The following is a 72,089-nucleotide window of genomic DNA, read 5'->3' as shown; positions in this document are numbered from 1 at the left end:
ACGCTAATTGCACAATATGGTGGCTATACATGACTCCTTAAAAGTGCTTATGCGAGATGATCGCTATACATAGTTTCTTATGAGACACCCTTGGGATGCTTGCGCAAGATGGCGGTTATACAAGGCTCCTTATGCGACACCCTCGGGATGCTTGCGCAAGATGGTGGTTGCTCTTATGGGGCGGCTTAAGGATCCTTGCACAAGATGGCTAGAGACGCCCCCCATCCCTAAGGATGCTTGCGCAAGATGGCGGACGGAAGATGGCGGTTATACATAGCTCCTTATGAGACAGCCAATACTCGATACAACATGTGAACAGAACATTGATTGATGTGTTCAGATCACTAAACAAGTAGAACCGAACACTGTACAACATGTTAGGGGATACCTTTGTTCTAAGAAAATTAGATTGAAACATAACAAGACTAGAATCGAACACTGCACTCGATGTCGTTAACCTTAACATGTGATCAGAACATTGATAGATGTGTTCAGATCACTAAACAAGTAGAACCGAACACTGTACAACATGTTAGGGGATACCTTTGTTCTAAGAAGATCAGATTGAAACATAACAAGACTAGAATTGAACACAGCACTCGATACAACAAGTGATCAGAACATTGATTGATGTGTTCAGATCACTAAACAAGTAGAACCGAACACTGTACAACATGTTAGGGGATACCTTTGTTCTAAGAAGATCAGATTGAAACATAACAAGACTAGAATTGAACACTGCACTCGATGCAACATGTGATCAGAACATTCATTGATGTGTTCAGATCACTAAACAAGTAGAACTGAACACTGTACAACATGTTAGGGGATACCTTTTTTCTAAGAAAATTAGATTGAAACATAACAAGACTAGAATCGAACACTGCACTCGATGTCGTTAACCTTAACATGTGATCCGATACAACATGTTAGGGGATACCTTTGTTCTAAGAAAATTTGATTGAAGCATAGCAAGACTAGAATCGAACACTGTAAGAACATTGCTTGATGTGTTCAGAGCAAAAGTACAACTTCAATGATTTACCTAGTGTAAAACACACACTGTGCACATATCGCATAGCTATCTCGCCTATCGCTTGCCTAGTATGAAAATCAAAAACACACTGTGCACATATCGCATAGCTAACTCGGCAACACTTCAAATGATTTGCTTAGTACGAAAACAAAAAATCAAAACCGCGTAGCTAACTCGTTCATCGCACTGCTAAGACGCTTAGTAATTGCAAATAGACTGATATATGTCATACGAAAATCAAGAAAGCACACTGCGTAGCCAACTCGCTCGGGTCACTCGCTTAGTAATTGCAACACGACTAGAACACTGAACACACGGATAAGAATGTTGCGAGATACTACATACTTACATGTTAAAAAAATATTGGGGGTGAAAGATCATAAATTATATGTACACATGTTGTCTCCTCCAAGTTGTAAGACGAAATAGACGCAGTACTGCGAGTTTCCGCTATAGCTGGCGAACGGAAGTAGCATGATATCTCAGCAAAAAAAAAAAATACTTTGAGCTTGCATACATGCAAGTCAGACACAATGATGGATACCGCGATTCAAATCCTGGCAACTTATGCCGTCGGGAAGGGCATCCGGCGAGCATCTAGCTGTAAATCTCCGATTCTCATGTTAGAAGGAGCAACTTGTTGTAAAACATTCTTAATCCCAGTTCTTTGACGTCAGGAAGGGCAACCGGTCGAAAACAATAGTGTATGATGTAAGAGGCTAGATACTGCTAGTTTTGCGTCAGGAAGGGCATCCGGCTGTAAAAAATAGGTCGTGATACAGTGATTTAAAATCTAAGAAGAGCATCTAGCTGTAAATCCCCGATTCTCGTGTTAGAAGTTGTAAAACAGATTCTTAATCCGAGTTCTTTGACGTCAGGAAGGGCAACCGGTCGAAAACAATAGTGTATGATGTAAGAGGCTAGATACTGCCAGTTTTGCGTCAGGAACGGCAACTAGCCTTAAAACAAATTCTTGCGATTTAAAATCTTAGTTTTGCGTCAGGAAGGGCATCCGGCTGTAAAACAATAGTTCGTGATACAGCGATTTAAAATCTAAGAAGAGCATCTAGCTGTAAATCACCGATTCTCGTGTTAGAAGTTGTAAAACGGATTCTTAATCCGTGTTCTTTGACGTCAGGAAGGGCAACCGGTCGAAAACAATAGTGTATGATGTAAGAGGCTAGATACTGCTAGTTTTGCGTCAGGAAGGGCAACTAGTCTTAAAACAAATTCTTGCGATTTATAATCTTAGTTTTGCGTCAGGAAGGGCATCCGGCTGTAAAACAATAGTTCATGATACAGCGATTTAAAATCTAAGAAGAGCATCTAGCTGTAAATCCCCGATTCTCGTGTTAGAAGTTGTAAAACAGATTCTTAATCCGAGTTCTTTGACGTCAGGAAGGGCAACTGGTCGAAAACAATAGTGTATGATGTAAGAGGCTAGATACTGCCAGTTTTGCGTCAGGAAGGGCAACTAGTCTTAAAACAAATTCTTGCGATTTAAAATCTTAGTTTTGCGTCAGGAAGGGCATCCGGCTGAAAAACAATAGTTCACTATACAGCGATTTAAAATCTAAGAATTGCATCTAGCTGTAAAACCCCGATTCTCGTGTTAGAAGTTGTAAAAGAGATTCTTAATCCACTTCTTTGACGTCAGGAAAGGCAACCGGTCGAAAACCATAGCGTATGATGTAAGAGGCTAGATACTGCTTTTTAAAATCCTAGAAGGGCATCCTGTTGTAAAACGTATTCTTGTGATTTAAAATCTCGCGTCAGGAAGGGCAACCGGTCGTAAAACAAATTCTTGCGATTTAAACTCCTGCGTCAGGAGGAGGCACTCGGCTTTAAAACATATTTTTAATCTCGGCCCTGCTACGTTAGGAACCACATCTAGCTGTAAAACAGGAGCTTCAAACATTTACAGTTTTAAGTTTTAGGAACGGGTTATGGGTTACATTTTTTGTTCTACTGCATAGAACACTATCTTTGAAGTTGTATCGGCGCAGTCATTCAGAGCGAGGTATGGAATTCATGTGTTGGCTGAAATTGTACACGTATCTTCCGGCTGTAGTAATCTTGAACGAAGACACTGCATGCTGATGAGCGACTTGTAACTCACCGTGTAAGCTCCTAACATAAATTATCATGATTGTACGGAGAGGTTAAAACACACAGTGCTAGCATATAACCCCCCCTCCTATTGAAAGAGCCTGCACGGCGCCGGCATGTAGGCTACTCCTGTTGAAGGAACCTGTACAAGGTTTAACACCCCTCTATCAACAGCCCTTACTTAATACTAGCTTTTTTTTGCTCACCCTCGAAACTGCCAAAGAATGTAATATACTACCGTAGGGAGAGGGTAAAACTCGGTGCCAGCACATAGCCTACTCCTACCGAAGAAGCCTGCACACAGCTTAACGCCTCGATCCGACAAATGAATCACCCTCAACACTCTTGTACTCACAATCAGTTTCGGGGAAGCCTGCACAAGGTTTAACACCCCCATCAACAGACCTTACTTAATGCTGGCTATTTGCACGCCCTCAGCCTGCACACAGTTTATCACATCCATCCGACAGATGAATCACTATCAAGATCTTGTACTCACAATCATTTTCGAAGGAGTCTGCACAAGGTTTAACGCCCCCATTAACAGCCCTTACTTAATGCTGGCTCTTTGCACGCCCTCGAAACTACCTGAGAATGTAATATGCAACAGTAGGATCACCCCCATCCGACAAAAGAATCAGCCTCAACACGGGTTTTACAGCTCGATGCACTTCTCAGATTTTAAATCGCTGTATCATGAACTATTGTTTTACAGCCGGATGCCCTTCCTGACGAAAAAATAAGATTTTAAATCGCAAGAATTTGTTTTAAGACTAGTTACACTTCCTGATGCAAAACTGGCAGTATCTAGCCTCATACATCATACGCTATTGTTTTCGACCGGTTGCCCTTCCTGACGTCAAAGAACTTGGATTAAGAATTTCTTTTACAACTAGATGCTCTTTTTTAACACGAGAATCGGGGATTTACAGCTAGATGCTCTTCTTAGATATTAAATCGCTGTATCGTGAACTATTGTTTTACAACCGGATGCCCTTCCTGACGCAAAACTAAGATTTTAAATCGCAAGAATTTGTTTTAAGACTAGTTGCCCTTCCTGACGCAAAACTGGCAGTATCTAGACTCTTACATCATACACTATTGTTTTCGACCGGTTGCCCTTCCTGACGTCAAAGAACTCGGATTAAGAATCTGTTTTACAACTTCTAACACGAGAATCGGGGATTTACAGCTAGATGCTCTTCTTAGATTTTAATTCGCTGTATCGTGAACTATTGTTTTACAGCCGGATGCCCTTCCTGACGCAAAACTAAGATTTTAAATCGCATGAGTTTGTTTTAAGACTAATTACCCTTCCTGACGCAAAACTGGCAGTATCTAGCCTCTTACATCATACACTATTGTTTTCGACCAGTTGCCCTTCCTAACGTCAAAGAACTTGGATTAAGAATCTCTTTTACAACTAGATGCTCTTTTTTAACACGAGAATCGGGGTTTTACAGCTAGATGCACTTCTTAGATTTTAAATCGCTGTATCGTGAACTATTGTTTTAGAGCCGGATGCCCTTCCTGACGCAAAACTAAGATTTTAAATCGCAAGAATTTGTTTTAAGACTAGTTGCCCTTCCTGACGCAAAACTGGCAGTATCTAGCCTCTTACATCATACACTATTGTTTTCGACCGGTTGCCCTTCCTGACGTCAAAGAACTCGGATTAAGAATCTGTTTTACAAGTTCCAACACGAGAATCGGGGATTTACAGCTAGATGCTCTTCTTAGATTTTAAATCGCTGTATCACGAACTATTGTTTTACAGCCGGATGCCCATCCTGACGCAAAACTAAGATTTTAAATCGCAAGAATTTGTTTTAAGGCTAGTTGTCGTTCCTGACGCAAAACTGGCAGTATCTAGCCTCTTACATCATACACTATTGTTTTCGAACGGTTGCCCTTCCGGACGTCAAAGAACTCGGATTAAGTATCTGTTTTACAACTTCTAACACGAGAATCGGGGTTTTACAGCTAGATGCTCTTGTTAGATTTTAAATCACTGTATCACGAACAATTGTTTTACAGCCGGATGCCCTTCCTGACGCAAAACTAAGATTTTAAATCGCAAGAATTTGTTTTAAGACTAGTTGCCCTTCCTGACGCAAAACTGGCAGTATCTAGCCTCTTACATCATACACTATTGTTTTCGACCGGTTGCCCTTCCTGACGTCAAAGAACTCAGATTAAGAATCTGTTTTTCAATTTCTAACACGAGAATCGGGGATTTACAGCTAGATGCTCTTCTTAGATTTTAAATCGCTGTATCATGAACTATTGTTTTACAGCCGGATGCCCTTCCTGACGCAAAACTAAGATTTTAAATCAGAAGAATTTGTTTTAAGACTAGTTGCCCTTCCTGACGCAAAACTAGCAGTATCTAGACTCTTACATCATACACTATTGTTTCCTGACGTCAAAGAACTGGGATTAAGAATGTTTTACAACAAGTTGCTCCTTCTAACATGAGAATCGGGGATTTACAGCTAGATGCTCGCCGGATGCCCTTCCCGACGGCATAAGTTGCCAGGATTTGAATCGCGGTATCCATCATTGTGTCTGACTTGCATGTATGCAAGCTCACGCGTATTTTTTTTTTTTTTTTTTTTTTTTTTGCTGAGATATCATGCTACTTCCGTTCGCCAGCTATAGCGGAAACTCGCAGTACTGCGTCTATTTCGTCTTACAACTTGGAGGAGACAACATGTGTACATATAATTTATGATCTTTCACCCCCAATATTTTTTTAACATGTAAGTATGTAGTATCTCGCAACATTCTTATCCGTGTGTTCAGTGTTCTAGTCGTGTTGCAATTACTAAGCGAGTGACCCGAGCGAGTTGGCTACGCAGTGTGCTTTCTTGATTTTCGTATGACATATATCAGTGTATTTGCAATTACTAAACATCTTAGCAGTGCGATGAACGAGTTAGCTACGCGGTTTTGATTTTTTATTTTCGTACTAAGCAAATCATTTGAAGTGTTGCCGAGTTAGCTATGCGATATGTGCACAGTGTGTTTTTGATTTTCATACTAGGCTAGTGATAGGGGAGATAGCTATGCGATATGTGCACAGTGTGTGTTTTACACTAGGTAAATCATTGAAGTTGTACTTTTGCTCTGAACACATCAAACAATGTTCTTACAGTGTTCGATTCTAGTCTTGCTATGCTTCAATCTAATTTTCTTAGAACAAAGGTATCCCCTAACATGTTGTATCGGATCACATGTTAAGGTTAACGACATCGAGTGCAGTGTTCGATTCTAGTCTTGTTATGTTTCAATCTAATTTTCTTAGAACAAAGGTATCGCCTAACATGTTGTACAGTGTTCGGTTCTACTTGTTTAGTGATCTGAACACATCAATGAATGTTCTGATCACATGTTGCATCGAGTGCAGTGTTCAATTCTAGTCTTGTTATGTTTCAATCTGATCTTCTTAGAACAAAGGTATCCCCTAACATGTTGTACAGTGTTCGGTTCTACTTGTTTAGTGATCTGAACACATCAATCAATGTTCTGATCACTTGTTGTATCGAGTGCTGTGTTCAATTCTAGTCTTGTTATGTTTCAATCTGATCTTCTTAGAACAAAGGTATCCCCTAACATGTTGTACAGTGTTCGGTTCTACTTGTTTAGTGATCTGAACACATCTATCAATGTTCTGATCACATGTTAAGGTTAACGACATCGACTGCAGTGTTCGATTCTAGTCTTGTTATGTTTCAATCTAATTTTCTTAGAACAAAGGTATCCCCTAACATGTTGTACAGTGTTCGGTTCTACTTGTTTAGTGATCTGAACACATCAATCAATGTTCTGTTCACATGTTAAGGTTAACGACATCGAGTGTAGTGTTCAATTCTAGTCTTGTAATGTTTCAATCTGACCTTCTTAGAACAAAGGTATCCCCTAACATGTTGTACAGCGTTCGATTCTACTGATGTAGTGTTCTGAACAATCCGAACAATGTTTTAATCACATGTTGAAGTTAACGACATCGAGTACTGTGTTCGATTCTAGCCTTGATCACTTATTTTGTGTTCTGAACACATCAATCAATGTTCTGATCACATGTTGTATCGAGTACTGGCTGTCTCATAAGGAGCTATGTATAACCGCCATCTTCCGTCCGCCATCTTGCGCAAGCATCCTTAGGGATGGGGGGCGTCTCTAGCCATCTTGTGCAAGGATCCTTAAGCCGCCCCATAAGAGCAACCACCATCTTGCGCAAGCATCCCTAGGGTGTCGCATAAGGAGCCTTGTATTACCGCCATCTTGCGCAAGCATCCCAAGGGTGTCTCATAAGGAACTATGTATAGCGATCATCTCGCATAAACACCTTTAAGGAGTCATGTATAGCCACCATCTTGTGCAATTAGCGTCGAGAGATAGCTGCTGTAGAATTTTTCTTTTAAAATTATCGGCCACCATTTTTCAACTAAAGAGTGTAGCACTGAGGTTTGCTATGTAAGATGGCGGATGACAGCTGACAAAAAGCGCGTGAGTTTGTTTACTAAACAAGAGCACGTGGAATTTGCCGCCACCACAGTTCAACTAAAGATGGCAGCACGGTGCTCTCTTGATTAAAGATGGCGGATGACAGCTAACAGAACTTTTCAAATTACCCGCTACTACAGAGAGCAGCACGGTGCTCTGTGGATTAAAGATGGCGGATGACAGCTGACGAAATTACCCGCAGCACAGTGCTCTATTGATTAAAGATGGCGGACGACAGCTGTCAAAAAAGAACGTGGGTTTGTTTACTAAACAAGAACACGTGGAATTTGCCGCCACCACATTTCAAAGGTATCTAGCTAAAGAGTACAGCAGTGAGGTTTGTGATGCAAGATGGCGGATGACAGCTGTCAAAAGGCACGTGGAATTTGTCACCGGCACAAAGAGTGCAGCACGGTGCTCTCTGGCGGTTGACAGCTGTCAGAAAGGCACATAGGTTTGTAAAGCGTGTAGAATTTACCACCACCACATAGAGGGCAGCACGGTGCTCTCTAGATTAAAGATGGTGGATGATAGCTGCACGTGGCTTTGTTTCCAAACAGGAGCATAAAGAATTTTTCAAATTGCCGTCACTACATTTCAAAGGTATCTAGTTAAAGAGTGCAGCACTGAGATTTGCGATGCAAGATGGCGGATGACAGCTGTGACGTACCACATTTCAAAGGTAAGTAGCTAAAGAGGGCAGCACGGTGCTCTCTGGATTAAAGATGGTGGTTGACAGCTGCACGTTGCTTTGTTTCCAAACAAGAGCACGTGGAATTTTCCGCCACCACATTTCAAACTAAAGAGTGCAGCACTGAGGTTTGCGATGCAAGATGGCGGATGACAGCTTTGACGTACCACATTTCAAAGGTAAGTAGCTAAAGAGGGCAGCACTGTGCTCTATGGATTAAAGATGGCGGAGGACAGCTGCACGTGGATTTGTTTATCTCACGCTAGTGAGGTTATGTTGGTAGCACTAAGGTTTAGGCCCGCCAAGATGGCAGCACTGCCGATGACAGGTGACGAATTTTACATCTACTACGATAAAGAGGGCAGCACAGTGCTCTGTGGTTTAAAGATGGCGGATGACAGCTGTCAAAAAGCACGTGGCTTTGTTTATTACACGCTAGTTAGGTTAAGTTGGTAACACTAAGGTTTAGGCCCGTCAAGATGGCAGTACTGAGGTTAGCGATGCGTTGTTGTCTGTCAAAAAGCACGTGGCTGTCAAAAAACACGTGGCTTTGTTTACCTCGCGCTAGTTAGGTTAAGTTGGCACTACTGAGGTTTAGGCCCGTCAAGATGGCAGTACTAAGGTTAGCGATGCGTTGTTGTCGATGACAGCTGTCAAAAAGCACGTGGCTGTCAAAAAACACGTGGCTTTGTTTACCTCGCCCTAGTTAGGTTAAGTTGGCACTACTGAGGTTTAGGCCCGTCAAGATGGCAGCAGTGAGGTTAGCGATGCGTTGTTGTCGATGACAGCTGTCAAAAAGCACGTGGCTTTGTTTATAAATTCAAATATCCCGCCAAAAATTCAAATTTCCCGCCAAAATTCTAATTTCCCGCCAGAATTCAAATTTCCCGCGGGAGGGGGCGGCCGAACCCGCTTATTATACTACTCGTATGGCCTCATCTACCGTGTTCAGACATTTCGATTTGACGCCATCTGGCTGTCTGCTCGTCAATTTCGACGTTCCGTTTTACTCTAGGTGCGCTAGATGGCAGGGAGACTAAACCGGATCTCTCCTGGGCGTCTATGGCTTAGATTTAATTAACTTTGTCGGGTAAATACCAAATGTATCACCAGAGATCTTTTACATGCCGTCATCGTACGACATGGATTGTCGAATGGACTTTTTCCGTCCTTCAAAATTCCGACTACCTCTGCCGGGTTTGAACCCGCTATCTTGGATTCGGAGGCCGACACTCTACCACGGACCCACAGAGGCAATAATTAATTACGTTTGATGGTGATGGATGTATGATTTTTATTTCGTGACGTGTGTGCCATTATGTTGGGAGTTATTGGCTCTTAATTCTTCCCCTTTATTGAATTTTTACTTGAAACCGTGAACTTTTCCTACTGGTTTGAGCTGCACTGCCCTTCACGGCAATTTGATTTTATGTGTGCACGCACTGTTTTACCTCGTCCTGTTGCTCTGATAATTTATGTCCGTATTGTGATTTTGGCTGGGCATCCTGTTATCCATTGAGTCTTCGTTCTTTCCTTTTCAACGCGTGGTGTAATTTTGTGGGCATTTGATGATTTGCTTCGTGTACCTCTTCGGTTTTGGAAAAAGCGTTCTATGCATGTTATTTAATTGCTCGTTGTGGCTATTGGTTCCCGGTTCAGGGAAACATCTCGCAGTCTCTCATTAACCTACTGTCACGTCGGTACCAAGATTTCTGTAGATAGATCTTGGGTTTGATTTACTGATAAACAAGCAAATTCTTGTAAAGTTTGGGTAATCACTCTAGCCCTCTGTTGGGCAGTAAAATTGGTCCATGGACATTAACACCATTAATTATTGTAATTGATCTGTTTTCAAATTACCTTTTAATTTTCTTATTTAGCGGGCGTCCCTCGTTTCAAGGTACGGTTGATTATAACCTAGTTCAATTTCGTAAATCAATTTATCAGATATTAATTTATTTTAATGTATATCTGGTTAACCAATTTATCACTTAAGTAACTAATTAATTTCCGGATTTTTATCAGGTGCACCATTTAATCTTTACTCATTGATTTTCTTAATTATCGAATGTAAGTTTTGTCGCATTAATTAAACTACTTATCTCCCTTGAGAAAATTACAGAGTTTTCTTTCATGCTTTCCACTATTTAATACCGTGTATTTCTTTTGGTTCTCGCTCTGGTCACCTCTTTTTTCGGGCCAGTTTTCTGAACGTGGGTAAGTATTTCGCCGCTTCCATTTAAGTTTTCTTCGGTTTCTTGCTATGTGTTATTCTTGTTTACTTGTACCAGTAAATGCCAGTACGACTGGTACACAGTGCAGCGCTCACAGCTGTAGCGTGTGCAGACTGGTGAGTATGAACCTATACTCGGTATTCAAACTTAGTACGGTAGGCGAAGGATCGTCGAAACAGACTTGTGAATTCAGTGAATGATGTGGCACTTAGAAAATGTTCCATCGCGTACGGACTTGTAACTTGGCGAGTGCTACAACACTTAGAAACTTCTCGACAACACAGTGATTTATGAAGGTTTTAGTTACCGATTTCGTGCTTCTAACTACAGTATAGAACGTCAGTGACAAGAAATTACTTGAAGCTTTTCAATACTAATTATTGAGTGTGAATCAAGAACACTTCTTAGGGTATTATAGAATGTTAACTCACTAAAGTACAATGCTAATAATCGTACTTTGAAGGGTACGTTTAAAGACTGTGGAATGGTAACATATTCATGGAAAGTGTGCAACATTGAATTACATTCTCTCCTCTTCTTCTTCCACATCCGAAATCTGAATTTTTTAGACTATTTTCATCATGAAAGGACGATGTTTTAATGTTAATACTATGAAGCCTTACGAAACTTACAAACATTCTTCATGAATGGACCTTAGCATCGCCTATAGACACTCATAAAATTGCGTGAAGTGTAATTTGATTTTTGCAACGACATTAGTGTAATATAATTTCGTTAACAAACTCTGTTCCAAATGACAATACTCTTTAATTTATTTTGAAGTAAGAACATTCCTATTTATTCTTAGTGAATTATACTTTCAATAGACTATAATTTCGAGTGACACAATTTAGGAATAATTGAACTGTGCTAGAAATACACCCTGAGATCTGAGTAATACTTATTACAGACGACAGAACTAGGTGTATTACAGACTATGATTTCTAGTGCAGAAATCTCGAAATATTGTACCAGTAATAAGATACTCCATCCGTGTGCATTTATTAGAACTGTGTTGTATTAAAATAGGACACTCCAGAATTTAAGGATAGTCAGTTGGAGTTTTTCGTGTTCTACCAATATATTTTGAATACGACAATTCCTGACAAGTACCTATTACGCTTATCTACAAGTGTCGGCGAGGGAAAAGAAGGTCCTGGTTCGACGAGGGACATCATATCGTGGTTCGACGAGGGATTCAAATGTGGTACCATGGTGGACATCACGACATCCAACAACAGGTATTTCAGCGTGTGGTTCGCTCAACTTCATGTTCTTCAATCCAGTCCAGTGTTGCAGTAATACAGGTGATGTAAGTGCTTTACAAACCTTGTAGTTCCACCATACTAAGTTTTCATTAGTGGAACAGTAAACTCAGTAATTTTTGGAGTGGGTAGCATAACGAACATTATGAACTAGAATCATTTGGGTCTAGAGCAATTATTTAAGCGTCAAGATTGAACTTTGCAGGACGCACGTTATTTTTCACTTTAATAATTTTGTGAATCTCAGTATTAAATTTAGGTAAAATAAAGCATAACTTTGCGTCTCGAGAGCTATAAACTTACAAACAGAATGTATGCTACGAGTGATAAAAATATTTTTTTATTTCGGTTCACTAAATGAATTTAATCTCAAAACAGACCATATCAGAAGATAGGTTTATACTTGAATAAAAATAAATTATATCTTAAAGTTTAAATCTAAAGATTTAGAGAAAAATTTCGTCATTTTGATAAGCCTATGTGCAGGTTAAATGCTTTACTTTCAATAGCTTCAACTAAAGCTAGCCAGTTTCTCTATATAAATCGCCATCAAAGGGGATGATAAGGAATCTTCCTTTAGAGTTCAATAAAAGAATAAATGTTATTAAATAATAATACACCATCTTTTTCCACACCCTCTCTGTACTGCTCCATAAGAAACCGAAACCCCTTTGATAAACCTCATGTCTTATTCTTCTCACTACAGAGGGAGGATAGTGTAACGTGGCGACCAACGTAAGGGCCTGGAATGGAGTCACTCCAAGTAAGAAAGTACAGCGATGCCGAACGTGCATAGACCTCGAATGGCATGTAGTAAAATTCAATTTCTATAACTACACTTTGAACCGACTGCGATTCGTTGTCTCCCTTCGTATAACCTGGGGAAATTATCATTCCAAACATGGATGACTTAATCGCAGCAATTTAAGTCTTAGATAGCATTAAAGACCAAAATGGTAAAATCGATCGACAGAATGCTATGATGGATCCATCAAACGCTCAATTAAACACTGCGATCGATCAATTTAATACTCCGTCAAATGTTAAGATTACTTAATCTAATACACAGTTAAACACGCAACTGAATGCTCAAATGGCTCATTTAAATAGGAATATTGAACAATTAAATGAACAAATAGCATCTACTAATACTAATATAGAAGAATTTACTGCTCAAGTCAAGAGTACACTTGAATCTAGATTTGCTGAAGCACAATTTGCATTAGGGCGTAAATTTGCTGAGGCAGATAAGGTCACTAACAATCGATTAATGGAATCGAGTGCCTATTTAGAACAGAATTTTCTTAAGACAGGCCCTAAAATGTAGAAAAGATTTCAGGATTCCAGTAATAAAGTAGAAGCTAAGTTAGGTGAAATGAAGAATCATTTCGTTGAAAACTTTGAAGCCTTCAAGGACGACATAAAAGCCTAAGTTATAAATTCTGTTGACCAAGGTATTCTAAAATTCTCCAGTCCGTTCAAACATTTGCTACCGAGTTGAGGGAACGCCATGCTGAATTTCAAGTATCTCCTAGCCACATATCACACGCTCAAATTGAAATGGCTCAGATTCAAAAGAGTTTAAGGGATTCATTTAAGTCCGATGTCGGTGAAATTAATATAGAAATAGGACTTCTTAAATCCAAGCAAGGAGAGTTTGATAAGCGTTTCACACGGCCAATGGTAAATACTCACGCGCAACTAGCAGCACTTTCCTAGGACGTTAAAGATTTTAAAGCAGATTTACCATCCGAAATTAAGACTTTAGTTAATACATTTCAGCCCAAGGTAGAAAGTTTGTCAGAGGAAGTTACCTGTCGTTCATATTAAGTCCAAGTATTTCGAGGGACATATCAAATACTGCCACACTTATAAAATTTCAGGATGATAAACCGACCAAGTTCTCCGGCAGAGCTGAATGCAACGCTAGAGAATTTTCTCATAACGTAGAAGATTTACTACAAGAAAATCGAATAAATCAAGATAGGCAACTCCGCACTGTTTCCAAGTTTATCATGGTTTATTGCTTTCAAAAATAATTTCCTCACATATGAGGACTTTATGAAAGTACTTTTAAATAGATTCTGGGCCACAGAAACACAACATGTCGTAAAAATGCATCTGTACTCAAGGAAATATAATGCACCTGTAAATACACCCCGACATTCAGATTACTGTCTTATGCCACTAAAGAAGATGCAATATTTGGATCCTCCTTTACCAGATCAAGAGCTCTTCCAAATAATGATTTTACAGTTTCTTTCCCACGTACAAGAAATACTTGTAGCTGCCAACATTCAGACATCAGAGCATTTAGATGCACCTTTAAGGAGGTTAGACACAGCTAACACACAGCTAACTTCCAAAGGCGCTAAACCCAAAGATGTTTCCACTAATCTCACCGAAGTCAAGATCCCAAGCCAAGAAAGCACGACAACTAGAGAAGAGAGGCGATCTATGATACTGCTCCTATCAGACTTCGTGGTTTGCAGAGAAGAACATATAGGAATGAAGTTCCTTACAAGACTTGATCTTCATGGAGAAGACCCGAAGAAACTGCAGAAGATGCTATGAATGCCAGCAGAAAAGAACTAGAGAACGGGTGGAAAGAAACAAAGGACTACGCCAGGGAGAAACATAGACCAAATGAAGACCCAGGAGCAACATCTTTGGAATATCAGCAGCATGCTACGTAAGTTGCACGAAAAGTCTAGTCATGATACCAACATGACAAGTCCAAAAGAAACAATTCAATAGAAAGGACATTACCTAATTTTCGAAGAGAGGACGACCACTACATCATATGTACGAATTAAGTTCATTATTGGAATATCAATTATTCCTAACTTCTATACGAGGATGCACATCAGACTAGGCCTACTATCTTACGTTCATTACCAGTTATTTCTATTCGTATAGCAAACCTGAACGTCATGGCCTTGAGAGATTCAGGAGCACAAGCTTCACTTATATCAGCCAAATTAGTCGAATCTTTGGGGAATGATAATTCCATCTTGTTAATGCCGGTTGCACAATTGAAAGTACGAGGAATAGTTCCCGACAAAAATGTTAAGTGCAAAATGCAAGCTTTTGTGGAATCCACATAACCGGGAAATCCTTTGATTATTTTTTCCTAAAAATAGCTCATCTCAACTAAAATTTTATCATAGGATCGGGTTTCATGATCAAGTATAAAGGAACCATTGACTATAATACCAATCTTGTTAGTCTGAGTAATTCCGAGTCTATAGAATTGCAGCTGATGATACAGAAATTAGAGAAGTTGAAACCCAAATCAAAGAAACCGGTAGTGACAATGAGATTCCCTCTGAATGCGAGGATGCGTTAGTCGAAGTAATGGTGGACAAAATGGGTAACCTTGGAGAGAACGATGAAGCGTAACCAGGATACTTGAAGAACCAGAAATCGTTGCACGACTAGATGCAGCAAGACAGGAGGTCTTTGATAGTTATCCTGGTGTTTTTTACGATAAACCCGGGGAAATCTAGGGATTTGAGTATCACCTCAATGTGAATAATCGTGACTCTTACAGGAAGAAATCTTATCCAGTTCCAGAGAAATTTAAAGATGAAGCTAGAGCCCGGATTATTCAAATGAAGGAAGATAGTATCATTACATTGTAGGTCACCCCATATATTAATCATATGGCAGTAGTACAAGGCTATGTCTAGATGCTCGTGTTCTCAATGAGCGTCTTATTCTCGAACTTGATCGTTCTCCTCTTCGGAAAGACATTATTCCACGTTTTCATGCGAAGAATTTTTTGTTGCTGGAATGGATTTTTATTATGCCACAAACCTCAAGAAGTATGTTCCATGGGAGAAATGAAGAGAATACAAAGGAAAATACTTCGAATTTTCTTTCACCAGCCCGGGAGGAATATCTACCAGGAAATGCTGGTCAACGGGAATATGCAATTTTAAAGTCCGAAATTTGTAACGGGACGGCAAGAATTTAGGTTCCCAACGGCACGGAACGGCCCAGCACTCAGCTTGCAGTCCACTTCACCTGTCCACGTCACGGATGATGCAACAGCGCGTGAACAAGGCGTGACAGTCTGGAAGTTCCTAGATCATTATCTAAAATCCAAAACTATCGGAATTTTTATTTTAAATATACACCACCTTGTAGCCCAAGGTATATGTGTACACATATGCAAATTTGACAAAAATCGACCCGTGGAATTGGGAGATATTCGAGGAAAAATAAATGCAATTTTCACTTAATTTTTACTTTCATAATTTTGTGAACCTCAGTGTGTAAAATTTCTGTAAACTGAAGCATAAATTTGCGCCTCGATTGCTATAAACATAAAAACAGAATTTATGTTACGAGTGATAAAAATATGTTATTCATTTCTGTTCACTAAATGAATTTATTCTGAAGAGAGACAATATCAGAAGAGTTCGTTACTTCAAGAGAAAATTTATTTTCATTCAAGAAAAAATATGAAGACTTAGAGAAAAAAGCATCATTTTAACAAGCCTATGTGCAGGATAAATGCTTGACTTTCAATAGCTTCAACTAAAGCTAGCCAGTAACTGTATACAAATCGTCAACAAAGAAAATTATAAGGAATCTACCTTTTGAGTTCAATGAAAGAATAAATGTTATTAAGGAATAAAACATTATAATTTCGCATACCATCTCTCTACCACTCAATGTGACCCCGAAACCCCTTTCATAAACATCATGCATTATATTTCCCGGTACAATATATATATAGTACAATGTATACAGATCGCCCCAAACTGACCTCCATTTGTTAATATGGATTATATTTCACCAGTTTCCCTAGTGGTTTTAGCGGCGTCATACTCTCACAGTATATTTTCCAGGTAGTAAGTCATACTTATAAGAGTAGGTACCATTTGCCGGTTCACTACCAAAATCAACTTTTAACCATTCACACACAATTTTCGCGAATTTTTCTCAAAATTTAATACTTTCTCCCCAAATCATCCATTTTATGGAATAATATCAAAAGTTAATATTTCTATAAAAATTTTAGTATAAAAGCTATAAATTACCGGTTTCAGTATAAATTCACAAAAGTTCAGACATACATTTTTACCATGTGCCCGGGACTTTGGTCTTTTTGAGAAAAGCGAGGCAAATATCTTATATTTATGTTCCTGATCTATTGGATGGAGCTAGGTAAGAAAACTAGTGTTAAAAAACCTTCCAGTGCTGTCAAAATGACAACTGGTATGTTTATCCCTGCAAAATTTCTCCTTGATAAAGTTCAGATAAAAAAAAGTGTTAGAATCTTGTCAAAAGATATTGCTGAGCAAGATTTCTTGTTTGAAAGCAACTAAAAATCAGCCTTTAAAAAACCTTGTTTCAAGTATAGCTATGCTGAAATTTAGAATTATGATTCTGTGGACATTAGAACGAAAACAAAATTACCTGCTAGACCTTCACTTACTTGTGAAACACATCCCCGCAAATATCGTGGTCCAAGAAATATAAATCCTGCAATGCTGAAATATTTACAGGAACTGATGGAATATATTCTACCAGTTTATCACGAATAGAACCAAAATATTAAATCTGTTGCAGAATCTGAGACTATTCCTGATGAACAATTTTGTTTTACCATAGCACTGATTACTGTTAAATAGCACCTTTAACATAAATTTCCGGGACAAGATACAGTGATACAATTTTTAAATGCAATAGACAAAGTATAACATGTTAAAAGAGGGTAAGTGAAAGAGGTAATGAATACTTCTGAGATATTAAAAAATGTTTTCATTACCATCTGTGATAGGTGTGTAAAGGATTGAAGAAGTTTAATGTAAAGTTTCTCTTCGTTTATTGATAATGTCTTCTTTTGGGCAATAAAATATGAACAAGTATACTGTCTGCTTGGACCTTATGTTTACGAATGTGAATGAAGCCCGTAGTATTTAAGTATAACCTAGAGTCCGCCAAACCTTTCGATGGCGTCTACAAACTCCTTCCTGCTTTCGATATGTGGCACATTCCCAGTCACAGAAGCACCATGCTCTAGAAGAATTCCTACTAAACGCCAGCATTCAGCTTCGGCTGCACAATACAGAGGTGTAAGACCGAACAGACTATCGGTTACTTCTAAATTAGGTTTATATTTTAGTAGCTTCAGCAGCAATTCTTCGGCACCTCTGTCTCGGATCTGGACTGCTAAATGCAGCGGTGTTCTTCCTAAAGCATCTGTCTCGTTCAAGTGATCCTTCACTCTTTCCAGGGCATTGGTATCTCCATTCAGTACAGCAAGATGTGCTGGCAATTCCCTGGCCAATTCCTGAGAGAAGGTTTTGTAAACAATTTCTAACCAAGAAGCGGAAACACTTAACCGAATAAGCGGTTCGTTCCCTCTCCAATGTTTGGCAAGCCACTTACCAGCAAAATGCTCCGCAAATGTCCGATGAAGGAAATGTGGCTTACCATCAACAACGCAATCCATAATCCCTAAGTACTCTCTTCCCTCCTCAATATTTTGGCATATTCTCAGTACCTTCTCAATTATCAAATACTGAAAAGTCCCATTGAGATTGTCTAAGATATCCAACGCAACCAATGAACAAATCATATGACGCTTCATGAAAGTCTCACGCAGATCCCCTTTAATTATATCGATTTGAGATGAAGGGCCACGTAAACGAAGCTTGTTCCTGATATAGATATCTAATTTCATCTCTATAAATGTATCGTATAAGTTAGCAATGTTTAATAACATTGATTCGTCTGACAAGACTCTGGCATCATAAACTTCACACATCATTTTTAGGAGCAAAGGGGAGCTGCTAAGGCGAACACCATCCCAAACTGGTATTTTGTAAAGAAATGCCCTTCGGAACTCCTTAGCCTTCTTGTCATCCCACAACTTAGAGAGAAAATTGAACTGTTCTTGGTCAGAGAGCGGTTCTATGTCAAATGCTTTACTTCTTAGTTCCATTTCTAGTTTTCCTTTAACATTATACCTTGATGCAACGCATAAAGTTGCTCGTCTTAAATTTCTCCAAATGAATGTCAAAATATCAATAACTGTATCAATGTATGATGGCGCTATTTCATCAAAAGCATCAAATAGAATGCACAAATCATCTCCTTTTTCCAACAAGTTGTAGTTCAGTAATTTCTTTCCTAGTTCACAACCATCTAGATTAGCAGGTTTGCTTAAAAGGTCAAGAACATTTGTAGTATTTACGGAAGTTCTTTTCATCATCTCAAGGGTTGCTGAATGTTTGTTAAGGTCTATATAAATAGTCCAGCGATGAGGATAGATTTCTTTCCTCCTCCTGGCCAGCTCATGCAAAAGAGCAGTTTTACCGCTACCAGGTTCACCTGCCACAATGACTGTCCCAAACCGTTTCCTCACGAGGTCTTCTTCCTCTGACCTCCAAAATCTAATACATTCGGTAAAAGTAAGGAAATCATATTTTACCAATGCGTCTCCCTCGAGGTTGTTGAGGACGTTCTCAGTATTCCCATGAGAATGCACCCACTGAAGTGAATAGTCTATGCCAAACGCTTTTAAGAAATGAAGAGGATCTTCTGATGAATATTCGGCACAACATTTGAATCCGCGTATTGCTTCTTCAAATTCTTGACGGCTCTTCACATTAAATCTGTGTTCGTTCTCACTAAACCATCTTTCATCTATGCTCTCCACTCCTTTTGCTTTTGCTAATAACAACTTGAGGACGTGCATGTTCATGTCACAGAGAAAAAAATTGTCATTTGAAAGCAAAACTTTTTCGTTGACAACAAACTTCTTAGACAATGTTCGTGGTATGTATATCCCAGTAGATTCAGGCATAGCTTCCCCAATCTTTACCTTTGTAGAAGTTAAAACATCTTGAAGAATACCTCCTTCTAGAACTTTTTCAACCCATATACTACCAAGTGTGATTGTTTTTCCCTGGAAATCGACAGGTAGCTCTTTCAATCGGGCTTGTGACTTGTCATCTAACTGGTTTAAACTAGATTTAATAATTTCTGTACCAATTTCATCTAAAAAATCTTGCGAGATCCCTAATGTTTTGGCATCCCTGCTAGAGATGATGACAAGCTTTTCCTTATTCCGTTTCTGAGGGTTATCAATATACCTCACGATATTGCCTCCTAAGTTCTGGCAACAGTTCGTAACATCAGTAACGACCAGCACGTCACACACACCATTCGACCAGAGACTGAAAAGCGTATCCTGACTCCTCTGAGGTTCAGAGATGTCAGTAAAAATTACTGGAAGTTTCTCCTTTTTGATAAAGGTTTGATATACTTTTAGACACGCTATTTGGGCTTCATTGCTCTCACATTTAAAGAGTATTATATCATACTCAGAACCCAGCACCCTATTTTCGAGATCTGAAAGAACATCCTCACGAAATTGTATCTCTTTCAGCAGTGTATTCTGACCAAGGAGTTCATTTTGCAGCTCAGTCCATTCTTCCCACTTGTCATCAAGTGCTGTTTTCTTCTTCTTTTCCCACCAGGCTGCAATTTTTTCAACGAAGTTCTTCTGAATGACGTGACACTGAAATACAAAGCCATTGCACATTTTGATTAGTTCCTGCTTTATAATTTCATCCACATCTTTTGGACCAAATTGATATCTAAATATTAAAAGCCTGTCCACAAAATCTTTAGCTCCAGTTTCATTCTTAAAGTCTTTACAGATGTTATCAGTAATATTGACCTTAAATACATCTTCAGGTTTCCATGTTGTACACAACAAATTCTTTGCAGGAGAGTCAAGACATTCGACTCTATTTGTTAATTCCACATTTGCGTTTGTAAAGAAAGCATATGTACAGTTCTTAAAATGAGCTGACGTGTTTGATTTTTCCAGACTTTCAAAATAATTCTTCAACGACTTTTTTCCCGTAAGACTTATTGGGTGTTCACTAGTTTTTAACTGCACCAGGATACTTTGTTCATTGCCAGGACTCCCGTAGGAAAACACTATGTCATCAAAGCCACCTGCACGTTTGTCGTTCGATGTCATTTTGAAGTTTGTGAAGCTGCTGTTGGACTGCACAGCTCGTAAGAAGACCAGGGCACACATCTTAATCTCGAAGTTAGTCCCATCTTGATTAGCAGCTCCCGGTCTCGTAATGTATTCCCTGAAACAAGAAAGTGAGGAAACTATTACCAGTCAGATTTTGTGTGACTGTTTGTAGCGTGGTGCAGTCCTTGTAGGCAGACCCTGTCGTGTATGTTGTTGTGGAAGAGGATAGTTGTGTATGAGATGCTGGATTGTTAGGGACAGCACAAACAACCAGCCTATTTAATATTAAAGTCACTGACCCCGCCGGAAATGAAGCCCGTCCCCTCTAAATCCTACCAGAAGAACTGACGGTACGTTCAGTTTGTGCCACTGTGTAGCGACCATCATGTGCTGAGATGCGTGAAAGATAACACTGGGTAGCGGCAGAGTGCCTCATTCTGAACTGCGAGAGTGTCATGCACGGGATGTGAACTGAGGTCTACGATAGCGACAACGAGTGTAACTGTGAAAATGTTAGTAAACGAACACCGAGTGTCAATTAATGAGAATAAATTTTGTGTCCCGTGCTGTGACAGTAAGTTGTGATCTTGGCAATGTTAATGTGTAGATTAATTAGTTAGAGTTAGGCGCTGCCAGACTCTGTGTTCCTTTGTCTGACACGCCAGATTGTTACAGTATGTATTATTATCGTATATAGAGAAACAAGACACAAGCATTTATTTATTTATTTATTTATTTATTTATTTATTTATTTATTTATTTATTTATTTATTTATTTATTTATTTATTTATTTATTTATTTATTTATTTATTTATTTATTTATTTATTAAACTAATGTTGTGAACATTACAGATTTCCCCAACTACACTGTTCACTACTTTCCTTATTTTGCCAGCAAGTAATACAGTAAATTAACTGCCTGAACAATGAGATTGAGGAAGAAGAAATTGGATACATTCAACTACATCAAGACACTATCACAGTATGTAGCAAACTGGTCAATATGAAGATTATACAGAGCCATAATTCTCTATAAAGAAGAGTTTTTGTGAGTCTGTGTTAGATTTCGGCGTGAAGAATATATTCCGCAATCTACAGGGAGTTACATTTGGAATATATATGTCAATTCTTTCTCTGATTTTACTGTCGTCAATTTAGTCATGTATTACTTTATGAAGGATATACATCCCAGAAAATTTATTCCGTGAGATAGTTTCCTACCATCAACAGCTTTGAGAATTAAGGCGTACAATTCGTATTAGGGACAATAACCAAACTTCTTGTAATAAACATATCCAAGAAATTATCTTCCGACTTACTCAATTAGATCGACATATTTCTCTATGAAGGGGTTCCAAATAATCGAGGCATATTCTAGTTTTCATCTTACAAGAGCATTATACAATATTATCAAGGTCCCATAAGAAAACTTAAGGAATTCCTTATAACAAATCACATGCATTTGTAAGCTTTACTAACGATATTTTCGATATGAGTTTTAAAATTTAGGTCGCAGATAAATGTACCACATAAATTACATACTACATTAACTACGCCTATAAGGAAGTAATCAGGAAATAAATGCGAGAATCTCGACAGGAGTACACAGTACTTCGCCAGGTGGAAAAATTTTTCAATCCGAATATTAACAGATAAGTCATGCGTCTGTTCAAAGGATTGTTGTGGGAAAAAAACTACCTTTATTCTCGCTACCAAACACTCTTTAATATTTACAATAACAATATGTATTTATTTTTACTTAGCAGTGTACAACGATTCGTAGTTTTTCTATGTAAAACAACAAAAGATCCCAGTCTGCTCTCTTGAAGTGTGTTTCTTTGCTTATTTCAAAGCCCTTGAAAACAAATCTAAGAAGTAACAAGAATCAAAGAGGTTACACTAACTGATCTCACACAACATCCTCCCACCTAAGTCAAATGAATGTTAACATGAACTGACTTACACCTTAGTCCTGAAATATAGTCCTGAAACAATTACAAAATCTTAAAATTCAATAACATAGACACAAAGAAATACGTTAATTGTCACATATCACAAATTTAACCTTTCTGGCTTGTGAATAAATCGTGCTAGACGAGTTATTTTCACTGCCTTCTTTGAAATTTGAGGACCATCTTCAGGAGGAGTAGAAGAGTCACATGCTCCGGCCTCGTGATTATCCTGTATATTTTCTTCACTCGGAACAAAGTCTTTCCTTAGGTGGTTTCCGATGTCCTGAGTATCCTCAGGTCGTTGAAACTCGATTTCCAGTGGATATATACTTTGAACTGGCCTTATAAGTTCGCCTGAAGCAGTGACAACACGAACTACTCTAACATTGCCCTTAAGAAGCTCAACAACTCGTCCCAATGGCCAATCCATTCTTCTAGTGTCATAATTGCCAACCAAAACAATTTCTCCCATTTTGAGATCATGTGGCTTATCCTTGCTGGTAAATAACTTCAACTGACCTAAATACTCATAACGAAATCAAGTTTCTCTTTCAGCTGATGGCGATACTGCAGCCTTTTCCGAAGATGAGTGGCTTCAAGCAGATCATACTCAGGTACTCCTACTTCTTCTATGTCGTGTAGAAACATGTTTGGAGTTGAGCAGCCAGATCTGATGGGTTGTCAGACAAATAGGTTAATGGCCAAGAATTTATGACGGTTTCGCAGTCACAGAGGATTGTCTGCATCTCTTCATAGTTGACAGATGATTGACCAAGCACTCGACGGAGAAGAGTTTTGAGCATTCCTACTAGTCGTTCCGACCAACCTCCCCACCATGGCGAAGCTGGAGGATTAAAACACCAACCTATCTTCCGCGCTGAATTGTACTGTGAGATTGCATTCCAGTCCAGTTTCTGACAGTTCTTAAACCCAACAAAATTTGTTCCCTGGTCACTGTAGACAATGACAGGTCTTCCTTGTTTGCTACAGAAACGTCTGAAAGCTTGTAGAAAGCTGTCTGTGGATAACAAAGACACCAGTTCCAATCGAACTGCACGGTAAACTCCGCAAGTGAATAATCAAACCCATGCCTTCTTGGAGGTCCCATCATCGGCTTTGATGTAGAGAGGACCAGCAAAACCAGGATGAGCGGACAACCTCTTTGAACTGTGACGTTTACAAATCATGCAGGAGTTAATAACAGCTCTAATTGTTTGTCTACCTCCTAGAATCCAATACTGTTGCCTCAGAATTGACAAGAGCGTCTGCGTACCAGAATGACAGTTGCTAAGATGTGCGTCCATAATCAGTCGCTGAACGACTGGGTGATCAGCTTTTCTTATTTCTCACTCACCGTCGCCCCCACCGCAAATGAGTTTTAACTATCATATATAAAATGTCCGGAATGTCACTGTTCACCTCAGCGACTCATTATAAAGAAACTACCCACCGTACTTCGTTCAAACCAGTTCCTAAACCCATGCAGGAATAATGGGAACAAATTGCGAAATTTTCACCCTAATCGGTCCAGTAGTTTTTGAGTCCATTCGAGGCAAACATGCATTCATTTTAATGAATGTAGATTGATTTTATTGTTTCTTTTAGGTAATTCACATTCCGGTTTGTTTAAAGTTAGTTTCATTTCTGCACCTGACGCCATCTGTTGGATTATTGTGAGACGTTGTTTTTGCTTGCTTATAAGATGACATCTTCTTGAATGCTGTATTGTTGCCATCGGCCGTGATGGTGCTGATCACTCAATGTTGCGAAATATGCTTTGTATCGGTGTATTGTATGTCCTAAACCTGGTCACGATATTGCATTTAACTTCTTTTGATGGATATTAATATCTTATTTCTCGTCTCTTGGTGTAAACTACATTTTTCTCCTGTTCACTTTGCTTTTTATGTTTATCTGGATTTGTTTATTGTCTCTATTGATTTATTTACGTTAGCTTTTCTCGTTGCGTGAATAATGTTTTGCTGTTTTTTTATATACGGTACGCTACAGTATTCACTGAGGTCTCACTTTAAAATCAAGATGTAATAATTTGTGGTCGGTTCAGCCTGCTGGTTATGTTGATGAAAATGTAGACTGGTAAAAACGAGAGATGTGGAAAGGTCATGATCTGTTAAGATTAATAACTACTATTTGGTAATTTGATAATACCTAGGATGGCCGTACCATTAATTGTACACATGGAGTGTTCTCACAAATTTACAAGTTCAATACCGAGATCGGAAGATACCATAATGCCAGAAAACGAAATTCAGCCTACATGGGGCATATTACGAGAAATGGAATGCACAACCGACCGCTACCATCCTGCGAGATCACGTATCCTAAATACTTGAAATGGCCAGCTGTTCCAGCTTTGTATTCCCAAACTGACGTTCAGTTCTCTTAGTTTACCTAGCTAGGCACATCATCTTGTATTGGAAAGTCTAATTTTCATATCGCATTTGTTGCACCTAATTTCAAGTTCTAAGTTATTCCACTGCAAACTTCAAGGACAATCTGCCGTTTGGACCAATTCGTATGCATTGAAGAAACTGCTTACTGCATATCTACCTAGCTAATCCCGTCCAGCCACTTTATACATGTAAACTATGAACAACAAAGGTGAAATATTACTTCCTGTTGTAAGTACATTGAACCAAGAACTCACTTTACCATCAGTGCTCACTGAAACCCAGTTGTCAACATAAATACCTTGTTTTTAATAATCTACTTTTAACCCCTCTGTCTCCCATTTCGGCGAACGTCTTTTCCTTCGGTACTCGGACATATGCCTTCTCTAGATCTACGAAATATTAACATAACTGTCTGTTCGTATTCTAGCAGCTGACTTACTGAAGATCTTTTCCTAACGGCCCCTTTGTAGTTTTCATCCAACTTACTCCCCCCTCCGCCCCCCTCCCCATATTAATCGCACCGTCCTTTCCAGATTGCATTGAACACATCGCCTCGTGTATAGATGAATGAGATACGTCGATAGTCGTTGCAATCTTTCCAGTACCCAAGGGGAGAGGTTGCAACTCAATGCCATTTATTTTAATTCTCGCATTGTTCGAGCGTATTATTATCATCCACCTCCGTAATGTAACGGTTAGACTATTATCTGTCGTCCTCGGTAGTAAGGGTTCTATTTCTGATACTGACTTGGCAGGAGAGTAGTTACGTACCACCCCGGGACACGAATATATTCCTGCTCCTTCGCTCAATGCTCTATGATTTCAGGATCGCTCTGCGAATTTAATGTTTGAAAGTAATTCATGCAACACACACAACACCATCCTCCACCACAATAACACGCAGGTTATTGCACACTGCAGATGCTGCCCACCCTCGTCGGAGGGTCTGCCTTGCAAAGACTAGCAATAGCCTCAGGAAATTATTATCTTATTATTATTATTACTATTAGTAATACTGCGCTTACCCTGCCGGAGTGCTGGAGCCGGGTCCTCCATCCTGAAATAAAAAGAAGAAGAACTTTAGCTGTAGTCTTCAGGTGTGTTCTCTGGCAACGAGGTCGTGTAACCATGCAGGGTTATTAGAAATGTAGCCAGTCGAGGGGCTGTGAAAGGACAAGCTTGTGACTGAAAGGGACGACGTTGATGGGTTCAAGAAGATCAAGGTACCGCTACAACACTTGTTGGTAGAAAACGTTTCTTGTGCTACTCAAATAAATACAGCAGAGACGTTCTGCTGACCAGGGAGCTGCAGCCCGAGGGTGTCCTTGAGGTCTGTTGATATTCCTCTGGGAGAAGCTGACGCTTACCGGAAACTGCGGGCGTTTAATTACAAAAGAGTAAATGTAACACTGTCGGACAGTCCGGGAGAGCAATAAACTTCAAGGTTCAGCTCTACACTTCCGTCGTTTGGCTGACCTTCAAACTCACTTAAGAATTTAAGGGTTTCATTCGCAACCCTGTCGATTGAATGCAAAATAAGGTATAGACATTCATTTAGTTTGAATACGATCACACTTCGCCTAAGCGTTGGACGAGCTAAATAACTTAAATTTCTTTCAAGTGGTGGTGGTGGTCGTGATTATTGTTCTACGATAAAGTACAATTGGGAAACTAATATCTACTAAAACCAATCCGGAGGAAAATCAGTCCAGCCGTTAGAAAAATGAAGGTCTTCGCAAAGGAAAGGGAAGATCAAGAATTGTGCGGATATTTCGGGACAGGCAACAATCTTATCTGCAATGAACTAAGTATCTCTACGACAGAGGAAGTGATATTTGTCTGCGGAAGAATAAGGGTAGACAATCTCCAGGACGAGGCAATTAGAGAGGTATTGAAATCTCCTCACGTTCCTGAAGTAACGTAACGAACGCATCGATTTTGCATCCTCAAAAGTTTGATGTTCTAAATTAGAGATGAATCGTAACTGAACAGGAACATGATGAAATGAGAACAGGCTTGTGATGAGAAATATGAGACGTTCTATTTTCCAGGCTGAACTGTGGGTGTTTAAGTCTGCGATCGAATGGTGCAAATCTAACAATAAGAAATCTCGGTTATTAAGTGATTCGCAAGCTGCGCTGAATGCGATAAGTAATAAATATAATCTGAATCCAATAGTTGTAGGTATTAGAACCACAGCTCAACAAAGTCCGCACATCTGTTTTGACTGGATTCACGGCCATTGTGGAATACCTGGAAACGAGAAAGCTGATCTTCTGGCGAAAGCAGCGACTATGACAAAACGTCATCTAGCTACACTAAAAAATCATAAAGAAGTACGTAATCCATCAATGGAACAACATTTGTACTTCTTCCACTGGAGGCCAAGTCATTAGAGAAATATTCTTCCCTGAGGTTTTCAACCGCCTGCAAAGTAACGTGTTGGTGCCAAGCTTTGAAATTACTCAATTTTTGACTGGTCATGGGAAATTTGGTTATTATTTTCATCGATTCGGAATCAATCGTCCTGATGGCTACGTGTGTGTTTGCGGATCCTCACACCTACTGTTTGAATGTGCTGCATTTGAACTCTCATTTGAATTATTGCAACATTGCATTATCAAAACCCCTGTATCATTTGTTTAAGAAGCCGTGCTGTTACAAATATTTTATTAACTTCATCCACTTCATTTTTCGTCGATTAGATACATGAATTCATTTTCATTGTAAAAGTGAATATGTATTTTAACTTCAACCCTAGTATACTATGTAAAATAGGGTTCGAAACTGCTTTGGATATTCAATAATAATAATAATAATAACAGGTGAGTGACGAGGATCCGCAAGAGGCAAATGGGAGGAACCGATAAGCGAACATAGATGAACGAAGAGGTACGAGAAAATAAATTCAGAAATGTGATATGGAACATGAAATAGAAACATTTGATGGATATTGTGGAGATGCACTCATTGCCATTGTGACGGCCACCCACTGAAAGGAAAGTATACAGGGCCCATAAGTGGCTCGAGTAGCTACAGCCGATCGAGAGTTGAGTGACAACGGTACCCTCTGATTTGGTAATTCCATCCCTGAGATTCCTGGAGAGTATCATTAACCACGTTCAACAGTGAGTGATCTAGTGGTGAAGTGAAAATTCCACCTCGATCAGAGAAGCCAAACACAATTTACAACTCCAAATTGTTCATGCCTGTGACGTGTGATGAAGACAAACCGGTGAGCTTTGTTAGAAATCGTATCATTGGCGAATCGAGGCACAGCAGCGTCCGATAACAGAAGGTTCGCCACGGATTACATTGGAGCAAAACATGTCGGCTGTGGATTCCAGAACAATGGAAAAGCTACACGCAGTAGCATTCTAACGAACGTGTATGGACCTTACAAAGGCTTAGTCAGTGTTCATTAGTGGAGTTCATTTTTCGCTCAGTGAAATTTAGTGGCGGAGGCATTTTGGTGTGGTTTGGTCTTGGACCACTGGCCTTTTTACTCGAACCACGAATCACCAGAAATCATTGGACGATTCTACGCCACCAACCCTGCGTCAACAATCTTTTACCGGCCATTTTCGTTTTTAACATGACAGTGCACCCTCTCATAAAGCAACGGCGAGAACCGGGTGGTCGGTCCAAATAGGAGTGAATATAATCCAGTGGTTGGCCCAAAGTTCTCATGGTCACCCAACTGAGAATCTCTGAGGTGAGTTAAATTGCCGTTTGAAACCCGGTCCAGCGCTCCGGAACGGTTACAGGAATATTTTCCTTATGGAATGAAGAATTTAAAAAAGTATCCTTCTGAACCTAATTAACAACGTGTTGTCTAACGGTATCCTTTCGTAGAGAACTTCACGCGGGACTATCAAGCTGGCTTCAGAGTAAATCGATCAACCCCAAACGGCACTTCTACTTTAGGGAAACTGCCTAATAAACGCTACGATTATGACAGAATATTTATAACATTCTCATTTTCTTTCAACGCTCATACGACAATGTTCACAGAGAAGGAGACTCTAAAACGCACTACGTGAATTGAAGATAATCGTTGCAAATATCTGCCGAATGTTTGGCTGGAAACGCAGATACTGCAACTATAACATCAAGTTAAGCCAGTACCTACGGGTGTCCAGTCATTAATGGCAATATAGTGTACACCACAAATGTAGATGAAGACGAATGTTGGAACTTACCTGAGGACTGTTGCTCATGATGACCAGAACTGACGAAACCTCTCTGCACCGGCACGGCTGAAAAAAAGGATAATTATTAGTGATTTATCCAACATTAATTCTGTCGAGGAAAGAAAATCTTTTGTGAAAGGTTCTTTACGCACTACAAATGAAGGGAATTTAAAGGACGCTGATTGTGACTGTACCGGGAGGTACACCTCAACACAGCGCCTTAAGGAACACTATCTATCCAACAAACGTGAAACTGCTACTGCATGAAGTTGGGACATTAATCAGAAGATGTCACTACTGCATTATTGAGAAGTTTGTCATTTCTAAGTTTCCTAAACTGATTGGATTTATTTGTTTTTGTTTTTGATTACATCAAGAATTTTGGACATTTCTCCCTAGATGTCATTACTAAAAAACTGTGGTCATGCACTCTGATGCAACGTAAAAAAAGTTGTTATTGAAAGAAATTTTGTGTTTGTGGTTTTTCTCAAGTAAATTAACATTCATTTGTTTTTTGTATATACTTCAAAGTTTGCACCACTTCTTTATCAATCCGCCAGTTTTGAATCTGGCCAATAAGAATTTTCTGTAATTATTTTTCAGCCTATCATAGGCTTCTTGTTCGTAACTTTTGAATTTGCCAATCGAGAGGGTGTGTCCTTAGTCCAGAACCCTTTAGAACCGTCCCCTCGTGTGTACAAGCTGCGGCTTTTCTGGCTACCTTGTCTCATTGATCGTCGTCTTTCTGAGTGTGTGTGTGTGTTATGACAGGAGGCGGGGCGCCTCATTCTTCGGCAGGCAGAACAACAGCCAGGTAATGACCACCAATATTCTATCTTTCTAGCTGTCTCCGCAGACTTATCCGAGGGGATGGTTCGAATTTCTAGATATGTAACGAAACTTTTCTAAAATGTAAATTTTCGTTCGGCTAATGTAACTTTTCATAAAGTATTTAACGGCAATTCGGGGATGGAGAGTGCGTTACCCTCTCGAGTTCCCCTTCAACTTGGTTTGAGGTGTTTACGATTTTGTAACTGTTTTTCTTCTTTCCTGTAATGCATTAAATTAACTTTCATTCGAGTCACCTCAGTAGCTTGGGATTTGCCCCTGTATCACCGGGCGTAGAGACCAATTAGGGTTTTATATTAAAGTTTCTTGGAGTGAAAGTAGACCCCTCCAATCATGTTGTGATCGGGCCAGTAAACTGACCTGTTCTTGTTACCACAAAGGCCCTGTAGTTTGGGTAAATTATACCCCTGTGTAAATATTGTAAAGGTGTAAGACGGGACTGGAGAGGTCAGAAATTATATGATTTTTTATGTAATGTTGCCTTGAATAGGCTCTACGAAATTGGTTAAAGTGGGAGAGCACGTAAGCTCTTTTCTGTGATTCTAAATTCTCCTGTTATATTGATGTGCATTTGGAAGACCGTAAACTGTTAAAGTTGGAGCCTAGTGCTCGTGAACACTGTGTATTGGGAGATATCTCTCCTTATCTGATTAATGCAACATTTGCGAAAGTTATAAATTTGGAGCCTGAAGCTCAAAACTTGTAAATCTGGAGCCTGAAGCACAAAAAATTGTAAGTTACCGATTGTTGGATTTTCCTATTGTTGTTTCAAGATTGCTATTTGTACCTGCCATGTTGTTATCTTCACTCAGTGAAAAATTTTGTCAAGTTTGAAATTCTAAAATAAATATAACATTTGTTTCAAGTTTTAATTCAATTTTTGATATCGTTGTTAGACGCATTCAAGGCCACACCTTATTTCACCTCTATGCGTTCCACAGGTATCCCGGAACAGAGACAGTTGGTAACATATTCCCCAGTAAAGGAACACCACACTAGGTAGAGTTTCCGCCCTTGCTGAATGTCTCCAGCATGCTCTGCACTAACTTAGTTTGGCAGGTTACGAATATTTTTGGAAGTGTTCTTACGTATTACTTTAAAACGCGCCTTGCTTTACAATTTGAATTCGCTCCCGAAAGTGTGAAAGGAGTTATTGATACGTAAAATCTAGAGAATGTCCCAGAATAAAGTGTACAGGAATACTGTATTGCTCTCTACACAGCAGCTATCCGTGAGAACACAACACAATACCTTAAAACCCTTTATGGGTTACTGGTGCATATATGTAAAACTAGATTTTACAGCTCAAAACTTGCCTGAAAGACTCATAATGACGCTCTCAATGGGAGACTTAATACTCTGAAGATGCCTTCTTCACTAATTATTGCAATTCCTGCAAGAACGCATCTGCAATATTCATCAGTTCAAAATGTGGTACGTATGTGTAACAGAGAGCATTACTTGGTAGGAAAGTTGTGCATTGCCAACATTGGTGGTAAAAACACACTTAACTCAGTTTACGCTCAACTCATACCTAAGTTACTTTTTCATTACTGTAGGCATTTATAAGTTTATTAATTGCATAACTATCTAGTGATTTATTACTGAAGAATGCAGATAAATGAAGATATTATTATGAGTTTGCTACAATATTTGGAATTATAGTGGCTCTTACCTTACATTTGTTCGACATTGTTGCATTGAGTGTTGGTTTTATTTGATATTACTAATTTGATATAAGTGTATTGAATGCTTATGATTTAAGTGGTCATGTACTTTCCTGCAGGATATTTTTCGCTAACTTGATATAATGTGAACATGCAACAAGAATTGAGGTCAAGTTGTGTCCGAATCTTGCAAATGAGTGAACGGACCTGCAGTTTGTAAGACATTCCCTCTCGTCCATGGTAAAACAACCCCAAAGGGCCATGGCCTACCAAGAGACTGCTGCTCAGTCCAAACGCCTGCAGTTTGAGAGGTATTATGTGGTCAGCACGACGACTCCTATCGGTTTTTATTCTTTGCCTTTTAGACCGCAGCCACCATAATATCGTCAGATAGATCCTCAATTGTAAACACGAAGATTGAGTAGACCTTGAACCAGCCCTAAAAACTATGTAAAAGTCCCTGACCTGGCCGGCAATCGAACTCGGGCCGCGAGGACGGCAACTATGAGTACTCTGCTTTAGTAACAGAGGTGTACCATTGTCCATTCACTATGTATTTTAAGCCCTTTCGAATGGTTCATGGTGCGGGTTACTGTAGTCGCGTCCTAGTTCGTGAACCATGGGCTACGGCTGAGTGGCCTAGTAAGTGGTCCTGAGAGTCGGCGGATACCAGTTGCTATGGAATGGGAGTGGGCATCTCGGACATATTCTGAGTCATGGCCCTCCTTGTGCTCAGGCGGCTAGGACTATACAATCCACCGGTGGTCCATAACCCGTTAGAGGAGAGATCCTCACTTGGACAATGTGTAAGTAGGGTAGCATCCTGCTTTATGAATTTACCCGGACCTATGGGAGTAACGGTGTCCCACTCCCGTTTGTCAGGCGAGGGACTCCATGGAAAGAACTTGGCGAACGAAATGGAATTCGATGGGGAGCTATCAATATTAATGGGGCTTATGGAAGGAAGAAAGTAGAACTGGCTGAGTCAGCAAAGAGGATGCATCTAGATGTGCTAGGAGTAAGTAATATTCGGGTAAGGGGAGATAACCAGGAAGAGATAGGAGATTATGAAGTGTACTTGACGGGTGTTAGAAAGGGAAGGGCAGAGTCTGGGGTACGGCTCTTTATCAGGAATACCACTGTACGCAACATACTTTCGGTTAGGCACGTAAATGAGCGAATGATGTGGGTAGATTTGTCAGTTGGAGGAATTAGGACTAGAATTGGCTCCGTGTATTCACCATGTGAGGGTGCAGATGAGGATGAAGTTGACAAGTTGTATGAAGCATTGAGTGACATCGTGGTCAGGGTCAACAGCAAGGATAGAATAGTGCTAATGGGCGATTTTCAATGCGAGATTTGGGAATAGAACTGAAAGATAGGATAGGGTGATTGGTAAATGTGGGGAAGATATGGAAGCTAATGGGAATGGGAAGCGTTTGTTGGACTTCAGTGTTAGTTTGGGTTTAGCAGTTACAGATATATTCTTCAAGCATAAGGCTATTCACCGCTACACATGGTAGGCTAGGGGTACCAAATCCATAATAGACTATATCTTAACCGACTTCGAATTCAGGATATCTGTTAGGAATGTAGGAGTTTTCCAGGGATTTTCGATGATACAGTCCACTATCTGATCTGTAGTGAACTAAGTATATCTAGGCCTAGGGTAGAGAAAGTGAAATCTGTCTGCAAACGAATAAGGGTAGAAAATCTCAAGGACGAGGACATTAGACAGAAGTAAATGGATACGATGAGTGAGAAGTTTCGAACAGTAGACTGTGAGCAGTTTCAGGATATAGAAAGAGAATGGGTGGCATACAGGGATGCTGTAGTAGAAACAGCAAGGGAATGCCTAGGAACAACTGTGTGTAAAGATGGGAAAAGGTGAACATCTTGGTGGAATGCTGAAGTGAGAGCAGCTTGTAAACGTAAAAAGAAGGCTTATCAGAACTGGCTCCAAACAAGGGCCTAGGCAGACAGGGATCTGTACGTAGATGGAAAAAACAAAGCCAAACAAATAGTTTTTGAATCCAAAAAGAAGTCGTGGGAAGATTTTGGTAATAACCTGGTAAGGCTAGGTCAGTCAAAGGGAAAACCTTTTCGGAGAGTAATAAAGAATCTTAGGAAGGGGGAGAAAAGGAAATGAACAGTGTTTTGAGTAATTCAGGTGAACTCATAATAGATCGCAGGGAATGACTGGAGAGATGGAGGAAGTATTTTGAACATCTTCTCAACATAATAGGTAATCCTGCTGGTGGTGTTGCGAACAGCTAAGCTCATGGGGACGGGAGGAAAATGATGATGGTGAAATTACGCTTGAGGAAGTGGAAAGGATGGTAAATAAATTCCATTGTCATAAAGCAGCAGGATGTAGATGAAATTAGACCAGAAATGATGAAGTATAGTGGGAAGGCAGGGATGAAATGGCTTCATAGAATAGTAAGATTAGGATGGAGTGTTGGTAAGAAACTTTCAGATTGGACAAAAGAAGTAATTGCATCTATCTATAAGCAGGGGAACAGGAAGTATCGCAACAACTATCGAGGTACCTCATTGATTTGTATACCAGGCAATGTATTCACTGGCATCTTGGAAGGAAGGCGGCGATCAGTTGTTGAGAGGAAGCTGGATGAAAACCAGTGTGGTTTCAGACCACAGAGAGGCTGTCAGGATCAGATTTTCAGTATGCGCCAGGTAATTGATAAATGCTACGAGAGGAATAGGCAGTTGTGTTTATGTTCCGTAGATCTAGAGAAAACATATGACAGTGTACCGAGGGAAAAGATGTTCACTATACTGGGGGACTATGGAATTAACGGTAGATTATTAAAATCAATCAAAGGCATTTATGTTGACAATTGGGCTTCAGTGAGAATTGATTTTAGAATGAGTTCTTGGTTCAGGGTACTTACAGGGGTTAGACAAGGCTGTTATCCTTCACCTTTGCTGTTCGTAGTTTACATGGATCATCTGCTGAAAGGTATAAATTGTGGAAATCTATTAATTACCTTGGACTTACGAAGAACAAAAACAAAGACGATATTACAGTTCCTCTCGATGCTCTTAACGAGTACTTTATTGCTAGTTCCTCTGCAGTACGAACTGCCAACAAACAAAAACTTATGAACCATTAGGATACACACCCCACCCCTGACAGAGATAAATTGTATTTCAGTCACGTGACATCCCTCCAAGTCGGAAAAGCCGTCCTAAGGATAAGCACAAAAGCGAAAGGAATTGGTGACATTGAGTTTGATATGGTCAAACTAATTCTTGATTTTTATTACCAACCTTAACCCATATAATCAATTTCTCCCTTCTACATTCCACATATCCAACTGTCTGGAAGAAGGCCGGTGTGCTAACTCCTCCAAAAAGTAAAACGCCTTCGAACGAGAGAGACTATAGTCCAATATGTATTTTATCAGCTTTACCTAACATCTTATAATACATAGTCTATACACAAATGTCACAGTACCTTCAAAAGAACAATCTCCTCAATTCTTTCCAATCCGCTTTTCTACATGGACATGGTACAACTACAGCCCTACTCAAGTGACTGAAGACGTTCAACAAGCAATAGACAGAGGACGAGCCACTGTTCTAGTACTACTAGATTACAGTAAAGATTTTGACAGTGTAGACGGACGTCAACACTGTGTGAAAGGTAATAACAGAATCGTTTCCTCGTGAAACCACATGAATAGAGGAGTCCCCCAAGGCTCTGTACTTGGACCCCTCCTTTTCGCACTCTTTATGAATGACGTATCATGGGATTTAAGACATTACAATACCATATTTACGCTGACGACCTTCAACTCTACACTGACTATACAGCACGAGACCTTCAGGAAAATACAGTATATACTTACTAAATATTGACTTAGAGGTTGTTAGTGACTGATATGCTGCTACGGCCTGCAATTGAACTGAAGAAAGTCAAAAGTAATCCTTCTTGGCCATCAAAATTGTACCGGGAGGTTCATCTCATCCCCGTTCATTTAAATGAAACGCCTTAAGGAATGCTGCTTATCCTATTAAACTTGAAACAGCTAGTGCATGAAGTTGGAACATCGTTCAGAAGATGTCACAACTAAATAACAGAGGAATATGTTACTTTTAAGTTTCCTAGACTGACTGAATTTCTTTACTTTGTTTTGTTTTGTTTTGTTGTACATCAAGATGTAGATCATAGACGTCTCTACTAAAAAACTCTGGTGCAAGGTGGAATAATTGGAGATGTAAAGAAGTTTTGTGTTTATAGGTTTTCTCGACTGAACTGACTTACATTTCGATACTTCAAGGCTTGCAACACTTCCTTCCCATCCCGCCAGAGTTGGTTTGTAAACAATCATAAACTTTCTATATTTAGTTTTCGGCCAATCATAGGCTTCTTGTAACTTTTTGATTATCCAACAAGATGAGAGGGTGTGTCCGGATTTAGTCCAGAGCCTTCTCGAATCCTCCTCTCGGGTATAAAAGCTGCGGCTCATTCAAGTTAACTTGTCTTATAGACCGTCGAATTACTGAGTGTGTGTGTGTTGAGGCAGGAGGCGGGGGCCTCATTCTTCGGCAGGCAGAACATCAGCTAAGGTTATCTAAGCAGTTATCCCCGCAAACTGACAAGAGGGGAAGGTTCCAACCTTTAACTATGTAACCGTCAATTTTCTAAAAATGTAAATTTTCTTCCTTCTTTTGTAAAATTTCATGTAAGTCCTAGAGGCTTAAACTGTAAATCGGGGATAGAGAGTGCGTTACCCTCTCGAATTCCCCTTCAATTTATCTTGAGGTGACTACGATTTTGTAACTGTTTTCTCCTCTAAATCACTAATTAACCTTTCTTTCTAGCCACCTCAGTAGTGTGGGATTTGTCTCTGCATCATCGGGCCGTCAGCCCAAGTAGGGTTTTAAACTTGGTTGTCAAGGAGCGCAAGTGTACGCCTCCATGCATATTTTTGAGTTTAGGCCAGTAATTTAACCTGTTCTTCTTTTTCACGAAGACCCAGTAGGATGGGTACTAGGTACCCCTGTGTAAAATAAATTGTAAAACGTAGGTTGTGCCTAGAGAGGCTAGAGAGTGTAAGGTTTGGTGTAAAGTGGCCTTAAGTAGGCTGTAAGGAATTGGGAGCACAGCCTCCATGGTTGAAATTGGGGGGCATGTAAGCTCTTTTCTGATATTTGTGTAAGAATGAGTGGTGCTTTTGGAAGGCCGTTAATGGTAACTGTTGGAGCAAAGCAGTCTTGAAAATTGTGTCTTCGAGATATCACTCCTTATCTAACTAAACGCAACATTAGCGAAGCTGTACACTTGTAAATTTGGAGCTTGAAGCTCAAAACTTGTAAATTACATATCCTTGGGTTTTCTATTCTTGCATCAAAATTTATCTGTACCTGACATTTTGTACTATCACCAAGTGAAGAATTTTGTTTGTTAACATTTAATTTCTGAAAAGAAATATAACCTTTATTTCAAAGTTTTAAATTAACCTTTGATATCGTAGATAGACCCATTCCCACCAGCACCTCTTTTCACCTCTTTCTGTTCCACGGAAATTTCGTAACAAAAATCAAATGACAAGTATTAGTAAACGTCCGTTGCCCAGAGTAATCCTTCAGAATGTTCGAATTCCCTTTGTACCACAAGTGAAGAACCTCAGCGTACTCATGGACGTACGCATGACGTGGTCTGGACATATCTGCCCAAAGATTTTCTCAGCTCTTCATTCTTTATGTAAACCTATATTCCCATTAAAACCTGAACATAAATTAATCGAAGCTCTTGTAATGCCGCATTTTGACTATTGCGACATTGTTTTAATTATGTGAGGCCACTATTGTCCCTAAGGCTACAACGCACTCAAAGTTAATGTGTGAAATATATATCCAGTCTAAGAAAATGTGATCACGTCTCGTTGTGAGGTAAATAACTTCAGTTTTACGGTTCATCGACTGAAATAATGTTTGAACAAATTTAATAACGTTTCCATCGAAATTCTCGAATGACGTGCTGTATATGTGTTTAAACTTCTAAAACAAGGACTAGACCACTGTCACCGTAATTAGCTGATGTTGCCTGGTATTATCACTTAAAGACTGTTCTGAGTGCAGCTAATGTCTAGTAGCTTATTATTATTGTTCCGGGGTATCTGTGGAATACAGAGAGGTAAAAGAAGTTGTGGGATTAAAAGGGTCTAACTACAATATCAACAATGAATTTAAAACTTTACATAAAGGTTATATTTGTACTTAGAGTCTCAAACTTAACAAACAATATTTTCAGGTACTGTTAATCAGGTACAAAACAGCAATAGAGACACAAAAATTGGAAAACCCAACATTAGGGAATTTAACAGATTTGGGCTTCAGGCCCCTAATTTTCGACTTTACAATATCGCCAATTATTGTTTACATAGACAAGGAGGAAACTCCCAAAATCAAGAGCACTTTGCTCCAAAATTACACATCTATAGCCTTCCAGTGGCACCCCTCAGTGTTACAGAAATCTCAGAACAGATATCACATGCTCTCCAACGATAATCAAGGAGACTGCGCTCCGAATTTCTTACAAAATCTTACGAATTTCTGGGCTCTCTAGGACCAACTTGCAATTTTACAATTTAGTACACAGGGGTAACTAGTACCTAACCTAATGGGCATTCGTGGAAAAAGAACAGGTTATATTACTTGCCAGAACACAAATGAATGGAGGTGTACACGTGAGCTCCTAGAAAATTAAGCATAAAACACTACTGAGGTGCCTTGCATGCAGGTTAATTTAACAGTTTACAGAAAAGAGAAAAGGTTACAAAATCACAGTCACCTCAAATTAAATTGAAGGGGAACTGGAGAGGGTAACACACTCTCTATCACGATTTAAGGTTAAAGACTTTTATGAAGTTAACATTATAAAAGAAGACTATTACATTTCAGAATGAAATGGTTACATAGTTAAAGTTTAGAACCTTTCCCTCGGATAAGTTTTCGGAGACAGCTACAAAGAAAGATGATGGCTATTACCTGGGCTGGTGTTCTACCTGGCTAAGAATGACGCACCCCGCATCCTGTCTCAACACACACACTGAGAACTTCGACGTTCAATGAGACAAGGTAACCAGAGAAGCCTCAGCTTATATACCTGAGGGGATTGTTCGAGAGTATTCAGGACTAACTGCGGACACATTCTCGAGGTCTACCTCACTGTACAATTATCATTATTAAATTTTAATTTTGAGGTACTCAACTGTGTAGTACTCAACTTAATTTCTTAATAATTTTATTACACTTAGGTTACTTTCGTAACTGGGCTAATTTATTTTCTACAGAATATTTAAGGTGGTATTATCCTTTTGGGGCTTCATTCTCTTTAACTTTATGGATTTATTCAGTTTCTAGTAACTGTTGTTATTGTTGCATCATCTTATAACGGTTATGCCATAGTTGGGACGGTATGGTGTGCATAGCATCACCGTTAGAAGTTAAGGACTGTTCTGAGCGCAGCTAATGTCTAATAGCTTACTATTATCATTATTAAATTTTAAATCTGAGGCACTTCCGAAAAGGTTGTTGATTAGACGCTTGCGTTGTGTTGACGCCAAATCTTTGATTGATTGTGACTGTGGTCACTGGTACCTCATATTAAATAACATCTTCGGGTAATTTAAGTAATGCAATCTCTACTCTATTTCTTCTATTTTACTTGTGATGGTAATTTTGCAAAATGTATTATCATTTGTGTGTGTGTGTGTTCTTGCGCACGTGTGTGTGCCGTCTTTACGCATTTTGCGGACTTGTAAAATGTTCTAGTTTCCACTTTCGTCTTCTGCCATTCAGTGTTTTGAATTAATTTGTCGGGGTGTTTCACCTTCCTATATGGTTAATTTCTTGATTTTATTTTGAGTGACCTCCTTTAAAAGGGAGTTGTAATTACTATGCACTTCAAACTTCTATTATAAAAATTAGTATACTATTGGGTCGATGCATAATTTTGTCCGGTAACCTTTTGGGTTGGCAACAATGCGGCGTGAAGGGACTGCTTATCGTTATTCCGTTGTTTTAAATGAATTTGGAGTTTGTGCGTTGTGAAGCACAGGTTTTCTTGATTGTGAACGTATTATTTGTATATATTTCAGACATAAGGATTTGCAATGTCAAGCTGAGAAAAGTGAACATTTCCTTCACATTTTACCCTTTGAGTTTAACCGAGGATCCAGTGCAGCAGGAGCTGCGAGAACAATTTGTGAAGTGTACAGGAATGAAGCAATTGCTGAGAGAACAGCACTAAAATGGTTTTGCCGCTTTCGAGCAGGACGGTTTGACTTGTCTGATGATCCGCGTTCTGGAATACCTTCAGGTTTTGACGAAAATCGCTTGAATGAGTTGCTTCATGAGAATCTCGACAAACAACGCGGGAAATGGCGCAAGTTCTTGAATGTGATCAGTACAGAAATTGGGTATATGGTACCACATGTGCTAAAGACAGAAACAAACATCTTTTCGTTGGCTTGTGACAGACACCGATGATGTCCTATTATCTTTCTCAAGATCTTCCTCTCTGGACCTCCAGTTTTCGAACAATCCTTTCCTGTTTAGTATCAAGCATTCTGTGGTGTATAGGCTATGATTCTCCCTTCTTTCCTTTGTCGTATGGTCTGTCCTGAAACCTATTGTGTTTGCTTATTCTTCTGAGAGGTGCTCGGTTTCTGATGTTTTCAGTTACTCCCAGTTCCAGCATGTTTTTCTTCACTTGTGTCAGCCATCGTGTCCGAATCTTTCTGTTTGCCCAGTAGTTGAGAAGCCGGTAGATCATCCTCGTAACATGTGCATAGAAGGCGAGACGCCTCGTCCTGGCTACATCTGTGACGTGTGACTCATTCGGGGATCCGAGAATGTGGTGCATGGTGTCTGGTGAAGTTGAGTCGGAGGGAAGTTTTCTCCTTCTATTTCCATACCCACTTGTGTTAGTGCCATTTTGACTAATGCCCCTATATTATTCCGCGATATTGAAAAATATCGCAGAGGCTTGCAGACTGAACGCAGAAAGGCATAACGGTCTATAATGGTAATGTATGTATTGGAAAATATGAACGGGAAAATCCAGTGCTGTCTCCTACTATGGTAATCCTCCCTTATGGGGAAAATGTTGTCCCTTATGTTCTGAGAAATGGGGTTCTGTGTTGTATTTCGAGGCATGATCTAAATATGAAAGTTGCAGTTCCAACTCATCTTGTGCCCATGATCTTCAAGTATTATTATCATGAGAACCCTTTAAGGGGACATATAGGCGTCTTCAAAACTAGAGAAAAATTAGAGAAATATTTATCTAGAAGAGTATGGACGGCGAAATTAGGGAACTTTTTAAAGCTTGTAAACCTTTTTTGCTTAGTAAGCCCGCTTTGTCCACTGAGCTAGGACTGTTGTCATCTCACCACGCATCTCGTCCTATGGAGCACTCTTATATATAGAGCAGCAAATGTACCCGTGCTTCGCTACGGTATTCTATATTGTATACGGATATCGAAGTAAATACTGTACGTGCAGTAAATAAGATTGTTTTAAAATTGCATGTCTCTTAGCGTTATCCGAGAAATAGCTTGGGGAGGTCCCCATACGTTGTTTCCAATGTAAAGTGTGGGTTGCGGAGTTATGATGATAACGGCAGGCTTACTTGCCTACTGACATTCACAGTCGAGTTGGGAAGTTTACAATATAATTGAATCGTTTGTTTCAGACACGACACTTCTCCATCGTACCAAATTGTTCAGGAAACAGGCAAAACTGTCTGTAGTGTGTAATGTCATTTCTATCCTTCCGATATTTATTATGCTTATTCTACTGTTGAAATGACTATGACAGGTAGGTTGTTTGTATGAATTAGTCCAATACGTTCCTTTACAGACTTTGTTGAAATTGCTGGAGACGTGCTGTTTCTGCAACAAACAGCAGTGTAACATTGATTTTATCGTCATTTCAATTTCAAAAGGAACTTTATTTGTACTGAGGAAATACAGTGTTTAAACCCATTATTTTATAGTTATTTGTAAGACTTACTTATTTGCTTATACGTAGGTGGATCAAAAGGTTAGTTGCACTAACGCGCCGCAGCAGTGCGCTTTGTGTCGCAAACGTGGGCACAGCGGAGAAAGGGACAGACACTGCCCACACGTCTGTTAGGCAGGTCGCTGTGGTGTCTGGTCTAGTATTGTGTGAATATCGGCCAAATGCAATGGCGCGTCAACTGGACGTTCACTCCAAATATGAGGTGCGTGCGACAATCCGATTCCTATGGACCAAAAGGAACAATTGCACGGACATTCATCGTGAAATTAGTGCTGCGTATGGGGAGCGGGCCATTTCCCGGCAAGGTATCGTAAGGTGGTATCAGCAATTCGAAGTCGGACGCACGGATATCACGGACAACCATCGCGAAGGCAGGCCCGCAACGTCCAGGACCCGTGCAAAGGTCAACAGTGTGAATGCGATCATTAGACAGAACCGGTGCATTAAACTGAGAGAAATCGCGACGCAGCTGAACATGTCGTATGGCAATGTGTTCGCCATTGTTCATGAGGACCTTGGATATCGTATGCTGTGTCAAAGATGGGTCCCACGTCTTCACACCGCTGAGCACAAGGGACAACGTTACAAATCCCCCCTGGCATTTTTGCAACGCTATGCCGCAGACGGCAACGGGTTTCTGCGGCGAATCGTCACAAGCGACGAAACGTGGGTCAACCACTTCACCCGCGAAACGAAGCGAACTCAATGGAATGGGTGCACCCCTCATCACCACAACGAAAGAAGGCCAAGGTTATACCTTCAGCCGGTAAGGTTATTGCGACAGTGTTCTTTAACATGGAGGGTTTGTTGCACGTGGAATTCATGCCGAAAGGAACGACGATCAACGCGACGTCGTATTGTCAAAAGTTGCACCGGTTGCGTGAAGCGATAAAAAAGAAGCGCCGGGGGAAATTGAGCCTTGGTGTGATTTTTTTTTTTGCATGATAACGCAACACCTCACAAGGCCCGCCAAACGAGAGAATTGCTGCAGCGTTTCAAGTGGGAGGTCAGGCAACATCCACCCTACAGTCCCGACCTAGCACCATGTGACTTTCATCTGTTCGGTAAACTCAAAACGGAGCTCGGTGGTCGACGTTTCCAGACCGATGAGGAGGTGAAGGTAGCTGTCTCCGAGTGGTTGCAGAACGCTGGAGGAAATTTCAATGCATCCGGCATCGACAAGTTGGTTGTGCGTTCGCAGAACTGTTTGGAGTCTCTTGGAAACTATGAGGAAAAGTGACGTTACAGTGTACGTCGTTATAGTCGTGTTGCTGTTCTATAGGTGGTGTAATAAATGGCCATAACTGGGAAGTGCAACTTATTTTCTGATCTGCCCTCGTATTATGATTAGACAATATTGTATAGAAAAATAAACAGAAGAATACTCCTCTTATGACCCTTTCCACAGTTCAAAAAATATATAAAACAAAACAACACAATATAATACAAGTAACATGTAAGTCTCTTATCTTTGAACAATCCTTCTCACTTCTATTGCGCTGATATTGTCCATGCAAACAGTTCATTATAAAACTCATGGTGTTCTTCTGGTATGTAAGATTCCAACTTTTTTATGTCTGCTAACTTCTTTTCATTTAATGGAACACAGCCTTGTGGATAAGCAAGTCTAGTTGGTAACACAGGGAGACGGGTTGCAGAAATAAGCAACTCGAAAGTATGAACGCACAGTCCCTCAATACAGTATCTTCTTAAGACGTGATTTACCTCATACTGAAACTCCATAAATTGACTTAGATGAAATGCGACTTTTGAATCTCTTTTCACACCTCTTCCTAGCGACTCAAGGGAAAGAACTGACTTCTTGAAGAATGTCTTCCACCAGTTGTTGAAATCAAGAACGTCTGTAGTTTGCACCATTTTAACAGTGAATCTGTCATTATTATTTGACAGAATTATCAATTCAACATACTCTCTGACTTAATAAATTCAGTCTATTCTGCGATCTTCCTTTTCGCCACTCCGAAGTCACGATCGCAAGGCATAAAAGAAGGTCTTCGAATTGGAAAATATTGGTTTATTTGTTTAAATTGTCCACTTATAACAAGTGTTTGGAGAAATCTAACAACTGTGTTATTCTTATTCTGACCTGGACAACTGTCGGAGACGATGTGCAGGTACTTCGTCGACTTTGGTAGCTCACTGTTGTAACCGTGCAGGCTTCTTCAGCCCTACTAATTTAATATAATATCATTTTACGCGAGATAATTTGATATCAAGTTTATTCTCCGTCGGCAATTATTCGTATTAACATATGTATTCTACGTCAAGCATTTGTGCATTTGCCTGGTGTGAAAATGGGAAACCACGGAAAACCATCTTCAGAGCTGCCGACAGTGGGGTTCAAACCCACTACCTCCCGATTACTGGATACTGGCCGCACTTAAGCGACTGCAGTTATCGAGTTCGGTGGCCGATTTTTAATCCAGAGTTGTCAGCTAGTGTGTTCGTCCATTGCCGAATGACCTTCTCCAGCAGACATTTAAACAGGTTAGGGGACAAACCATGTCTTTGCCTAACACCAGTTTTGATCTCGAAGCTTTTTGATAATACCCCTCTGATTGATTATTATTTAGGAAACCTTATTTCTTTATTCTTCGAAAATCATCGTCTGCTGTCAACATTATTCCAGTGAGCATTCTTCATCTGCACATCTTAAAGTAAGCCTAAACTGTTGGTTAGTGTTTGGATTTTTCGAAAGCAACTTCTACGCTGGCTAATAATGATCTGCGAGCTGCATGTATTTTAGATCAGTAAAGGTAGCTAGGTTAGCCGCTCACGATCAAACTTTCGTAGCCCTTTCATATCCTATCATCACAATGTGAGACACAAGTGCTTCTACGCTAGCTAATAAAGATTTTCGAGTTGCATGCATTTTAACTCAGTAAGGAAGGCTAGGCTACCTGCTGACAAACCAACAAACTTTCATATCTTATCATCACTATGTGCGATGCAAGTGCTGTATGTAAACGTCAGAATGTGCTAACATTACGCTCAAGCTACAGACATATATTAATATTTTTTGTTTTTTTCTAGACACATCAAGAATTATAGTCGTCATTTATCTGAGTTTGAAAGGCTTCAACGCGGACATTTTAAGAATTGTCGTTAATCATCCGAGTAACAGTTTGCAATCTGCAACGTGTGCATCTTAAGGTAGGCCTATGTTTCAATCTTTTTATCGATCTTATATGTTCACATGTTTTTTAATTCTAAAAAAGAGTATTTCGCTATTTTGTACAAAATCAAACGGATTAACCAGGCCGCTGACGAGTCTACCGCTAAATCAGCAATTAAAAATGTGGAGAAAGAATTTTGCAAGTCTTTAAAGACTTCCAAGTTTTTCTACCTAGAGTGCTAACTGATTTAGAAGAAGTACATCTTGTATCATTACCTTTGTTGGTGCGTAATTATGACTATGAATTGGGAAACTATACATACATGTTTTTCATCACGTATTCTAAGCGGCATTATACGAATTTTTTAAATATTTTAGAACCAAGTTTGTTCTTACTCTCTTGCTATAATGATATTGAAGAAAAAGTCTGTTCATTGCTGTCCATGCATACGGCGCTTAAACTCAACGCTAGTCTTGCATGCTCCTTCGTTCTTTTCAAAGATAATCAGGAAATTCATGAAACATTTTACATTTCTTCTAAAATGACGAAACTCTCATGTTCAAACAATATTTCGGTATGGTTTCGCAAACACATCGTTGACACATTGCTGGCTAAATTTCAAAAGTTTGAAGAAGGAGCAAGTAATAAGGCACTTGCAAGTATTTTGCATCTTAAAATTACAGTAATGTGTGCATATTCGACCCTTTCTATTCAACTTCCGCAAGCGATTGTAAATAAGAAAGCAGTCATCAATATTCAGAATAACGATGACTATCGTGCATCGCCACGGCGTTGAAACCGGCAACAAGTAATAGTTCAAAAACTTTTCAGTATGACACGTTTATTGAGTTGTAACAGACATTAATTTTCTTTTCCCATGGATTTAGCAAACATTTCTACGTTTGAAAAAAACAACGCGAATTTTTCCTTTTCCCTATACGGTGTCGAAGGAGGACAACTTCACTCCACTTGTTCTCAAAAACAACACCATCTTCATCTTTTATACATTTGCAATGAAACTACAAGCCACTACTGCTTGATATCTAATCTTTCCCGTGTGTTAAACTCTCAACTTTCAATACACCATGGGAAAAATATTTTGTGAACGATGTTTGCAGTAGTTTACGACAGAAAGGCTGTTAGCAACACATGTCAATGATTGTACAATACATCCTGCCGTAAAACTCGTTCTGTCAACCACGGATAATGCGGAATGAAGTGTTCTGTCAACCACGGATAATGCAGAATGAAGTTTGAGAATTATTATCGACAGGAACCTGTTCCATTTACAGTTTGTGCAGATTTTGAATGTTTTACTGTTCCCTTTCAACTTTGCCAACCCGACATGAGCAAAAGCACACTCCGTTTTCAGTAGCTTACGAAGTCGTTTGTTCGTACGATGCATCTCTATCTTTTTTAGGATGTATCCTGGCGAGAACTGCACAGCATGGCTGTTGAATGAATTAAAACAGTTTGCGGAGCGGGTTCATACGCTTATTTCACAACCAGTGCCCATTCAAATGACACTGGATGAGATGAATTTGCATGATGAAACTGATGAATGTCACATCTGTAAACAGCCGATTATTTTCCCCAGATAAATGTTAGAGACCACTGACACTTTATCGGGAAGTATCGCGGACCCGCACATGATTCGTGCAATCTTTCATATCGTGTACATAAAGTTATTCCATGCTTTTTCCATAACTCCTCAGGCTACGATAGTCACTTCATTGTTCGAGAATTTGCACAAATAAATTGTACAAAGTTCACTGTGATTGCGCAAAGTCATGAACGCTTTATTTCATTCAGTTATCGTGTAGGCGATATTAGCATTCGCTTGCTAGATTCTTACACATTTATGAACATTTCACTTGATACACTTGTAAACGGGCTTTCCAGCGCCGACTTGAAGCACATTCGAGAGTATTTTTCAGATCCTGAACAATTTAAACTTTGTATAAGGAAAGGTGTTCTGCCCTATGACTATTTTCAGAGCTTTCAGACATTAGAAGAATCAAAATTACCTCCTCCGTCTGCATTTACAAGTGTGTTAAGTGAATGTAGCACGCCGTCACTCAGCTCATCGTTGGAGAAAACAATGGAAAGGCTGGAGGGTGTTTCCAAGGTTTCTCGGGAAATAAGAAGAAAGGATCAGCAGTTACAAAATTTATTTTATAAATAATGTAGAAACAACAACAAGGACTAGAGAGATTTTATCAATAATCAATAATTGAATATGATATTCCAGCGCATGGCCTTGAGCCAAAAGTAGCCACAGGCTTTGCGCATACAATTATTAGTAAGTAAGGCAGTTGTCTTACGATAGCTGAGAAAATCAGAATACAGTATCTGAATGATTACATTAATTTCAAGGCTGGTTAAAACCAGACCGATAATTAAGTTGAATCATCATGAATAATTAGAAAAATATTAAAGTTATCAAAAGAACAAAGTTGAATGTCCGGAATTTTGATGAGAAAATTTCCACAGTAACGCTACGATTCTTGAGTTGAATTTTACAGCAATCAATTCTCCACCGGGGAGTAAAAACTTCAAAGAAAAAAGGGGACCCTTTGTCCAGCAACTTCATTTATCCAGTAGTAAGCTGAAATTAATCACTTTTATAGACGAACCAGCGGACACATAAACAAAATGTGTCCATAGACACGCCTGGCTGAAAAAGTCATTAAAAATTCAGCAGATCTCGCTGCAAAGAAGACCAAAACTTAGGCTGGCGTTATTCTCATGTTCAAGTGGAAAATACAAAGGCCGGCAAGGGCCACATGAAGTGCAGTTATGCTGGTTGACAACTCATGCTTATAGCGCTTAACACATGAGCGGAGAGCGAGGTGATTGACCTCGAACAAACTGCAGCAAAGCACATGCTGGCGAGAAGTCCTATTCCATAATGCGTGCGGCAAATATGTTGCCAAAAGAAAGTGCTGACGTAGAGTACCAGCGGCGATTCCGGCCAGACCCGGAGTGTGAAGGCAAAGCATTCCCGTCGGCTTCATCCTTAAATAGCGCTGTGGAAGGTTCCAGATGGGACGCAACACAGTGCTATAAAACTAACGGAAGTAATTACAAATCTACGCATGAAAATCTTAACAATAAATAACAAAATAGTGAGGAACAGGGAGCCCAGAAAGAATATTTAAAAATTATTAATTAATTAATATAACAAAGACGAGATGCAAGTAACAAAAATGACCAATGAAAGGACAGAAAAGCGCGGTAGGATACAATTTCGGTACCAATCATAAGGAAAGTTGCCAGTGACGTAAACAGTCATGCCAAGGTGCTGCAACCAATCAACACCCAAGAAGGAATGACGTAAGGCAGCGAAGAAAAGAAAGAAAATATACAAGCAGAGTTCGTTTAACCTGTGACATGATTGCACGTCGCAGGAAAATTGTAATCAATTAACGAAACGTAACCAGACTGAAACAACTAATTAAGGTAAGAAGAACATCAAACTTAAACTCAGAAAAAATAGGAGAGGTACCGAAAATAGCGAAGATTACAAACAAATGGTACGTTCATGAACGCATGAACCAATCGTCATACGATAAGCATACGGTATCTATTTCTGATGAAGACTATTTGCATGCCTGCCAAGTGTGGTCAACGTTTCAGATACCGACCTTAGGTCAGTATGCTGACTTGTAATTTAAGGTGGATACACTTTTACTCTGAGATGTGTTCAAGAAGTTTCGTAAAATGTGTGTATCTCTTTACGGATTAGACCCTTGCTATTACTATACAACACCCGGTCTGTCGTGGAATGCGATGCTCAACTGTACCCGTGTTCAACTTGATCTTCTAACGGATGTCGACATGCTTTTGTTTTTCGAACGCGGCATTCGCAGCGGACTAGTTTTGCTTGTCCACAGGCATGCTATCGCGAATAATCCCTACCTCGACAACTATAATTCAGAAAAAGAAAATTCCTATCTGATGTATTTCGATGTCAATAATCTGTATGGTTGGGCCATGTCACAGTCATTACCGTGTAAAGATTTTGAATGGCTAACAGAAAGTAAAATTCATCATTTTGATGTTTTTGAAGCTGCTAAAGATTCTCACCGCGGCTACGTGTTGGAAGGTTTTCTTGCATACCCTTCTTACCTACACGATTCACATTCTGACCTTCCTTTTTGTGTTGAAAAAATCCACCTGACATACATCGAAACACACTAAACTTCTGGCCACTCTTTTTTCCGAATAAGCGCTATGTTATCCACATACAATGCCTCTTCAGTTTCTCGAATACGGCTTACAGTTAGAGTGTATTCATCGTATCGTTGCGTTTAAGCAGGAGGCATGGCTTAAACCGTACATAGATTTAAATACTGAACATCGTCAACGTGCTGCCACAGCATTTGGGAGTACGTTTTTCAAACTGATGAATAACTCGATCTATGGCAAAAGTATGGAAAATGTACGCAAACATCGTGACATTCATTTAATTAATCAATGGGAGGGTCGATATGGCACACACGAGTACATCTCAAAACCGAATTTCAAAGCCTATCATGTTATTGATCGTGACCTTATTTCTGTTGAAATGAAAAAACAAAAAATCGTCTATGCGAAGCCAATTTATTTGGGAATGGCTACACTTGATTTTTCAAAATTAAAAATGTATGATTTTCATTTTGGATTTGCAAAGCAATAGTTTTCTGATCTTACACTTTTGTATATGGATACAGATAGCTTCATTTATCATATACGGAAGACGAACGTCTATGATGTGATGCGAAACCATTCGCAATACTTTGACACTCTACATTTTCACCTAGTAATCCGTTCAAGATTCGGCCACAGAACAAGAAAGTCATAGGGCTTATGAAAGATAAAGGCAGTGTGAATATCATGACTGAGTTTGCTGGTTTAGCACCAAAAATGTATGCCTATGACACTCAAAATTCGCAGTCTGTTAAAAAAGCAAAAGGCGTACGTTGAAGCGTCGTTAGCTTCAACACCATCGCGATGTAATCACCTCTAGAAATGCCGCTTTCTGTATGCAAAAAATATTAAATCACGAAAACATCATGTGTGTACAAAATAAATGTTCACTGCTTGCTTGCGATGACAAACGTGTATGGGATAGCGATTACCTTACTAGTGTTCCATGAGGATACAGCATCAACATAAACTTGTACATACAAGAAGGGAAAAGGTACACGAGCATAGTAAGATAAAACATTTACATGCAAGAATTGGATCGGGAAGGGAGAAGTACACAAACATCACTGCGGCAAAAAGATTCAAGATCAAATTTTCACATACAAGATATAAATAAATAATGTAGAATTGGCATATTCTTTAATTTTAGATTAACTATTACCTTCTCCTCCTCCTTCTACCGCTCCTTCATCTTAAATACTCGAAGAAGAAGAGTAAATATCTCAAGAACGAAGGTGTTCAGCATTTTCGTAACTATGTTATCGTCTCAGAAGAGCAGCTCAGTAAGTATGTTGAGAAGGGAATTCTTTTTCTGAACAGTGTTCGATTCTAGTCTTGCAATGCAGTGTTCTGAACATCGAACTATAGTATGCGATTTTGTGTTCTCAACACTTGTTGTGTTTCTAGTCATAATATGATCACAACAGCAGTATGTGTTCAAGTCTAAACATGCACAATAACGTCATCGCTTCAGCACGTGCACACTCTTGCCTTCGCGGTTCATGTTCGATAGAGATGTGTCTTGACAGAGGAGGAAGAGCAGCTCAGTAAGTATGTGGAGAAGGAATTTTTTTCTGAACAGTGTTTGATTCTAGTCTTGCAATGCAGTGTTCTACAACATCAAACTATAGTATGCGATTTTGTGTTCTCAACACTTGTTGTAATATGTTTTGAACAGCAGCTTCGTAAGTATGTGTGTACAAATCTAAGCATGCGCAATAACTTCATCGCTGTCACACGTGCACACACTTGCTTTCGCGATGCATGTTTAAACTTGTTCGATAAAGCTATGCATCAACAGGGGAGGAGGACGAAGAGCAGGAAGAGTAAGAGGTCATAATAGCCGCGGCCTCCATCTTGTGTAGTAGCCTCTTGTGTAATTAGCGTCGGGAAGGGCATCTTGACTTAAACTAAGGACAGTCCCCATCAAGATGGTAGATGAGAGGTTAGGTTCGCGAAAGCACTAAAACTTTTGTTGTTTAATCATGACAGCTGACGGAATTTTTTGGCAGCTGTCAAAAAGCACGTAGGTTTGTTTCCAAACAAGAGCACGTAGAATTTGTCAAATTGCCCACCACCACATGTCAAAAGATGAGGTTTAGTGTCGTAAAAATAGCAGCACGATGCTCTGTTGATAAAGGATGGCGGATGAAAGCTGTCAGAAAAGCACGTAGCTGTCAAAAAGCAAGTGAATTTTTTAACTTTCCCGCCACTACGTAGGTAAAGTAGCAGCCATAAGGTTCAGCCCCGTCAGGATAGTGGCACTGAGGTTAGCGATACAAGATGGCGGATGACAGCCGTCAAAAAGCACGTGGAACTTCAAATTTCGCGCGCCTCAGGTTGAGGTTTATTGCCGTAAAGAGGGCAGCACTGAGGTTAGCGATGCAAGGTTGCGGATGACAGCTGTAAAATTTCACGCTAAGATTCGAATTTCCCGCCCGTGGGTTTTAGTGCCGTAAAAATGAGAGCACTGAGGTCTAGCCCCGTCAAGATAGCGACACTGAGGTTAGCGATGCATTGTTGTTTAAAGATGGCCGATGACAGCTGTCAAAAAAGCACGTGGCTTTGTTTACAAACAGGAGCTCGTGGCTTTGTTTACACAAAAAGCACGTGGGCATGACGTGATGGTCACGTGGCCGAGGTCAATAACCTCGGGGTCAATGGCCTCGGGTGCTAACTCAGCGAATCCAGAAGGCCCACTGCTCCCCTACTTACGTGATAAAATCAGCTGTAATTCAAGTGACAAGTGTCTCGCATTTATCATGAGGAAAATAGACAGGAAGCTGTCGCTCGAACGTGTAGAAATTTAGGATGAGTTATACGTAATGTAAAGACATTTAAAAGCAAAAAAAATGTATATTAAGATGTATAACGCCTTGGTGAGGCCGAAACTCGAATACGCGAGCGTGGTGTGGAGTGCTGGATGCAAAATGCATGTATATCAACTTGAAAGGTTGCAAAAAATACTGTACTTGAAACATTTACATTTTAAAAGAACATCCCAATATCCACCTCTGGTTTCGTACAACGATTTATTTTTAATTTAGAAATGGAGAGTTTATAAGACCGAAAGCAGGAAGATGTGGTAAAGATAATTTATAAAATGATAAATTCGCAAGTTGATAATCCTGAGTTCCTCTCCCTTCTGAATTACCATGAGCCGCGCTCGGACTCAGATGTCATATAATATTTTCAAATAGGAAATCTAAGCTTCCACCTCCAGCACTTTACATACTGTGCAGTGTGTTGAAAAGAACTCTGCTGTTATTGTGACGACAATTCTGTAGCAAGCAATAAAATGAATAAGTTTGAAAAAATCACGGTTAATATCTTGGGTTAAAATCTGGAAACAAAAATATTAATTTGTCTGAAACCACTTGACTTACGAGATTGAAATTTTACATGATGTTTTTTTCTCACGTGTCTTAGAGATTAAATAAAGAGATAATGCACCCCTAAGGGATTCTGACACGAGGGCGAGACCTAAAACCATAAACATTCGCATCTCTAAAACTATTTTATATACAAGAATGAAATTTCACATGATGGTTGCTCCAATATATCTTAGATTTCATCAAGATTGCTCTTGTAGAACAACTCGTCCTTAAGGGGTTTGGATTGAGAGAGGTGCAAGTGGAATCTTACGACTAAATTATTCTTCCGTCCAAACCGTTCGATGTACGAATTTGTTCTTTTACCAGAACATTGGATGTTTCGGATACCAAATATGATATAATTCAAAATATTTCACGTATGTAAGTATTCTGAAGTTTTAAAACTAACTTTTGGACCAAAATTATGACATTTTTTCAATTATCTGTAAAACTCACTGGTTTAACATAAATAACTTTGTGTACGAATTAATGAAATAATTTTGAGGCTATATATGCCCACCATCCACGGTACCTTCGTATTCTTGACCATGTTGAATGTCGCATTTTGTGAGATTTAATCTCTCAAATTACAAATAAATTTTCCAGGATGTTTATAATTATATATACGCTAAATATAAAAGGAGGGTCCATCTCAATGTATATCAGAGTAAGTGGTGCTCCCTCTATACACACAACATGATATGTACTAGATTTTAAATAAGAAGTGGTCTTGTAACTGTTCGACTGAATTACAAGCGTTCCTCATCATCAATTATTTCACTTTCTTTATTCTATTCCGTCACCGATTTTCGTTATTACTTATTTATCGCTCACACCATTTCGATCCATTAAGTGTGTATTATATGAAATTAGAATTGATCATGTTTTTGTGTATTAGAATTAACGGTAAAACTTGTACATACGGTGAGATTGTCGAAATACATAAGATGTAATTTATTTAGAAGCTGGCATAATTGGGCAAGGAGTGTGGACTTACATGAGGCTGACGGTAGCGTTGTGACGGTCTGAAGAAGCGGGAAGATTTTAAACAAACCGTCACCACGTGGGATGTGCAGCGGAGACACTATTAGCTATTTCATCCTCATCAGGACGCGCAGATCTCCTACGGGCGTCAAATCAAAAGACCTGAATCTGGCGAGCCGAACTTGTCCTCGGATAGTCCCGGCACTAAAGCCATACGCCATTTCATTTTTTGTTGTACATTCAGAAACTCCCTTCTGTACTGTTCTTGTGTTTCGTAGGAGTGGGGAATTGATGGCAGAAAAAGCCACGTGACCGGGTAAGGTCCATGCCTTGGAGAGTGACCCTATCGATCTACATCTATACTCTGATCTCTGGATCTCAACTAAACCTTACATTGCGAAATCGCCCTGGAAAGGCAAAGTATCGCAAGCGACAACATATGAATTTTACAGGAGAGATAAAAACTGATAGACTGATTGCAGTAGAATATTTAGAAAGGAACATTTATATCCTCGTCCATTTGTGGTAATAGATCACTGAGTTTGGCGTCGTAAGATATCTCCTTGTTGGATATCATCACCCATCAGTCGTCAGAGGCAAACTCAGCTTCTGCAGTAACTCACAGCAACTCACTCCTCCGCAGAGGCTAACTGATCGTGATGGAGTTGTTTTGTCTATGTTCCACTTCTTAGTACATGTTCAACGACACACCAACACATTGAAGGTGTGTAACCACCGAGTGCCATCTTCAGGTTTCCCGACGGTGGGATTCAAACCCACTACCTCGGAATGCGCGACTGTTACCACATGGCAGACTTGCTCTGTTAAAGTACTCTTAACCATCCGCTACAACACTTTTGTTGCATCTGCTACATTTTGTTGTACATTGTCCGGCTCCATGGCTAAATGGTTAGTGTACTGGCCTTTGGTCAAAGGCGTCCCGGGTTCGATTCCCGGCAGGGTCGCGAATTTTAACCATCATTGGTTAATTTTGCTGGCACGGGGGCTGGGTGTATGTGACGTCTTCATCATCATTTCGTCTTCATCAGGACGCGCAAGTCTCCTACGGGCATTAAATCAAAAGTCCTGCACCTGGCGAGCCGAACTTGTCCTCGGATACTCCCGGCACTAAAAGCCATACGCCATTTCATATTTTGTTGTCCATTCAGAAACCACCTTCTGCACTGTTCTTGTGTTTCGTCCTTTCTGTTCTCAGTTTCCTTATTCGTAACACTATGAACACTGAACAGTCCCTCGCGTTTGTCCTCTTGTTGTCGCAAACTTTAGTTTCGAATTTTCAGCGGCATGATTCACTTCGTTCACGAATGGTAGGAATATGTACTGACGATGTTTAGCTACTGACCGCATTTGTCTGTCTCTTCCCACCCCTCGTCAGCTGGCAATCAACATGCGATAGATCCGCCCCTAGACTTTGCCTTATGTTTCAAGTGCCACATTGATCTGACGCAGTTATAAGACAACATCACGAACAAGGAAACTGTTCGTTTCATGTTAAAACATGTCACTAACTCAGGTGCTTACGATCATTTCTTTATTCATTTGACGCTTACTAAACTTCGCCAGAATGTGCAGAGGAGTTCGATGTCGTCAAGGCGAAAAAGTTGATAGAACCATAAATACCAAATATTGTAAGTAGAGCGAATGAAGCAACTGGGAAATCTTCTATTAGGTCACCGGCATCAAGGAAGGCCGACTGGACCGGTTCGATGAGATTCGCTTATAGAAGCGGAAAATCTGTACGTGCCGCCAGGCGAAGCAGAACTGAAATGTCAGTCCGCGGAGTGGCGACATGCTGAACACCAAGGAGGTAGAAGGTCCGTCAGAATCCTTCCCCAGATTGCCTGGTATGGTGTCAGGGATGTCATTGTTTGCAACTTTGTTCCACATGGCAGAACAGTGACCGCACAGTACTGCAGGGACTTCCTGGTGCGACAGGGACGACGTGGCGTTAGGGAGAAACGTCCGGATCTTGGGGACAGTGCAATAATCCTGCACGACAATACAAAACCACATAAAACAGAGTGTGTAGGGCAGCTACTGCGACGTTGGGATGGGAGAATTGGAGTACCCACCATACTTTCCCGACATTTCGTCCTGTGACATTGATCTTATATCAGTTTAACATGCCGTAATAAACGTTTGAATGCAGGCCTGTCACTTCTCGGAAATTCATGAAGGAATAGTGAAATCGATTACCAATTGCCGTGCGAATAACGGGTACATATGCTAGTTAACTGATAAGAAATTTTGGAATCATTTGACAAAGCTCACTTCACAGGGAGAAATACAACTAATTATGCCCAGAAAGAAGTTCGCCTGGCTATTGCCAGAGTGGAAACGACATGAGGCACGGTCATCCATTAAGAAGACGCGGGAAGCCAACCACGGAATTAACTAAATACGCCCGTGAAACAAGCAGGAAAAATTAACGAATAACACCACTGTGATCGGGAAAAGAGGAGGAATCTCTGGTGTGAGTTTCAGAAAAAATGACCTAACGGTACAAAAGTCGGGACGAGATTGCACAACAAGGGGACGCGTTATCCCGTGTTACTTGATTTTGTATAAATACTCTCTCTTCCACGAGGGAACCCAATCAGCATTCATCGGTCCGAAAGGGTGACCGCGCGACAGTCGACATCAAGGAGAGAACTTCCAGAAGTTCAAGAATTAGGTGACTTGAGATGTCGAAAACCGTATTGGCTTAATGGAGGCAGGAAAAGGCAAAGTGATGAGAAAACTTTAAATAACAGTAATGCTGCAGTGCGACGGGAACATTCTGACACCGTGTATAAGTGATTACGAAGGTTTTAATGAACTTCTGTAATGGAGATTAAAATCTGTCTGTTTGTCTATTCTCTTAACACGATCTTTTGGTTACCTGACCACGCGGGAAATATTTGTTTTGGACTGAAGAGGCGAGGCGAAAATTATCTCTTCCCACAGATACGCAGGCTGTTAGACGCTAGTAGCCTCATGCGCTCTAAGCAGTCACAAAGTTAGAAGGGTTATGTACCTTACCTTTCATTTCTGTATGTTCCAAGTGTTATTGCAATAGATTATAATTGTTCAGAAGAAGAATTAATTCGTGTTGCATCCAGATAAGTGCAGAGTCACTGTAATTGATAAGTTAGTTTAAGTGAACAATGCCACCTATCATAATGAGGCCCTAAGTATCAGAGGTTAGTGTTTTGCTAAATGTAGCCGAAATGACGCCACATCAGTTAGCACCATTACAGGTCTGTTTAATTAAAATATTATGTATTTTACTTAGAAATCGAATGTTTGTCCTGTTAAATTAGTTACTAAATAATGACACTGCGTTCTAAATGCAGCGTGTGTAAAATATAAGTCCGTAGCAATGATGATTTTGTGTCTTCAGGATGTGCCCCTGGAAGCACTCTAGGTGCGATGTTCGGTCACTACGTTGCCGTAAGACGCGCACAACTGTGTTAGTTTTCTTGAAATGTGAAATTAAATCGTACAATACAAATCAGGTTAATATCGCACACTGAGAATAACACGGCCACAACTCAAAAGAGGTAAATTTTACAGGAGAGAGATTTGAAAGTTTGCTTCTTGTATATAAAATCAGATTATTCATAAATCAAAGTAACTGTTTACTACAATTACTTCGGTATTTACACTTTTTAATTTGGTCTACATACGCTTTGATTTATGCAATTGTATGCGATATAATCTGATTTATATTAATAAAATTTGTACTTGTGGCCTTATAATACCAGCAAGGTAGAAGATTTACTAACATTACTTCGAAATTGTAATGGAAAGTATGAATACCAACTTGCATAATGATCACAAGCACACTTTATTCTGCAACATTTACTACACAATAACTTAACCAAAACCAATTTTAGTATATTCAAAGTACAATAATTATGTCAACATAATTCTACAGCTCCTCACATTGATAATCAGCTTCCGTAAGGTCCGCTTGTCTGTCCTCTTCATTTTGATCATGAGCTTGTAGGCTTTTAAAGAACTGGTGATGAACTCTAGGAATGACACCAGCTGAACACAAGTCGAGGAGGTCCTTAAGCTTGCTCAAAGATATTTTGGGTGGACATGAATAAGCCTGTTCCAGAAGTGGTAAACTTGGACGTCCTCGCAGTTTTCCTCTTACGTGTATTGTTTTAAAGTCCTGGTCTTCATAGTCTGTTTTGTAGAACAGAACGTTGGGTGAATCCTTTCTTGTTTCGATGATTTTGAAGGAATTCCATTTCACTTTCTGGCCATCTTCGTTGACTGTGAAATTCTTACCCATATTCTTCGCCAGTTGTTTAAAATCTTTAATGTCCTCCGTAGCAAGCTCTCTTACAACGTAGGGCTTTCCTTCTTTCTTAGCTAACTGTATCAGAGGCACCCACTGCGTTGGTGTACAAATTGGGCCTGATTTCAAACTCCTTGCTTTCTGCTTCTCGATTGTAGAATGCATACTATCTCCTTCGTTCTGTGTATGTCCAGCTATCAAATATTTATGGATAATTTGTGGAATACTAAGTGTCTGTACAGCAAAGAGGTACAAAGATGCTATAAATTTATTCTTATTTTGTCCACCAGCATTATCTGAATAAAATACAACACGTTGATTCTGGCAATGTTCTTCTAGAAAAGTCAAAACACAAGTTCCAATTTCATTGACTCCACGATTAGCTATGGATTCGTTCCAAAAGAAACAGTACCCTTCCTTCTTTCCGATATCATAAACAGTAAAATTATAACAATTCAACTTTCTCTTATAGTACAAAACTGAAATATCACCACATGGTGCTTGAAGGACTGCCTGTAAATCAAAGCATGATACAGTCAATGACCCTTCCTTAGCAAGAACACTATCTTTGGATTTCTCTTCTCTACTTAGAAGTTTGTTTCTGCAATGGTCTTCATACATTGCTCGTTTCTGTTCCTTTTCTTCATCACTGGCATTTTTGTAACTTTCACAGAGCGCACACTGATCTTTCTTTGGCACAAAAAAAGAAATATTGAAGTCTGTATTGAAAAATTCCCTATATAAACTGAGCTTCACTGAAGGAAGTCCGCTTTTGGTTTGATTTTCCAGATACAGTCGGTACATCTCAGCAACTGTTAAGCTCCCATCTAGATACTTATACTCTTTACTTGTTTGAGCTCGAAGATAATGAGACTCTTTTCTGGGGAACGAGCGTATATGGTTTCTAACCTGTTCCTTCAACGCCTCATCAACATTATGCTTTGTGTGTTTTCCGCGTTTCTCCTTCTCTAAAACTCCATGTTCGTCAACTTTATTCCAGCAGTTCCTTATGAACTTATCTCCTACATCAAGAGTTTTCATAAAAAAACTGCTTACAGACCCTTATTTTATTTCCATCTACAAGGAAGTAGTACGCAATATTACATCCCCTCTGGCTGCCTTCTTCTGAATATCTGTACCTTGGTTACACTTTTTGGGAGTGACCCCTCTAGGAATGTGCCTATTTGCAGCGGCAAATATTGCTTTAACAAATCTACAGTAGTTGTTGACAACAGGAGGAATCCATCTTATGCTGCTATCAAGATCAGCAGAGAAACTGTCACAGTTAGCTTTGACAAAATTCCACCGCGGAAGAGGAGACGATCTAATAATGGGGATTTGAGCGCCTGTTTCCAAAAGAACAGGGCGGTGCTGACTGTGTGGGAAGTTTGTGAGCACTCTACGAATAGCAGGTAAACTGTATCCCTGGTGATCAGTGGACACAAGACATAAGTCAGGATTGGTTTCTGTATTCCACCCTGCTGATTTAAAGGAGCCTTTTTCCTTTGGGTTGAAGATGTGCTGAATATTGGACAAGTCTGACCATTCAATAAGTTTTTCTCCACAAAGGTCATTTGATCTGTATCCCCATTGGGTGTGATGGCTGTTAAAGTCACCCACATAGGCAGCAGGATGTGCAAAGTTTGGAAGCATATTATCAGGCCATGGGATACCTGGAGGTTTATAAGTGTTCACAACTGTCAAGTTGTTAACCTGAGTCACAATGTTAGAAATGTTGTTCTCATGGTGTGTAGAGACTAGATGAGCATCCATGATGGAGTTGCAAACATAGGTCGCAGAACCGTATGATTGATGATAAGCAGCGGGATGATCCTGTATTGTTCGTGTCCATTTTGATACATCCAAAATCACAGAATAAGGCAAAACTGATGAACACAACGCACAGAAGTTTCTCTACTATAGTCACTAAGGAATTCCCTCCAATTCAATGTAAATAATAAGTACATTATTAATGACAATAAGGAAACTGGATTTACATTGTAGCAACAAGAGCCCTCCATTCAGAAATGTGAGTGTAATAAGGCCACAACTTAAGATGCGTACCTGCACAACAGTGAATTGGTATGGAATGCAAGTATAATACAGCCATATGTCAAAATGTGGCTGTATTGTTCTCACCACTAAGATTAAGAAACCAAAATGTTATAAGGAATTATCTGCCCTCAGATGGAAAAAAATTAAAATATATGTATGGCCATGTTACACTAAATAGAGCATGACTAGATGATATTATTACTTGAATAAAACGAAAAAAAATTTTTTTTGAGATGTGGCCTTATAATTCTCAGTATGCGATATGTTGACGCCGGTGAAAGTTGTAATAATGATAAAGTAAAGATAACAATTATAACTGTGTTAAAATCAAATAATAATTATAATAATCACATTCACGCTAGGAGTAGACGGAGACAGTAATAATAATACTACTAATAATAACAATAATGCACTCAGAAATCGTGAGAGCAACCTTTCCAGTTTCATATCGAAATCCAGTGAAGTGAGAATTTTTTTTCCCATTTGGACTTTTATTATTGTGACATCCTGTATTTGAGTATCTGAGTTGCTGTCTGCGGTCTTGTCTTCCCAGCTCTGGAACGTTGGACTGTTAGATCGACACCGTAGTACTGTTCGTTAAGAGTGAGAAAATGTGCGCTTTTACATTTGATCGAGTATTTCATATGATAACATTGCTTTTAATCGCTACTTTCCTACTGACGTTTCTGTAACGACCTATGTTGACAAGTCACAAAGTCAGCCTATCTGAGAATATCGTAGCGAAGCGCAGGTACATCAGCTAGTAGAAAATTAAAATGAACGCCGCCACTGTGAGGCTCCAAATAACACTCCAGATATGTGTCATTGTAAACTCTCTAGTAAAATAAACTTTCAGCACGATACGCTGGGTAAACTCTCAATCTAGCAAAGTAATTTTCTCACCCGCAATGTTTCAAATTCGAGATGCTTTTCGCCTCGGAAAAATATAGAATAAAATTCAATTTCCAACCAGGAAATACTGCCTCGACCGTGTGGGAGGTCGGCTGTAACAAAGTGCACTTCGCTGGTATCAAATGGAATCACCAACTGGACTTAACTGACTTTATTTACAGTCTTACGTAAAATAAAAATCATGGGAGAAAATCGCTTGTAATTAAAATATGCATTACAACGCCCTCACTTACATTTGACATCTCTTCCATTCCTCAATCGCTCTTTTTAACATAATTCAGGCTCGCTACAAGATGTCGCTCCTCTTATACAGCATGTCTCTGAAATATTGCACATCAACATATACACGCTGTCAACAAAAATTCCTCTCCATCAAACTACAGGGCCTTTTCCCTTCGTCATCCTGCTTAGAACTTCCCACTCATAAAATGCAGAGTTTACTCTGCCTCAAACTTGCTTCCTACTTATTCACATAAATATTTCATTCCTTATTTCGATCCATTACTTCTTCAGCTTGATCAGATTTTAAGTACAATTCATCCTATAACCAGACAACGTCATGATAACGTCACAGTAGTCTGCGAAAATTTAGAGAAGCTACTCATTTCGATCACTGATTTTGAAGACTTTAGTCTGGAGCGTGGCAATGAATCATGGACGTTAACTAGCTCAGAAAGAAAGAGAACAGAAGCTTTTGAAATGTGGTGTTACAGAAGAAAGCTGAAGGTAAGTTGGGTACGTCGATTCGCGAATTAAGAGATATTGAATCGAAATGGTGAGAGGAGATCGATTTGGTTAAATTAGACGAGAAGAAGAGATAGAATTGTAGGACAAACCTTACGGTACCCACGATTTGTTCACTTCGTGTTTGAGGAAAGCGTAGACGGTAAGATCCGTAAGGGTAGACCAATGTGTGAATGTGAGAAGCAGATTAGAGCAGATGTAGGATGCAGTAGTTACAGAAATGAAAATTTAACACAGTATAGGGTGGCATGGAGAGCGGGATCGTACCAGTTTACGGACTGATGACATAAACGACAACATGAACAACGGCAGGCCTTCCATTTGCCTGACACGAAAATGAGAAACGACGAAAATCCACGTATGAGGGTTTTCTGCAGGGAGACTCGAACCCACTATATCCCGAATGCACAGCTCGTAACGCGTAGTGAACTCGCTCGGTGGTAGTACGACGTAAGTCCTCACATTACTCCGTATCGCTACCATAGGTGACTACTTAACAACAAGCGGCTTCTGTATATTTGTCTTCAAAATGGCACGAACCCTGGGCCGTACGCTCTGTACGAGGCAATAATTTTATTAGTTTTTTCTCGTAAAGACAGCAAATATATCGACACGAGTTTGACGTATTACAAATACCACCGGACTGATCCAGGAGTGAGCCTGCCAACTTGGCTCTGCCATCTGAGCCACTCAGCCGGCGAGTACACAGTTTATAACGTTTCACTGCTTCATCAGTTGCTCATTTTCAAAGGGACCCAACATTAGTGGTCCTACAGTACACAGACACGAAGTTGTGAATACGGGTCAGGAAGGGCATCGGACCGTAAAACTGTTTCAAATCCTCATCAGTTGAGGAAAAGGGCAGGAAGAGAACAAGCCAAGTGCGTAGAAGGTAAGAAGAGTGAGAGTAGCTGCATGTCAGGCCCTTTGCTGTTTAGCCGTAGCTCGTAGACTAGTAGAAGGGAACATCGAAATTGTCACGCAAGGAGTCAATATGGCCCCAAATGCTTGAACAAGGTAGTTGAGCCACTATTATTATTATTATTATTATTATTATTATTATTATTATTATTATTATTATTATTATTATTATTATTATTAAGGGCCCAGGCGCTACGTTCCCAGTCCTAGCCCCGTTCCGTTCCACTATCGCTATAAGAGCTGAAGTTGCGGCGTAATAAAACAGCAAAGAAGAAAGTAAGCAACTACTTTAAGGTACCCTACTGCAGTAGACTATTAACGGTAGTATTTCCAGATTTACTGGTCGGAGCTGCATCACTTACCTGATCAAGCTCCTTGTAGGTAGGATGAAGCTTCTTCAATCAGAGAATGAGCAAACTTCAGCCACAGTAAATGCGAAGCAAGAACTAACACTCCTGTCCCTCTTATCTCCTACTTGGTTATCAGAGCTGCGATTAGCAGCATCCGTACCCACTTCCTTGAAGTACTGCATATTTTCCTCGACAATGACGCTTTTAGACTTCGCTGCAGAACAGAGGAAGAATTAATTTACAGACCTAAACCAGCTCTTACATTTGTTATGCCAATAATTGTTTAAATATTGCACTAAAATATGCAGGCCTCGGCTTATGTATGCATGTATGTATTGTACCAGGAAATGATTATGGGGTCAGAGCATGGGAAGGATCTCAGGTAGTGTTCGGTTACTTATTGGAGCAGGTACAGAGATGGATAGTATTGCAGGGCGAATAATAGATGGTAAAATATTTTCGACAATATTTATTAACAATATTAATGAAAGTCACCCAGCAGTTGAATCGTCAAACGCTAATTTTCATTCAATATTTCCAGAGATGCAAAATAAAATATCGATGTTCTAGTATTCAGAGCCATCCGCTTGATTAAAAATTGTCCAAAATAAATATCACTCTTTTAGAGATCGTAAACTCCCAACAGTTCATCTAATATCTTTGAAATGGATTTAAATACCAAAATAACACTTTGCACCTTGACTTTCATTAAGTCCATCACTTGTGAAGCAGGCCTACAGTTTTTCTAATATTTTTGAAAATGATGTTAACACACACTTTTATGAATAAGTTCATAGTTCAAAAATAAAAATATTTGATCACTTGCTGTATACTGCTACAGTACAGTTCATCTACGTGAAATCACTTCAAGTTATAAATGATTTTTAAAAAGGAATTTACAGTTCAAAAGCAAGACATGAAACTTTCCTGAATTATTTTAAATAGCAATCTGAACTTCACAGGAAGCACTTTACTGTTGCTGGAGCACTATGATTAACTGAGTGCTTTGTTAAATGTCAGTTGGTGGAATTATTCACTCAAAATATGAGAAGATCACCTGGAATCTGCTTATAAGTGTTCGTGTTGTGCTGTCCTGCGGCTTGGTGGCTGGAACTGTCTGCAGCGTGCAGCCGAGGCTCGAACTCAGCACCAGCAGCTTGACAAGTCCGTTCAGTGAAGATGCCACGTTAATATCCCTCATCGACGTCCCCCGATGGGTACCATGATCGAAGAAACCACGTTAATCCCACACTGGAAACGACGTTCGATGCAGCAGAATCTCACAACACTTTGCCAAGATTTCCGATGTTCTTTTAGAGATAATGTCGGAACACGGAAAGTTCAGTTGGCACTATAGAGCTCTCAATTATCACTAAGACTGATATTATGCACCGACACAAGTCTCAATGCACAGTTCGTATTCGCACATTGGTTTTACGGTGTTGAATACGTGACTTAGAATATTACAGTCTATACTACAGTATGGTTTGTAAGTCAGGTTAATTAAGTAAGGACTTACAATCGTTTTCAACACAGAAAACACAGTTTTTACACACACACAGTTTATGGAATTAGTATTTAACAGTGTCACAGTTCATAAGTCACTGAGGTTCGATCGTAGAGTAATCATCGCAGTCCATAAAACACTGGATAAAATGTCATTAACAACAGTCCGTGGAATAATACTGTTCATAGATTAAGAAGATTTTATGACTGAATTTGCACAACACAAGTCCGTGCGACTTAATATTGTCATAAAAAGTTCTTAATATTCTGTTAGTTTCTCGTAGTAGTGATCGAAAATTCGAGTTAATGCATGAAAGGGTAGTCACTTTTAGCCTAGCTATTTGTTGAGTGTTTGGTGGAAAAGTATCTCACACACTTCACAATTATACTCGTGTAGGAGAAATGTGTCTCAAAATCATTAAAATGGTCACAAATTAGAAGTTTAGTTTATCACACGCAATGTCTTAGAATTCTGTCACAGTCAATGATAAAGTTCAGAATTACGTGAAAATGACAAAGTCCCCAATATGGTTTACTGATAAATGAAATACTTGATACTTCAATTCACAATTTCTATTATAACTTCACTCGGTTAATACACTCCTAATTATTGTATAACGACGGTTAATTCGGAGAAAATTCTAGAATATTTCCTTCGTCGCGACGCGGCAGAAACTTTACTTGCGACGTCTTCGCACAATTTCAAAGTGTTCGAGTGTGACTTCTACGTCCTCGCGGATCGCGACCGAGCATACTGTCCGATGTCATAATCGCAGAACACACACACTGCACACTGGCTATACGCTCAGTTCAATGACCTATTTATACCTGGCTGCGAGCAACGCTCGGAATCAGGTGATGAAGGGGTGAAATTATTTTCCAAACTTTAACTTGTTATATCTTGGGAAGCATTGGACGGATTGATCTCGAAAATGCAGGAATTTAATTTCATAATATTGGCTACAAATTAGTGTTGGTCTCATGATTATTGATCCAAGCGTAAAAAAGTTCAAAAAAATAGTATCGAGAGAATTCTGAGAGGAGGGATGCTACAGGCAGTGCTGAGGTCACTTGACCTTGCTTCATTCGTGTGGTCTCCCACAGGCAGTGCAGTGAGAACGAGAACAGCTGTTCGTGTATCGGGACTTAGTCATTCGCTCAGGAATAAATATAACTCGTATGTGCCAGGGCCTATGCCTTCCTGGTAGAGTAGGTATGTTTGTATGTAGGTACTGCACCCTTAGATAGTTGTTTCGGTGTTCACTTGAAGTTCCCTGTTGCCACGGCTGCTCCTAAAAAATATATACTCACCGAAATCTAGAGACTCGTCTCATTGGTGATCAGTCATTGTAGTCGATTCATGGATGCATAAGGCAATACCTAACCAAGCATAACTATCTACCGAAATAAAGGACCTTGACACAGACTGATTCATGAATATTGTATATGAAATTTATTAATCATAATCAAGAAGAAGAATAAGAAAATCTAATTATCCAATACCAATGAATATAATATAAATCAGAATCAAAAGCTGTAGCTATAACAATATTATAGTGTCCATGACTATCATTCATCAAAATAAAATTTCATGTCACATTATTAACTGAATTTACAATAAATAATTTATTAATGACCTTTTAACTGTGATAAATTATTAATTACACTGACTGACAGAGCAAATGCAACACCAAGAAGGAGTGGTCAGAACTTTATGCCAATTGCAGGGTAGACTGACGTCACTGAGGTACGCTCATGAGGTGAAATGCGCCGCTGTGCTGCGCACGTAGCGAACGATAAATGGGACACGGCGTTGGCGAATAGCCCACTTCGTACCGTGATTTCTCAGCCGACAATCATTGTAGAACGTGTTGTCGTGTGCCACAGGACACGTGTATAGCTAAGAATGCCAGGCCGCCGTCAACGGAGGCATTTCCAGCAGACAGACGACTTTACGAGGGGTATGGTGATCGGGCTGAGAAGGGCAGGTTGGTCGCTTCGTCAAATCGCAGCCGAGACCCATAGGGATGTGTTCACGATGCAGAGCCTCTGGCGAAGATGGTTGGCGCAGGGACATGTGGCACGTGCGAGGGGTCCAGGCGCAGCCCGAGTGACGTCAGCACGCGAGGATCGGCGCATCCGCCGCCAAGCGGTGGCAGCCCCGCACGCCACGTCAACCGCCATTCTTCAGCATGTGCAAGACACCCTGGCTGTTACAATATCGACCAGAACAATTTCCCCTCGATTGGTTGAAGGAGGCCTGCACTCCCGGCGTCCGCTCAGAAGACTACCATTGACTCCACAGCATAGACGTGCACGCCTGGCATGGTGCCGGGCTAGAGCGACTTGGATGAGGGAATGGCGGAACGTCGTGTTCTCCGATGAGTCACGCTTCTGTTCTGTCAGTGATAGTCACCGCAGACGAGTGTGGCGTCGGCGTGGAGAAAGGTCAAATCCGGCAATAACTGTGGAGCGCCCTACCGCTAGACAACGAGGCATCATGATTAGGGGCGCTATTGCGTATTATTCCAAGTCACCTCTAGTGCGTATTCAAGGCACGTTAAATGCCCACCGCTACGTGCAGCATGTGCTGCGGCCGGTGGCACTCCCGTACCTTCAGGGGCTGCCCAATGCTCTGTTTCAGCAGGATAATGCCCGCCCACACACTGCTCGCATCTCCCAACAGGCTCTACGAGGTGTACAGATGCTTCCGTGGCCAGCGTACTCTCCGGATCTCTCACCAATCGAACACGTGTGGGATCTCATTGGACGCCGTTTGCAAACTCTGCCCCAGCCTCGTACGGACGACCAACTGTGGCAAATGGTTGACAGAGAATGGAGAACCATCCCTCAGGACATCATCCGCACACTTATTGACTCTGTACCTCGACGTGTTTCTGCGTGCATCGCCGCTCGCGGTGGTCCTACATCCTACTGAGTCGATGCTGTGCGCATTGTGTAACCTGCATATCGGTTTGAAATAAACATCAATTATTCATCCGTGCCGCCTCTGTTTTTTTCCCAACTTTCATCCCTTTCGAACCACTCCTTCTTGGTGTTGCATTTGCTCTGTCAGTCAGTGTATTTAACTCCATGTTAGACATTTTATTGTTTACGTAGAAGCAACAAACTTCAGTTTTGCTGATGTTTGGTTGGAGTCCCCATATTTTAAAGTAGTGTCCCAGTGTCTTGAGGTGTTCAGTCAGGATCTCTCCTCTTTTCTCAACTGTTCTGTCCCTGATACCAAGTGCCCATTCATCTGCGTATCCGAATTTCCTTGAAAGTGTCTTCGGCATGTCTGCAATATATAAACTAAACATGAAAGGAGAGAGAACTGACCCCTGTGGCAGGCCGTTGTTCAGCGATCTTTTCCTGCTTACAGCTGCCCCATTCTACACACGAAATTGTCTTTGACTCAACGTGTTGTTCAGGAGTTGTGCAGTTATAATACATGGGACCACTTTCAGGAACTCGTAGAGTAATCCATCTTTCCAGACGGTGTCAGAGGCTGCTGTCAAGTCTATGGATGCCACTGAAGTCTTGAGTTTTCTTTGCAAGCCTGCCTCTATGTAGGTTTTAAGAGACATAACTTGATCTGTCGTTCTTCTCTGTGGTCTAAAGCCCGCCTGTTCCACTGGAATTTTCTTCAGTATCTCGGGACTAATTCTGTTGAGCAGAAGTCTTCTCGGGACCAATTCTGTTCAGCAGAAGTCTTTCTAGTAGTTTACATGCAACGCTGAGCAAGGCAATAGGGCGGTAGCTCTCCGGTTTTTCACTCGGTTTTCCTTTCTGAAGGAAGGCAATAATCTTTGTCTGAATTGTTTTTGGCGTCTTGCCTCTTTCAAGGATATCAGTGTAGAATTTAGCCAGCCAGGCACGAGCCTTTTCTCCACAGTGAGCGAAGAACTCTGGGTGTAAACCATCCTCACCAGGGGCTTTACCTGATTTAGTGTCACTGGTAGCTACGCTTATTTCTTCCACGCTAAATGGTTTGGAGTGTGCCATCGGGGAATTACTTTTCAGGAGTTTCAGTTCTTTCTTTAAGTTCTTAGTAAGTTTCTTGTTTCTTTGGCTTTTGGAAGTCATAACCAGATGAGAGGCGATCTTGATTGTATGGATTTCTGATGTCGTCCGTACAGTTGCTTTTCCGTCTCCAAGCTTCTTTAGGAGAGGCCATGCTTGTCGGCTCGATTTAGTGAAGTCTCCTGGCTGCATCTAGGCTATGTAGAAGCTGGTCTGCAATTTCATGGTCACTGCTCTCAATAAATTGTTCATAAAGGTTTTTTCTTTCCTCGTTACTTCCAGGGATGTATTCCCTCCGAAAACCTCTAGGGATATGTTTCTTTGCAGCTGACACCACAGCTCCTACGAATCTTTCATAAACGTCATGTGTCGGTGGTATCCGACCTACGCATTTATGAAGTACTTCTGCGAAGCTAAGCCAATCAGCCTTATTGAAATTCCAGCGTGGTCGAGGGATAGATGTGATCAGAGGGATTTGTATGACAATTTCGTATAATACAGACCTGTGCTGGCTATGTGGGAAGTCATTAAGCACTTTTCGAGTAGTTGTTAGAGGTTTGTTTACTTTGTCTCTGGACACAAAGCACAGATCAGCACAATACCCCCGTTTCCAGGCTGCTGATTTCAACGTGTCGCCATAAGAAGCTTTATACCGTCGAATCTGGTCTTGATCTCCACTCCTTGGTTTCATCTAACTAAATTATATTTTATATGCGATTTCCTGCTGGGCATCTTCTGACTGTTCAGCTATGTTCTGGCGTATCTCGTTATAAGAAGTTATTGAAATGTTTCGGTCGGTTTTGATTTCTTAAAAACTCTCCCTTTACATCACGATGGAATTTTGGATCAAAGGGAAGTTTCTATGTCCACTTTCAGTACACGTTGGCGAATAACTTGCACTGGTTGGATTGTAATCAGCATTATAGTCATCATTGTCACTTGAACTGGAATCGTACATGTATTGTCTCTTTGGCGACTGCTGAACATTCGCATCAGCTGGGCCCGAAATCTGTACGTTCGATCCTGAAGTACTTTTTCCTGGTAAGTTCCTGTCACATACGAATTCCCCTTCGGCAAAACTTACTTAACTAAGATCACTATTCTCCCCACTAAATTCTAACATTTCCTTCATCATGACCCGTAAATTATTTTCCTCTAACGGTGGGGGCCGGTAAAATTAATTTTAGACATTTTAGCGAAAATAATGTAAGAAAAAGGATCGAATAGAACCATGGTCTCTGCAGTTTTGACGGAAATCTTGAAATGTGCCTGTATTACGGATGCGTCCGATAATACATTTTGTGTAACTCGCGGTAAACACATACTCCAGTCGTGAAGGAATAACTCGAGACTGGGGATAATAAATCAGGTCACAGTTCTCAAATGTCATCAGAGAGGTCTATTCAGTATCATAATCTCTAGAAATCCCTTCTGCAGCAATATTATTACATCCAAGGGACGATTAGACGATGAGCTAAAGCTTCAGCGCGAAGCTGTTAGGCCTTACGTCGTTTTTGCCCGGACGTAAGCTGCGTTCCTTATGATGCAACTCGTGGATGACACATTGGAACTGCAGAACATATTTGAAAAAATCACATAGAGGGCAGACTCATCCAGAATACGCTGCTAAAAAGAAATAAACTTCTTCTGGCAGGCAACTGAGAAAAAATCTAATTTGAACCGGCGGATACATCCGCTTACCCCGCCGAGCAAGTGTCATCTCGCAGCATCGCCCACCGAACGGGTTAACATTAAATTAATTTTAAGATCAAATTCCCTTTCTCAAAGGAAACCAACCTTCGACTCCTGCCATACTTTAGTGGCTACTGGTAAAGAGCAAGGAACTTACACTAGTTTCACCCGAGAGAGGTGAACCCTAAATATCCTTTCCGTGGCTGGGTTACTGACCAATAATATAACCGGTGTTTGGAAATCTAGGATGATACACGGCACTTGGAATCTGGGGGCAAGCTTGCCCGCAGGAACAAAATTTTTAACCATGACCTGATCTCCGACCTCCGTCCACGATCATATCTTCCTCTAACTTTTCCGTGGAAAGCTTTTAGGATACCTTTAGCCTTCCTCCATATCTCTATTATTATCTGGATCTATTGTCGCTGGTAATATGTCGTTAAGTGTCCAAAGATTAGAGAGCGGCGTGTTAGGAACAAACTAAAACATGAGAGATCCGGGAGTGAACTTGCGTGACACATGAACTGCAGAATTTAGAGCAAAGGCTAACCAATGTAGGGACGTATCCCACCTGGAATGATCTTCATGATGAAATGTAATTAACACAGAACGGAGATTACGATTGACCCGTTCAGCCAGAGACGGTTGAGGGTAATAAGCCGGAGTTGTTACGTGTGAGATAGACAGGTCGAAACAGAATCTACGGAGTAAGTTAGACGTAAATGCCTTAGCATTTTCAGAAACTACACATTGACAAGTACCAAAAGAAGCAAAAGTGGTATTCAAACACAATATTGTAGACTACGCGGTAGCCAACTTAGTCGGAAATAACGAAAGGAATCTAGTGGAGCCGTCTACACCCACCAGAATAAATGTTTTCCGTTCCCCTTGGATTGTGGGAAAGGTCCGACGTAGTCTATATATAGACGTTCCATGGGGCGAGACGCTTGATGAGATGACAATAGTGGACAAGGCGGGCTTACTAAGTAAGCAAGATTTACAAGCTTTTACAAATTATCTGCTTTTACTGTCCATACCTTTCCAAATAAACATCTCTCGTATCTTTTGCCGAGTTTTGAAGATGAATAAATGCCCCCCTAATGGGGTCACTTGATATTACTTGAAGATCATAGGCACAAACACAGCTAGAACCACTACTTTCATCTTTTAATCTTACCTCGAAGGGCAACACAAAACCCCGTTTCTCAACACATAAGGGACGACATGTTCCCCAGAAGAAAGGGTTTCCATTATAGGACCCAGCACTGGATCTTCACGTGGATATTTCTCAATATCCCGAAATAACATAGGGGCATCAGATAGAATGGCATTAATCCCTGAAGGTATGGGCGTGGGAAGGGAAGAAGTATCTTCCTGTTCATTCGCCTCCACTTCATGAGAAAGCATGAGGCTTAGTCCATCCGCCACTACATTTTCAGATCCTCCAACATGCCTCACATCGAATTGGAAAGCAGATATCCTGATGGCCTAGCGGGCTATACGACCAGTACGACGAGGCCTACCTTACACTCAACTTAAGGCCTGGTTATCCGTTTCTAGGTCGAATTTGACATGTTCCAGATAGAGACGGTACTCCTCTAGAGCAAACAAAACTGCCAAACCCTCAAGTTCATAGATGGAATATTTGGCCTCTTGAGCCGATAAGGTCCTAGACGCATAGGCGATAGGTCGGCTTCCGAGTTCCGTTGGCTGTAGAAGGACAGCGGCAACCGCCGATGACGAGGCGTCTGTTTGGACAATGAATTTCTTTGAGAAATCTGGCATGGCTAATAGAGGGGCATTACAAAAGCTAATTTCAAAAATTCAAAAGCGGCTTGCGGAGACGGCCCCATTCAAAATGACGCCTTTCCTACGGAGTAAGTTCATGGGTGC

General features: G+C 40.1%; 1 protein-coding gene across 1 annotated transcript; it reads right to left on the bottom strand.

Annotated features, from left to right (window-relative positions):
* Positions 1–17,659: 17,659 nt before the first annotated feature.
* Positions 17,660–63,158, bottom strand: LOC136883173 (uncharacterized). Its single transcript, XM_068229663.1, has 4 exons — positions 62,988–63,158; positions 29,430–29,486; positions 26,253–26,284; positions 17,660–20,975 (listed from the first exon to the last, which is right to left on the bottom strand). Exons 2-4 carry the CDS (start codon positions 29,445–29,447, stop codon positions 17,789–17,791), a joined length of 3,237 nt encoding a protein of 1,078 aa, XP_068085764.1. The 5' UTR covers positions 29,448–29,486; positions 62,988–63,158; the 3' UTR covers positions 17,660–17,788.
* Positions 63,159–72,089: the final 8,931 nt, after the last annotated feature.

Source organism: Anabrus simplex, chromosome 11 (genome assembly GCF_040414725.1).
Source record: "Anabrus simplex isolate iqAnaSimp1 chromosome 11, ASM4041472v1, whole genome shotgun sequence".
Lineage (NCBI taxonomy): Eukaryota > Metazoa > Arthropoda > Insecta > Orthoptera > Tettigoniidae > Anabrus > Anabrus simplex.
This window is presented reverse-complemented; position numbering and strand designations above follow the sequence as displayed.

Excerpts from the sequence above, each read along its gene's own strand:
- LOC136883173 (XM_068229663.1), bottom strand. Across the intron at positions 20,976-26,252 it reads GGCTCCAGCACTCCGGCAGG|GGAATACATTACGAGACCGG; the intron begins GTAAGCGCAGTA and ends TTCTTGTTTCAG.